This window comes from Filicampus tigris, chromosome 10 (genome assembly GCF_054856515.1).
Source record: "Filicampus tigris isolate MCC_2025a chromosome 10, RoL_Ftig_1.0, whole genome shotgun sequence".
Taxonomy (NCBI): Eukaryota; Metazoa; Chordata; class Actinopteri; order Syngnathiformes; family Syngnathidae; genus Filicampus; species Filicampus tigris.
This window is the reverse complement of record NC_141226.1, coordinates 2655285-2727373: the sequence shown is the minus strand read 5'-3', so window position 1 is coordinate 2727373 and position 72089 is coordinate 2655285. Positions and strand designations below refer to the sequence as shown.

Sequence of the window (72089 nt, the reverse complement as noted above, 5' to 3'; positions counted from 1 at the left end):
AAATTAAGAATAAAAAGAGCAACAAAGTTGTGGAAGTGTGCCATTGACCCAGGCAGCAGTGCAACGTTTTGTACAGAGACACTGGCAGAGTGGCTGAATGTCCAAGGGAGAAGCACCATTAACGCAAGGAAGCGAGTGGAGAAGTATATTCTTACTGATTTGGAGATCAGTGGGTTGGAAGAGATTAACTTCATTGAACTATCCAAAGTGTTCACACAGACGAGCATCCCAGTCTCCACAAAGAATGTTCCACATCAAAAGGACATTGACAAATGGCCATATCTAAGCAAAATCAGAATGCCCCATATTAACGCTGAAGTAGAACTCCTTATTGGAACAAGAGAACACAAGCTACAGGAGCCATGGAAAGTAATCCATAGCCAAGCCAATGGACCATATGCAGTCAAAACTGCACTTGGTAGAATTCTAAACGGTCCATTGGAGTATGGGGTTACATTTGTGCCAAAAATATGTTATGTGTCGATGATAAGTGTCTATTATAGACATCCATGATACGTGTCTATATGTGTCGATGATACGTATCTATGTTATGTGTAGCTGATAAGTGTCTATAGACGTCCATGATAAATGTCTGTTAGACATCTATGTAAAGTGTCGATGTTAGACGCCGATGAGAAATGTCGTCAATGTTTAATATGTATGCATGTGGTCCTGTTCGCTCAATTCCACCACCGTTGCGAAACGCCGCTTTGTTTAATAGCCGGGATCAACTTTTTCGTGTGTCTGGTAACCTGCGGGGGCTGTGCCTTCCGTTGGCTTTTTGGGGAGAGTTTTTGGTCCGTTTAGCAACGTACAGAAAACCGTAAAATAAATCTTGACTTATTAATAACAATAATAATAATGAAGGTCTTCGCCTTCACATAATAATAGTAATAATTTGTTTTCCTGTCCACGTCATGGCCGCATTGAGTTCAATGCCTTTGGCATTAATGACATCTAGATGTAGAAACAGCGCACAGCACATAGATTGACTCGGGCTCAAAAAAAAATTATAAAAAGAAATTAATAGATGCTGAAAATCAGACATACCCAAAAGGTGATCCCGGCTGTAAATAAAGCGCCGTTGTGTCGCAATGGTGGTGGGAATGAGCTAACAGGATCGCATGCATACTTTTACACATATTTTATTTATAATGATTTTATTAAACACTGACGACCTTTCTCATTGACGTCTAACATCGCCACTTTACATGGACGTCTAACATATATAGACACTTATCATCCACACATAACATAGACACGTATCCACACATAACTTAGACACGTATCATCGACATAACATAGACACATCATGGACATCTAACAAACACGTATCATCGACACATTACATAATTTTGGTCCAAATGGAACGTCATAGGCACGTATCATGGACACATAACATATTTTTGGCACAAATGGAACCCCATGTTCGAGAAGCCTACCAACACCACAGCAGACAGTAGTGAACATTCAGTGAACAGAGTCGCTGTGGATAATGAGAATATAGAACAACTGCTTCTTCAGCAATATAACCACAACTTCCCTGAACGGAAGTGCGACGACAAGTTAGAGATGTCACAAGAGGATCACCGTTTTATGGAATTTGTGGCGGGCTCTGTTGGCACATGAATGGACATTACAGCATACATCTACCGCAGAAGAAAGCAAACTTCCAAATGCCAAATAATCGAAGTTGTTGTCTTGCACGGTACCTTAAAACTAAATTAAAGAAAGATCCTGTACATCACGCTGAGTACACCAGCTTCATGAGAGAAATGGTGAATGCCTCTTATGCAGTAAAAGTACTACAAAGACAGCTGTGCCGTCAGGATTGCCCGAGAATGGTACCTTCCTCACCATGGAGTACTCCACCCACAGAAAAATAAGCTCCGAGTTGTTTTTGACTGTGCGGCCAGCTATCAAGGAGTCTCATTGAACAGTGAGCTTCTACAAGGACCAGACTTAACGAACACGCTTGTCGGAGTGTTAACTTGCGTCAAACAAGAACCAATCGCCATGATGGCGGACTTCGAAAAGATGTACTACCAAGAAGAAGACACCGATTTCATGCGCTTCCTGTGGTGGCCTGAAGGACACCTCACTCAGGATGTTGCCGAGTGCAAGATGACACCTCTTCGGCGCAACCTCTTGACCGTGTTGCGCCACGTTCGCTTTTCAAAGGACAGCACATGAAAACCGGAGACAAAGTATTGTGGATACAGTCCACATGTAGACGACTGTTTAAAGTCAGTCGCCACTGAAGCTCAAGCCATCGAACTGAGATAAGACCTCACAGCGTTGTGTGCCGACGGAGGTTTTCGCTTGACAAAATGCGTGAGTAATAGTTGTAAACTGCTTGCATCTGTTCCAGACAGCAAGCAAGCAAGTGGGCTGAAAGACCTGGACCTGAACCACGATGATCTTCCTGTGGAAAGAGCCCCCGTTGTATTGTGGTGCATTGAATCAGATTCGTCCAAATTCAGAATCAATATAAAGAATAAGCCCGTCACAAGACGAGGAATTCTCTCAATCACAACCTCGATCTACAATCCACTTGGCTTCATTGCTCCAGTCGACCTCCCAGCCAAGATGATCACGCAACAGCTGTGTAAGGAAGGTCTTTCGTGGGATGATGAAATTGCAGAACAGCTATCACAAAAGTGGAACAGGTGGCTACAAGAGCTTCACAAACTCTCAGATATGAGATTAGCCAGATGTGTACGACCAATGGACCAGTCATTGAGGCTCAACTTCATCACTTCTCTGATGCATCCGAGAATGGTTACGGAACAGCCTCGTACCTCAGATTTACTAGCAAAGATGGACGGGTGCACTGCGCAGTCATGATGGGAAGATCACGTGTAGCCCCAACAAAGCAAACAACCATTCCACGTATGGAATTGACAGCAGCTGTTGTGTCTGTCAACACAGACAAGATGTTAAGATGAGAGCTTCAAATGGATTTGCGTGATTTAACATTCTGGACTGACAGCACAACAATGTTGAAATATATAGAGAATGAAGCCCTTCGCCTTAAGACCTTCGTAGCCAACCGCGTTGCTACTATCATAGAAGCTACAAAGCTGCACCAATGGAGGTATGTTAATACTACAGTAAACCCATCCGATTGTGTGTCCAGAGGGCTAACTCCCACCAAGTTTCTGAACAAGTGAGACACGTACATCTCACATATGCAGTTGAAGACAAAGAAACTGTGAACAAGTTTATTAACCACTATTCGAGCTGGTACAGGTTGAAGCGGGCCGTCGCTTGGATTGTCAGATTAAAGGACACACTACTACAACGCTGCAGAGAAGCCAAGAGGGATCTACAAACAGGGCCCAATCGCAAAACGAATGACAACCGTAGATTGACTGTTGAATGTCTAAAGAGAGCCGAGATAGAGATAATCAAAGTCAATGGTTCCCGGAAGAGATGGTTATGATGTTGAAAGGAAGCAACCTAAAGAGGAGCAGTTATCTAATAAAGCTGGACCCTGTGATTCAGGACGGAGTTCTGAGGGTTGGAGGACGTCTGTGTGCATCTGCCATGCCAGAGCATATGAAGCACCCAATCATCATCCCAAAGGACTCACACATCACCACACTGATCCTGAGAGACATTCATGAAACGATTGGACACTGTGGACGAAACTACATGCTCTCAAAATTACGACAAAGGTATTGGATACCTACAGAGAACTCAATGGTGAGGAGGCTCTTATCAAAACGCGTGGTCTTCAGAAAAGTAGAAGGCAAAGCTCTTCAACAAAAAATGCCAAACCTTCCTCCAGACAGAATTGTTCCTGACAAACCCCCTTTCTCAAACGTAGGGGTGGACTATTTCGGCCCGTTCGGCATGAAACAGGGCCGCAGCCATGTGAAAAGGTATGGCGTTCTTTTCACTTGTCTCACTACGCAAGCGGTAAACATCGAAGTTGCTCATTCTTTGGACACTGACTCATGTGTGAATGCAATCCGTCGTTTCCTGTGCAGAAGAGGGCAAGTAGAAGTTATGCGCTCAGACAATGGGACTAACTTTGTAGCCGCTGAGTGTGAGCTAACGGATTCTATTCAGCAATGGAATCAATCAAAGATCCAAGATGCACTAATGCAAAGGGGAATTCAAGGTTTTTTTTAACCCACCTGCCGCCTCATTTCGGGGGGGTTTGGGAAAGACAGATCCGTTCCATAAGAAAAGTGATGAGGTCTGTGCACAAGGAACAAACCATCAACGATGAGTGTCTTCAGACATTGTTGTGTGACGTGGAATACATCCTGAATGATAGACCGCTCACAACAATAACCAACGATCCAGCAGACCTCGAAGAGCTAACTCCAAATCACTTACTACTGATGAAGAAACAGCCTGTGATGCCACCTGGAGTGTTAAAAAAAGAGGACTCATATTCATTCAGAAGATGGAAGCAGATTCAATGGAAGCGATGGGTGCGTGAGTACCTTCCGCTCTTGCAAGAACGTCAAAAGTGGATGCAACTCAAGACAAACCTGTCTACTGGAGACATTGTCATGATAATGGATGAATCGGCGCCCTGTAGCTCATGGTTGATGGGGAGAGTCATTCGAGTCATTCCTGATGCACAAGGACACGTGAGGCGCGTCATGGTCAAGACAAAGACAAACAGCCTGGAAAGACCCGTTGACAAGTTATGTCTGATTTGTGAGGTGGACAGTTAAAGACCGTTAATTTGTTGTGTTAGACTGTACTGCATTGTATAACATTTTCTCATTTATAGTGTAATAATTATGGATGGTGATTTACTATGAGCTAATCTGGCTCTCAGTTGTTTATTGAGTAACTGTAAGCCTGCTAGTCATAACTGAACGGACGTGCTGGTAGTCAAGTAAGATTTTGACCGTGCTCATAGTTTAAGTATATGTTATCCACCCGCTGTACTGAATGACATTGCTCACTTTGTTGGATTACAAAACCTTCAATACAAGAAGACAAAAAAAGGTTCTTCTTTTCTCCATGTGAGTATTTGAATGAAATTCAAAATCATGGATCATCAACAAGATATGCTGCTATGGACGAGTCAGAACTACCTTCGACTACCAACATTGAAGCTAATGGTAAAACTGAATTTCTGCCATTACAGTGGGTAATCCAGGTCCAGAAAGTGACAACCCCGCCACAGTTTGGCTTTAGCCACAGGTGCTTCTAATCAACTGAGCTCGTTTGCCTGCCGGATGAGTAGAAGTACCTGTGGCAAAAGCCAAACTGTGGCAGGGTTTTTAATTTCTGGACCTGGATTACCCACCTCTGTATGCATCACACTTTCGAGCAAAACACATTATTTTAAGAAGATTGATCAAATGTACCGGAAGTAGTAGAAGAAGAAGAAGCCATAGCGACTTCCGGGTAAACAAAACATCGCTCCATCCATCTCTACTTTAAACGTTAGCGTTGTTTCACATATTTCTCCCATTTGTGCTGTTAGGTCGACTTAACACTTCCTAACGGAGCTGCAAATGTACCAGTTCAGTCTTGCGCCCGCCACGTCTTTTACTCACTCTGCTTCTATTAGGTTCCGGGACGTCACAGACATGCGCGGTAAAGACTGTTTGTTCTGAAATGTAAGTGTTTTTATGCATGCCGATCTGATTAACAATCGACATGAACTATGTTTCTCGTTCGGAATAAAATCTTGATCAGAATGAGCTTGATCATGTCAGAATATTCCGAAAGGGGTGTGTACATGAAGCATTTTTATTCCAATCAGGCATTTAATCCGAATAAATGAGTCCATGTAAATGTAGCCACTGATGGTGTAGTGGTACAGTTCCCACTCATTGACAGTATGAAGATTGAGTACAAATGGTTGCTTTTCGCTATACAGTATGTGTCTGGCAACTGACTGGCGACCATTCTAGGTGTAGTCCGCCTTTCACCCAATGTCAGCTGGGATAGGCTACAGCTCTCCGTGACCCGGAACAAGTTCAGTAGTAAAAAAGTACTTTCATGACTGTAACCAGTTGACAAGTGTATTGAACGAGTGACGGATATGCGGTAATGCGTATAACACATGCACCACCACAATAGATTTATTTGGATTAAATTTCAGGTTTAAGACATTCTAAAACCTGAAAACTTTTAGCTTGACTTTTATCCCAATTAAAAAAAAGTTGTCAGTGTGGAGAGACTACAGTATGTAAGACTGTGTGTGTGCGCTTCAGGCCTGTGCTCACAATTAGCATCACCATCTGTGAGTCAGAGGGTGGCACATATACGCCCCATGTCTTGTCCCTGCCTTCAGCTATAAAACAATATACAGTATGTAATTTTCTCAAACTCTGTGATGTGAATTACTGCAAAGACCTTTTCAATGTCATGGAGTAGTCATGGATTCATATAATATTCATACTCATACAAGATCAAATATTTACGCTCTTTTACAACACTTTTGAACCTGTCACAGAACATGTTGAAACAATAGTTGTAGAAATTTGATTTTATTAAAGCAACACTTGAGAACTTTCAGTTTTAGTTGATTATGGAGGCACCATATGGACAAAAGCGGTAGTGTTATACCTGAAGAAGACCACATTTCCCAGAGGCCTGCAGTTGGACAGAATTACATTTCTGTTTCCAGTGGGTGTGTGAAGGATGAATAGTGGTGAGGTAATTAATTGAATTGTGGTGAAAGAATATCATATCACGATGTTGAAAATAAATGTTTAACTTTGGATTTTTTGTTTTGACTTTATGAAAGTATTCACAGTGACTCACTTCTTGTTATGTTCAAGCCTAATTTTTTCATTTTTTTCACCTCTAAATTCTACACAAAACACTCCATAATGACAAAATTAATAATGGTTTGGGACATTTTTGTAAACTTAATTGATAATTAAAAAAACAACAACAACATAAGAAATACATAAGTATTCACACCTTTGCAACCAAGCTCAAAATGGTGCTCAGGTGCATAATTTTCCAATGATCATACTTGAGAGGTTCCTACAACTTAATCGGAGTCCACCTGTAGTGAATTCAGTTTGTTGAACATGATTTGTAAAGGCACACACCTGTCTATACAAGGACACACAGGTGACAGTGTCTGTCAGAGCACAAACCAAGTATGCCATGATGCTTATGGCACATTTTGCAGGAATTGTCTGTAGACCTCTGAGACAGCATTGCCTTGAGGCACAAATCTGGGCAAGGGTACGTGAAACTGTCTGTTGCTTTGAAGCTTCGTATGAACACAGTAGCCACCGTCATCTGTTAATGGAAGGAGTTGAGCTGGCGGCCAGTCCAAACTGAGCAATCTCGGGAGAAGTGCCTTCATCAGGAAGGTAACCAAGAACCCAACGGTCACTCTGTCAGAGCTCCAGTGGTCCTCTGTGGAGAGAGAGAAACTTCCAGAAAGACAACCATCTCTGCAGCACTACACCAACAGGCCTATATGGTGGAGTGGGCAGACGGAAGCCTCTCCTTAGTAAAAGTCACCTGGCAGCCTGCTTGGAGTTTGCCAAAAGGCACCTGAAGGACTCTGACCATGAGATAGAAAATTCTCTGATCTGATGAGACAAAGATTGAACTCTTTGGTGTGAATGCCAGGTGTCATGTTTGGAGGAAACTAGGCACTACTCAACCCTTGAACAATGCTATCCCTACAGTAAATCATGGAAGTGGCGGCATCATGCTGCGGGGGGGGGGTTCAGTGTTAGCAACTGAGAGACAAGTCAGGATTAAGGGAAAGATGAAGGCAGCAATATACAAATACATTCATTCATTTAACTCCCAACAGAATAATGACCGTAAGCACACAACCAGGGAAATGAAGGAGTGGCTTCGTGACAACTCTGTGAATGGACCTTGAATGGCCCAGCCAGAGTCCAGTTTTGAATCTTACCAAACATCTCTGGAGAGATCCTAAAATGGCTGTGCACCGACATGCCCCATCCAACCTGATGGAGCAAGAGAAGTGCATCAAATAAGAATGGGCAAAATGCCCAAAGGTAGGTGGGCTGAGCGCGTGGCATCACATTCAAAAAGACTTGAGGCTGCAATTCCTGACAAAGGTGCATCAAGAAAGTATTCACAATTACACAGTACGTAGATGTGACATATTAGTTGGGTTTTAAAAAAATCAATTTTCCAAGAAATATTTGTTTTCACATTGTCGTTATGGGGTGTTATGTTTTTGAATTTTATGGGCGGAAAATGAATTAATTCCATTTTGGGATAAAGGATATAACAAAATGTGGAAAAGTGTACACAATATCATTTGACACTGTGTCTATATGCACAACAAGAATAAAAAAAACCCACAAAGATAACAAATGATGCTTATGGCACATTTTGCAAAATTCATTGAACACAAAACCCAACCTTCAATTGTAACTGTACAAATTGAAGCACTTTGTTTACCAGCTCTGTGGATAGAGTGCATTTACCCCGTCCTCTTTTCCAACTGCTGCAGTTATAGTATGTTTGTTTGAGCTAAACAACAGTGGTTATGCCGGCACTCATATGCAGAATGGGGGTAGCTGCTTGTCCTCGGGTCAAGTACAGGAGAGGTTCTATTTTCATACCACGCACTTATCTGAAACAAACTGGTTTCACTCAACCTGCTTTTCAGTACTTCATTTTCACAACAGAGAGATCACGAAAGATTCCCAATAACCATGCAAACCACAGCTTTTTAATAATAATAATAACAATAATAATAATACTCCAGAAATGTTTTTTTTTTTAAGTTTTGGTTAAGTAGGGTGTGTCATAAAAGTTCTAGGATTGGTGTCACAAAAGCTTTATTTCAAACAGCAACTACAAACCAGAGGTTTTCCCTTTTGAAGTAACCCCCCTGGAGTCCAATGCGCTTTCCCAGTCTTCACACACCCCTGTAAGCATTCTTCGGGGATCCAACTCAATGGCGATTTTGATGCTGTCAGCGTCTTTGAAACAGGTACCCTTGCTGACCCCATTGAGTTTTTGAAAGAGGAAAAAATTAGCCAGGTCAAGTTAGTAGGGAGAGTTCTCCAGCATTGTGATATTATTCTCGGCCAGGAACTTGTCGGATGTGCTGGTTGCTCGTCTGGACCACAGTGAAGGGAAAAAAAACTATGTTTGATATACTGTACCTATTTTGACTCCAGTTTAACTTTTCTGACGAACATTGTATACTGCATACGCACACGCACGCGTTAACACACACACGCACGCACACACTAACTTTCCCTTCTCTGATTTGATTCTGCTAATTAGTCTCCTCCCTTCCTGTAGTAATTTTCTCCCTAGATTTTCCTAGAAACAATTACATTAAAACGTTCGCAAGATAACACTCCCTTGTTCTGTGTTTTTCACTGTTAATTGATAGATGATAAAAGCCGCTAAATCCATTCATTATTTTGACAATTTTTATTTGCCACAGTAGTGTCGTTCTATCAAAGCTTGAAAACAAACACAACTCCACAGCTATGACATGCCAGTGTGACATAAAACTAAACCTAAAGCTGCAGATTTTCTGCTTTTGATTCATTTATTGACAACACATCTGAAAGCAACTGCATGTTACTACCGTTTTTCTCAGTCGCCTTGTTTCCATTATTATTTCTCAAATCATTCTGGAAATTTGCAAAAGAGTAATGAACATTTCTCAAAAAATTCATACAAATAGCAAAATATCATGGATTTCTGCAAAAGCCAATCTCTTGCTCACAGTCCTTAGTTCAGGGTTCTTCAATCCTGTTCCTCGAGGGCCGCTTTCCTGGATGTTTTCCATCTCTCCCTGCTGCAACGCACCTGATTCAAATGATCAGGATTGTAGCTTGTGCAGGCCTCGCTGATTATCGGATCATTTGAGTCAGGTGTGTTGCAGCATCGAGATATGGAAAACATCTGGGAAACCGTCCCTCGAGGAACAGGATTGAAGACCCCTGCCTTAGTTCATCCCTCAAAAGTAAATCAATGGGTCAATGAACATGTCACGGCTATGAAAATGACAAGTCCTTGTGTCATTTTGTCCAGATAAGACAGTCAAATTGCTTAGTCATGTTGTCAAACAGGGTTCTAAATTAACACCCGCCAACGCTAATTTATTTTAATTTTCATGATGTTTTCAAAAATAAAGCTCTCTAGTGAAACTAAAACATTGATACAATACAAGACAATACAATTGTATTTATATAACACATTTCATAACAGCTAGAGCTGGAACAAAGCACTTTACAACATGATACAAAAAATGGAATCAATAAATTAACATAAAATACTATAGACAATAGGCACCGGAAAAGAGCCCAAAATCTCAGGTCTGATCAAAAGCCAGAGAATAGAAATGTGTCTTCAACCGGGTTTTAAAAGTGGACAGAGAGGGGGCTCGCCTAGCATCCAATGGGAGGTCATTCCAAAGGGAAGGATCAGCAGCCGAAAAGGCGTGATCCCCTCTGAGGCTGCGCTTAGTCCTCGGCACCTCGAGCAGCGACTGGTTCGCAGACCTGAGTCTGCGGGAAGTTGCGTAGGAGTGGAGGAGCTCGGAGAGGTACACCGGGGCCAGGCCATTTAGTGACTTATAGACAAATAGGAGAATCTTAAACTGAACCCTAAAATGCAATGGGAGCCAGTGAAGGGAGGCCAGAATTGGTGTTTATAGCTTACAAATTCAAGAGTTTGATATTAGTTTGATATTAATACTGGTGAAAAATAACCCTGTGAGAAATTCATAGTAAATTGACAACAAACTTGTTCTGTTCTCTTGCCTTGCCACTCAGTGTAGACGGTAAATACCAGGGAAGGGACGAGATCTCGTAGCACGGGATTAGAACGCCGCGAAATTTCTCGTCCCTGTGCCTGCACGAGTTCTATTTTCTTTTGTCGATGTTTTGGAGTCTGGGTGAATATAGCAGATGTCCTAAAAGGAGCTGTCACCAAATGGGAACTTCCGAGGCCAAATCACGGAGTCGCTATTGTGACCGACAACGCTCGCAACATGGATGTGGCATTACGTGAGGCTGGCTTTGAGCCACACATTAAGTGCTTATCGTGCAGGCAATGAACGCAACGCTAGTGCAGCTGGTCCAAAGTTGGCCGCGTATCATGTTTGTTTAGACGTGTCAAGCTTATAGTTTCTTTTTTTCACCGATGCTCAACAGCAGCTGCACTTTTGACGTCTAAATAAAGTCAGCTCGAGCTGCCCGCGCACAAACTAATTATGGACGTAATCACGCGCTAGAACAACTCTTTGGACATGATGATCTAGAGCAGCGGGATTCTGTATCTGCAGATCTGAGGAGCCCAGAACTACGACGAGTTGCAGAAATCTTGACACAGACGCATTGACATTCCTCTTGTTGAAGATCGACTGAGAAACAAGTTGAACTCTACAATACAATACAATTTTATTTATATAGCGCATTTCATAACAGCTAGAGCTGTAACAAAGCACTTTACAAACAATACAATAAATTAAAAAAAACAATAAGAGGCTGTGATACATCTATTAATAAATATATCAATAAATATTAACAAATATATAAAATATAAATATAAATAAATAAAGCCAATGAATTAACATAAAACACTATATACAATTGAGTTACTGCCCCATGAGCACAGTTGGATTTTGTCAAAATATTCAGTAAAATCTCAGCTTTAGCTGTTATTGCAACAATATTTGAGATCATGTAACGAAAGTGACTCCTGTTTGCATTTGCACTTTAAAGCTAGATGATTAATTTTCTTGCAGTCTGTTCTATAAAAAACATGTTGAAAACTGAAAAAATTACATTAGGTATTTTTTTATATTCGAAATTTTGCAAAGATCTCGTCTCGTCTCCTTCTTGTGGACTCAATCTGGTGAGACATCTCGTCTCGTGGGATTATTGTCTTGTCCCATCCCTCGTAAATACCATAGTACAAGGCACGCAAATGACACGGGCCGTGTCAAATGTTGTTTTAGTCTGTGCTGCAAGCTGCTAAAAAAATCAATCACCATGGTTTGGACACCCCAAAAATCATGAAACCCGAGAATCCTTTAGAACTGGAATTGAAACAAGGAACAGGAATTGGAACTGGAATCGTGCAAATTTATACAATGCCCAACCCTTTTGTTCTCGGTCATTTGGACCCCTGACAGTGATTCCTACATTTCCAATAAATACTATGCCATAATGAGGTCACTGATAGTGTAGTGGTACACACGCCTGAGTTGTGTGCGGGCAGCGTGGGATCGATTCCCGCTCAGTGATGGTGTCTGTGTGTACCCTGCGTCTGGCTGGCGACCAGTTCGGGGTGTAGTCTGCCTTCGCCCGTTGACGGCTGGGATAGGCTCCAGCACCTCCCCGCGACCCTGTATAGGATAAGCGGTTTGGAAGATGACACATGACACTAAGCCATAATGCTAGAGATTGACATTTAATACGCCCACTGGCAGTGTCATGAATGCCTGTTATTTCACACTACAGTCTAGAGTACATCCAGTGTGAGAAAGGTAGAGGTAGATAAAGACAGCGCAGCTAAAGTTAAAAAGAAAATTGGCTAGTGGAAATTTTAGCTGGCTGGTAATTTTAAAAAAGCACCAGCCCAGAACCAGAACCCTGTTTCAATATAATAGTATATTCTGTTCTGATGTAAAGTGCTGCTCAAGTTTGGATGGCAATTATTCCAAATTGAAAATTACACTTTCGTTTATGTGGAAGATTGAATGCAAGAGACTGGACAAGAGTTCCACTTTAACTGGATAAATTATACTACTTTGTTCACAGACCAGAAAGGAAACCCTGCATAGCACAAAGTAAATAGACAAAAGCAAATGTAGAAATGTGAACATAGTACAGTCTTCTTAGGAAAAACTGTACAGGCGGTACTTTAGGAATCAGCGTGCAGTCTTCCTACAGCTGGCATTCCTGGCTTTTGGGCCTCAAATTCTCATGCATATCACAACAAATATCTTCTCTTGTGATAAGATATTTTAGAAGACTGGCTGATTGGTTGATCTCGTGTTTCACACATTTCCCTATAGAGAGTCGAAAATGACACATGACAATGTACTGACCACTTTACTGTAAGGAGCCAACTCACATGCCAATATACAGTAGAGTTTGCCCTCAAGGTCCTTGAAAAAAAAATAAGGCGACAATTTTGTGTTGTTCAATACCAGAGCTGGGCACTTTACCCTTTTTGCCGGTCAAAACCCAGCCCTCCGGCCGCGATCTGTCTACACTTCTGGCCTGGACCCTCCGGCCTATTTTATAAAAATTATCGGCCCCGAAAGCCCATTCCGATCCAACCCTCCCCCGCAAAAAGCGTCCATGCATGACTGCACCGCAGGAGAGATGATAACGGCCTTTGCCTGCGATAAACAATAGAAATACTGCATAAAAATCATCACATCTAAAACAAGGCAACAAGGTGATTACAGTATACAGTACTGTAACATATCTAAAAATGGATGCGGAAAGTGAAGTGAAAAGTGCGGGGAAACACATTTTTACTTGCTAGAGCTTTTTTTTCTAAAATAATGTCATGTGTAACGGTGAAAAAAACTGCAGCTTACTTGAATATTATTAAAAATGGATTATTTTACTTTTGGTAGTCATTATCACCACCACTTGTAGAACTTGCACTGTATCTCCATTAGTTGAAAAATGATTCAACTTTTTCTGAGCTTCCTTCTGTTCTCTATGTCTGTTTGTGTCTTTCTCCTCTTTCTTCATCTTCTCCTTCTTCTCCATATTCCTTTTCTTCTTCTCTTTGTGCAGACCAAACTTTTTTTTTTTTTTTTTTTTTTTAAAGCTTTTTGCAGACCGAACGTGCCTAATGCAAGTAAGTACGCACATTTGTTAGTGGCACATTTGACGCGTTCGGAGGCATTTTTTGTCATTTGCCCATTTTGCCGAGTAGGTTGAGATGAACTATTGGCCGCCTCCTGAGCACGTTACACACACGATGGACGATTAGTGGGCCGGACTAAAATCCACCCGCGGCCTTGCTTAGTTCAGCCCTTTTTTAAAACTTGTCACCCCCAAACCCCCGCCCCAAAAATGGGGACTGGTCCGGCCCCGGGATGGACTGCCCAACTCTGTTCAATACCAATGACTTTTAATATTTTGCTGCCTATTCGTTGGTTTGACTCCACAAATTATCATTTAAATACAATATTGGGCTTTCGTAAAAAGCATATATATTACGTAGTACACCGTTTCCAGTTATCCACTGCTCTGTGAACAGATCTGAGGAGAACAAATCAAAACAGATTGCATTTAAGGCTTTGAAAATTACCAGTGGTACGACGCTGAATAGATTTGCTGCTTGTATGTCATGTTCAGTGATTACAAGAGTCTAAAATCAGCATCCAGGGACTTTAAATAGTATTTAAAAACAACATTTATTTTATTTCATTCTTGTGACAGTTGAATCTCCTAATTTGAATGTCTGCAAGCTAAAGCAAATCTACCGAGAAGCCAACAATTCTTACATCCTTAGTTCAATTCATCAAAGGATTTACTGTATACTTAAGCAAAACCACATATACGGTACCCCAATTATCTGCAAATGGATGCAAGTTGTCTTTTATTTATTTATTAATTTATTTTCAATCCATCATTTTGCTTTCGACAGCAACACTGAAATCGATAAGGTGTAGAGATGACAATCTGCGCTCAGGGAAAAAAACAAAAAAAAAGAAGCAAATCCCAGAATAAAGCGAAAAAATCATTTTGGCCAAGTACATGTGTGTGTGTGTTTAAGTGGGTGTGGGTGTGTAAATCAATTTGAGTGTTTTCAATTGAATGGTCTCATTATTCTGAAGGACCAGCTCTTTAAAAGGAGACATTTCTTATAATATATCAGCTTCAGCTGCGGCTTTTAAGGACAAGATTCTGTTGTTGTGTTTTCTTTCAAGGAAACACAAAGGCATCTTTGAAAGGATTGTGTCAAACATTAACACATTTAAGTATCCAAATTATGAATGCAGTATGCAGATGTACCACACACAGACGCCCTCTATAGGAAGAGTCAGAGCAGACTCTTCCTACTCAGGAGACTGAGGTCTTTTGGGGTTCAGGGGACACTCCTCAGGAACTTTTATGACTCGGTGGTTGCATCGGTCATCTTCCAGGGAGTGGTCACCTGGGCAGGCGGCGTCTCGGCCCGGGACAAGAAGCGGCTGGACAAACTGGTCAAGAGGGCCGGCTCTGTCCTGGGCTGCTCCCTGGACTCTGTGGACTCGGTGGGGGACAGGAGGATGTTGGCCAAGCTGTCATCAATGCTGGGCAACCCGGACCACCCCCTCCAGGGCACCCTAACAGCACTCCACAGCACCTTCAGTGACAGACTGTTACACCCTCGCTGTGCAAAGGAGAGATTCCGCCGTTCCTTCTTGCCTGCTGCTGTCAGACTCTTTAACAAGAACATTGTGTAGTCTCTACAAACTGGCGGTCATTAGTGCAATTGTGCAGTCCTGCACCTGAGCTCGTATCGTCCAATACCCAATATTCCCCACTACTGTAATACCGTGCAATACTCAACATTCTCCACTACTGTTAGTCTAGTTTTATTTTTATCCAATGCTGTTCCTTACATTTCACTACAGCACTGCAGCACTGTCACTTAGAGTATTTTTTCCTCTGTACTATGTACAGGCCGAAATGAGTGTTCCTCATATTTTTTATGTAGATGTAGGTTGGTGTGTATACACATGTGTATATACACATGTTACTGCGTATATCTACATAGGTTTGATTCTAAATGTTTGCCGTCAATGTTATACATTAATGGCCACATTATGCCGCCGCCCCTGTGTGACCTATATCTTTGCTACTGTAACAATGAAAATTTCCCCACTGTGGGATCAATAAAGGCATTCTTATTCTTATTCTTATTACAGATGTATATTTTTACAAATAAGTATAACGCAGAACTTCTGATTATCCTGTTTATTTGCACACTTCCCTTAATTTAGAGACAACATTTCAACCTTTATTTCCAAGTGTTTACCGGTACATCTCAATCAAATACACAACCTAGAAGATTAAGCCTTTATTTGAAGCCAAACATTTTACATGAGAGTACAAAATTGTAATGTGACTGACAATTGTATTGTATAGTTTGTGATATAATTGTATGTCTAATTTGATGGTGAGACTATTATATTGTCATTGCTCAATTTTCTTAAAATGTTACAGTACAATTAATATATTGCTTTTACTAAATATCTTGTACCAAACCAAACGCTAAATAGGTAAAACCTGTATTGTCAAAAGTCAGCGCCCCAAGAACTAATCTCTCGTCCCATTAGAATTTAACAGTTCATTGATGTCAATGGCCATACAGATTTAAGTGATCTGCTATGAAAGGTAATATATACAACATTTCCGTGAGCTTTGTATATTATACTATACCCATTGTATATTTCAGTTGATAGCGTAGCTTTGTGGGATTAAAAATGTTTGCAAGTGTTGTTGCAGTTGTGCACTGAAAAATATTTGTCATGTGGAATGCTCGTGGGATCATCTTTTGGAGACACCAGCGATATACTAACACACATAGTAGGAATGACCGTTTCTCAACCTGAAAGCTGGTGGTGCATTCCTCAACCCTCGAGTGACTTAAAAAATAAATGAATACAGTGATCCTTCGATCAGTGCACCGCCAATTATTCAAAAGCATTCATTACAAATTTGAAAATGAAACACCACAGCCATATCGGCAGCCATATTGCAGAAAGACGCATTGTTTCAAAGATATGAGTTGACTTGGAGGCTTTGTACATACCCGAAGGAACTCATAAAAGGCGCGTCAGTGTGAGATTGACCAACGAGAGCACAAGTGGATTTATCCCGTAAGCTCACTGGGTGCGCATCATCGCAGCCTCTCGCTAGTCTTGTCCACGCTAACAAACTAACAACACCTTTGAACAATGTTGTTTGGAAACTCATAACGTCATTCAACTGTGCAGTTCGACAGCTGTGTTTACAAGTTGTGAGTAGGGCGCGCCCAACCTCCTGGCAAGGACGATGAGACATTGGCAAATAAAGTGTGAAAGTGTTTGTTGGTTTTGTCTTAAGTTTGTCTTAAAACAGCTTACCTTAACTAGAATCCAGAGGACCTTGTTGATGTTATTGTGCAAAGAGAAAGTTAAGGCATGATTACCTCCGGCAGTCGTCCTTCTTGTTCTTTTTAAAAGAAGTAGAAGGAGGCAACCAAGAAGCGACAGCAACAGTTTTAGTTACGCTTTGCACAACAACGACAAGCGTTTAAAGGTGCAGGATTGTACCTTTGGATAAAATGCACTACGGCATTCTAGTTAAGGTAAGTCAATTTTATGATAAATATTAAAACTTTAACGTAGTTATTAGCAAACGTTCCGTCGTAATCGTCCGCTGCCGCGGTTGAAAATCAGTTCCACTCACAGCCTGCAGATTAATATTTATTCTTCATTTTACGTTTTTAAAGTTACATTTATTTTATAACAAGTATTTAGAAGGGTGGGAACCATGTCAGGGGGTTCGCAACGGCGTAACAGAGGCGTAAATGCCCCCAAAATAAAACTTCAAAAAGTCAACCTCTACTTCGCGTTTTTCCACTTATTGCGCGGGGTTCTGGTCCCTATTAACCGCAATAAACGAGCGATCACTATACTATGCAGGTAAAATTTATTCTTAAACTATCCTTGTAAATTAGTTTAATTGGTTCTTCTCTTGTAGCCTGTAGAATGCTCGCCTTTTCTTTTGCCCCTCCTCTTGTTGTGGCAACCTGGTGCACGCAACTACCATTGTCAAAAAGTCTTGGTTCCTCAAATTAGCGACAAAGTCAAAATTAACTTGTTTGCATTTGGCTCAGGGCATTGTGGGATGCTGACCATCCTCCAGAGCTCTATCATGTTTTGTACTTATTCTTTTTTAAATACTATTTTGATCTGAGCAAGTATTGTAGGCGCAAAAGTGTGTCAGATTCCACTTACCCGAGAGACCATCGGGAAAGGTCCCTATACCGACTCTCCGTTTAAAGCACATATTACAAAGTCAAGGCCCGCGGGCCGGATGTGAGAATGTTTTCCATGGCCCATGGGATGATATTGCTTTATTATTAGATCCGGCCTGCAGCCCGCAGCAAGCCGGTGTGGGTGGCAGATGTGATCCGGTCCTTCGCGCCTGCCGATGACGTCAAGCTTTAAAATGTATTGTAGCGTCTTCCAAGAACACAGACATAGTTTAATGATCACGTTTTCATTAGTCCAACCGGCTACTTTGGGCCGCAGCCGACGCCAATACAGTACGACAACTGTTCAGTCAAAAAAGAGCAACGGCTCTCCTCTTCGTCCTCCGCTACTCTTGCTCGCATGCCTTCCCATCCAGCGAGCCGCACGATGCATTCATTAACCTCGGAAACAACACAACTTGGAAAGGCACAAATTCGACTACAACACAGACAACCCAATTCGTTACACTATTTCTGTAATATATTTCTTTGCATCTATGTTTGCCACCCCTGGCAGTTGTTATAACGAACATTACCGCTATTTTTGCGAGGATCGTCCTTCGCCGACTGAAGACTTTACGTCACTTTACGTGGCTTTCAGAATTCGGATTGTGGTTAAAAGTTATGTGGAGTAAAACATGCTTTATTAAGAAATACTTCAGGTTAGAAATCTCACGTTATTTTATTATTAGCAATTGTTGGGATTTGATAAATTCATTGAGTTTCGATGTAGTAATGAGATGTCCCACACTGTGAGCAGGCGTTGAACGCTCCTCGAGCGCTAACTGACGATAGCGAGAGACATGGTTTCTTTTCTTTCTCCTCCTTCGACACAGCTAGCTAGTAGTTTGTTCGTGCCAGCAAACTCAGTAGTTGCAGATTTCCCGTGTTTCACCACGTTTGTTGTGTATAAATGTAAAAAGGTTGAATCATTTAGGGTCGTGTCAGGTAACTGCTGTACATAATAGCCTGGATATGTTCTCGTGAGTGATGTCACGTTGATGAACACTAGTTAATTATTTCGGCTAGTTTGCTAACTATTCTAGTGATGAAACGCGTGAATGTGTATTGTATGTATTGTTTGGCTGTTTAATTGCTCAATACAGTGAATTGTAATGTTTAGGCATATTGTTAACTAATGGATATTCATTGGATGATGTTGCTAGGTTATTAGTCTGTGTTGTTGCAGACCACAATAAATAGACGTGTGTAGCCCCCGACTACTCAAATATAGTGTTATTTAGATATCGAGTAAGTTGGACCAGATTCTAGATTCTCGAAGGCTACAATAGTGGTAAGGGGAGGTGTGCAAATGAAATAGCTGGAGTCAGGAATGAGCAACAAGAATAAATGTATCAAATGTAAACAACAAAATAAAACTATTTACAACTTAACAGCCGACAACTATATACATGTGGTTCCAGAGTTCACAACTGAAAAATAATAACCCCTAAGTCCTACTGAGCTCAGTAATATTCAGTCTTTAAGTCAGTCAATGTTATTTTTTGTAGTCTTATGTGGTCCTTGAAGAAGTCGTGTTAATAGTGGTAGTTGGGTTTATTACCACGTGATGTTTCTCAAAGGGTAGTGTAACTGTCGTGATTCTGGATTCATGTTAATATTAAAATGACGTAGCTTTCCAAATAAAGTTATGTGACAATATATGTTATTTGCCAAGGACACTACAGTTATTGTGCCCCCTGCTGTTATATTTGAGTGTTGCATTGAGTGGCAGGGCGTGGTTACTTTAAGGAGGAGTTATTGGCCTTCACTGTGACATCAATTAGTCTGAGGAAGGAGACGGAAGCGTCAGGTGCATATGGCAACACCTTCGATTTTCTCTAATTATTCCTAAATTCCTGTTTAGAAGGCAAAACGGTATGCGAAAATGACTAGTGTGAATTCCGTGAGAATGAAAGGGATTACCCAATGGCCGCAAACTTCATCCGCAAACACTTCTATGTGGATGATGGTCTTATCATTGTAGACTCAGTCAACGAAGCTGTCCAGTTAATCACAGAAGCGCAAGAAGTTTGTGCAAGGGCAAACCTGCGCTCATGTTGGTTGAATCCCCACCAGGTTCTACTGAGGTCTCTGGCATGGACTTCCTTCCATGCTTGAAGAATTCCTTTTACTGTTCCATTATTTTTCAGGCTTGTACAGTTGTGAATCCATCGAGGTAAAATTGTTCCTTAAATTTCTTCTCAGGGGCATTGAGGTGAGGTTCCTACTTGCCAATCTTGTAAATGGAGTGTGTTATAAATCCTTGTAATTACGCTCTGGTCTATCTTGTTCAAATCATTCCTAGGCACATGTTTTAAGTCATCAGGGGTTGGTATGAGTTGAACCAAAAAATGGATTCTTACTGGTTTCAGTTGATATACATCCTTCCCACTGCTTGTATAAATCTGTTTAGGTTCGTATACCTTCAATGTTGCGAACCATATCCAGGGAAGGGACTCATTTAGCCAATGTTCGTAGTCTACTGCTCCTCAGCCCCGACGGTTGGTGGGTAAAGCTTAGTTGACAGGTCTTGGAGTAGACTCTTCAGGGGTCAACACATGGCAGTTGCTGTTGAGGCCGTTAGCGGCCCTACACATCGTTCCTATATTCCAATAACAGCGGTTCATAGTTGTTATCGATCTCATGCATTCCCATGTGTCATATGAGAGAGAGTCCAGGTTCTTTTTCATCTTGGTTTCCTCGTGGGCAGTCCCGGGTTGGTGTAGTGGATCCTGCTTGGCTTTGTTGGTCTTGGTCGCCCCTCACCAGGGGTAGAGAGTAGTGTACTATCGCCCCCTGCTGTAGACAATATTGAGCAGTCGAAAGTCAAACAGCTCCAGCACGAAAAAATATTTAGATTCAGTAGTTGTCAAAACTCTTTGATCCAAGCCATGATTTATGGCTTTTCAATTCAAAGGTCATGGTCATAAATATTACATTTGATTTAAATAGTTTCCGGGGACATCTGGAGGTGCTCCAATTTAACTAGCGTACATCCTGTGGGTCACTATTTTATGTGAAGTAGTCAAAAGGTCAAAGTAGTATATGTCAGGGTTTGTTTGAACATTATTTGATATGTGTATTATGTGTTGTTTTATGAGATAGTTTCATCTCACCTTGGGAATACCACACAGAGTTTCGATGTCTCAAACTGTTCGAAAAATGCAAAAATATACACAAACTGTGAAACAGTATCGTGTTTAGGGTTGTATTTGCAAAGAAAAGTTACATTACCAAAAATACTGACGTAAGGTTTTAGTTCATGTTTCGTAAGTGTACCGGACATTTTATTTGTTATGCTAGGTGTACCCTAATGCAATATTTCCATTCATGTACATGTTTAATTACACTTATCACTAGTTTCTGCGCACTCAAACGCAGATAACTTAAAAGTAATGTTATAGGAATTTCCAGAGGGGGCATGGAAATAAGTCTTATAGTAATGCTTCAGTTATTAGAGTCGATGCTTTTTTGTTTTGTGTAGTTTCAGTATAAGCTACAGAACCAAGATAGTTTTGGGGATGCCCACGATTTACATAAGTACTTTAGTTTTAAATCTTACCTTAGAACAGGGTTTACCAACATGTTACCTGATCACTGATGGGACATTGTAAATTGTTTTTGAAGTGGTTATTTGAAAATGTACACCCTTGCAAAGATTTATAGAGTTTTGATGATGTGCATAATCATTAACAGTGTCTTAAAATGAAAATAAATAATTATTGATTATTACATATAATAACCTTATTCAAGTTAATTTGTGCAGATTTGTTATTTCAGAGGTGTGTATCAAAGATAGCTCTCAGTGTCTCAAAGGTTGGTGAGCCCTGCTTAGGAAATTGTTGACTATTCCAACTCTTTTACTGATGTTTTCCTTCTTGCAAATGCTGGAAGAGCATGAAGAAACACAGGGTTCGGTGTGCATGGCGGAAGAGCAGGGAAGTCTGGAAATGGCAGTGGAACCGGGCGATTCACGTCTCGATTCACCTCTCGATTCACCGGTCGATATGGACCAACCAGGCCTTAGTTGGAAGTCTGCTGTAAGTTTTACGGGCCCCACCAGCATGTCAATGACCCACCACTGGTAGCACAAAAGGCATCTACTCTAACTGTGACAATTATATATGGCAGTTGATTTATGCACGACATTACACACAAATTTCAGAATTTCAATTGTGAAATTGAAATGTTGACTTACTCATATTTACTTCCATCTCACATTATTTCAGTTCCGTTAGTTGCGGTCAATTATTGTATTATCTTTTATATTCTAGGGAACCCCTTCACTACCTGCTATGGACACTGTGACTGCAGTAAAAAATTCCTCTAGAACAGCAAGGTCTGTTGGCACACAGACACCTGTTGTAGACACGGTGACTGCTGTAGAAATACCCCCCAAAGAAGCCAAGTCTATTGGCACCCAAACATCTCAAGGTACACCAACTACAAGAGTGAAATGTAAGTGCTCGTATGTTTTTTGGGGGATATTTTTTTTTTATGTCTGAGAAATACCTGTGTGATTTTGAGTTGTAGGAATGCTGATTTAGTATAGTGCACAGTTGAGCTCAGTGTACTCAAAGAAATCTGAGCTGAAATATTCTTTTTATAAATACTGGATTTCTGTGAATACGTTTTTTAGCATTAAATATATCTTCCATGCATATTTTATATAGTGTTTTTACTCATGTGCAACACTGATTTTTCAGGCACCACCTACATCGTTTGTACTATTTTAGTTGTATTTTGATATCATGCAGTGCGTTCTGGCATCTGCTATGTTCAGAACCCTTTACACTTACAGTACGGCTACTTATTTTGACATTCTTTAAATCAAATCTCACTTATGTATAGGCTTTATGGTCAATTTCTTGAATCATTCTTTTCTTCTGTATACTGTAATTGGCTTTACCTCATCTTTTCAATAGATGTTCAAGCTATAGTGAAAGTTGCGGAGAAGTTTGTTGCCACAATGTATCCACCGTTAAAGTCAACAGGGACTGTGACCACACGTCAGCCCAAAATTAAACAAAAAAAGAAGGAAGACTTTCCCAGATCAGGCTCCTTCTCATCACCAGGAACCTCACAGAGTCAGGATTACACTCCAAGTAGTGTCAGTTCGAATGAGGACTTCTCTTCACCCCATAAAACTCTAACGAGAAAGTGAGTATTGTGTGTGTGTTTTATTTAGAAAATTATAGTCACGATACTACAGCGATTAAACTGATTTTTTTTACAAATATGATGTAATTACAATGTTTTTATTTCTCCATTACTTATTTCAGTTTTTTTTTTTCCAAAAATCTGTTAATAATGTCATTTTTTTTCTCTTTTTCTGAAGAGCTGCCAAAAAAAACAAGAAAACATGTTCCACCACACGAAGAAAAGAAATATATTGTCTTTGCGTGACAGTTTCTTGATCTTTTAAATACTTGTCAGACGTGTGACTCTGGAGATGTGGTACTTTCAAGAACAGTGTCAGGGACATACCTGAAGCTGGTGAGAGTGTCTCATGTCATCTTCCAAACCGCTTATCCTATACAGGGTCGCGGGGAGGTGCTGGAGCCTATCCCAGCCGTCAATGGGCGAAGGCAGACTACACCCCGAACTGGTCGCCAGCCAGTCGCAGGGCACACACAGACACTGTCACTGAGCGGGAATCGATCCCACGCTGCCCGCACTCAACTCAGGCGTGTGTACCACTACATTATCAGTGACTCCGGTGAGAGTGTGCAATACCTGCAAATCTCTATTCACATGGGAGAGCCAGCCCTGCTATGGCATATATCCAGCAGGGAACATCCTTCTGTCTGCAGCCACTCTCTTTGGTGGAACCAGTCCCACACAAACACTTAGACTCCTTAAATTCCTCCATTTGTCAGTGATCTCAGAGTCAACTTTGTTTTCTCATCGAAAAAACATTCTGCAGCCATCCATAGAGAAAGTATGGGAGTCACACCAGTTACAATTAGTCCAAAAACTCCAGCAGAGAGGAATGCCCATCACAGTAGGAGGGGATGGCAGGGCAGATAGTCCAGGGTTCTCTGCAAAGGAACTGAACATCAAAAAGATAATTGATTTGCAGCTTGTACACGTATTATTGGCATTTTCTACAATTTTTTTGGACATTGTATTATGTGTTGTTATAAATACACTTATGACTTAGACCAATTCCTCCTCAAATTTCAGAGCTATGAGGTTAAGAATTGCTCCCATATGGAACTGGAATGATTCAAAAGGGTTCATCAGAAGCTTGATGGTTTCAACCTGGTCATTGGCAAGTTGATCACTGATCGCCGTCGACAACTGGCCAAATATGTACAAGAGGAAACTCCACAGATCAATCATCTTTTCGATGTGTGGCATATAGCCAAAGGTAATGCTTTGTATGATCCAACCCGAAAATAAATGAAAAAGAAGTAAACAAGTCCATAAAACACTAAGTATATTGTGCTATCCCATGTTATTTGAGTTAATCTTTTTACATTTCCACTTTTTACTTTTATTAGGCATCAGGAAAAAGATACACACACTCTCCAAAAAGAAAGGCTGTGAAGTTGTTGGCGAGTGGGAACAGAATATCAACAACCACATCTACTGGACTGCCTCATCTATTTCTGAGAACCAGCCAGAACAATGCCTTGCCAAGTGGGCATGATTGTCCACTCATATACAAGGTGTTCATGAGGGTCACAACCATTTGTTTACATGGAAACTTGGATGGACACAGACAGAAAAAGTGGCTTCAAGCAGGTAATTAAATAGTTAATTGTGTTGTTATTATCGTCATGATTATAAATATAGGATTTGTATTTGTTTGTATGTAGGTTATTGGGAAAAAATAAGTCACATCATGTGGTCAATTGTATCCAATAGTTAGTAGGCCTAGGTCCTCTGCTACATTCACTGATCAGTATCAGAGTTGTACTTGTTTCTTCTCCCCCACACCCTCAACTTGTCCTACTTATTGTGCATCGTCACCTGCCTCCGACATCTCCTAATTATTGTCGTTTACAAATATGTACATTTCAACAAAATACACAGTTTGGTTAGCATTGTTTTTTTACAAGCTCAGAAATACTTTTTAAATATAAAAAAAATCTTTTGTATATTTTTTGCAGGTACATATGTATGTGAGAAGGTGGAAGACTTTATACATAATGGCTCTCTACTGAAGTACATCAAGAAAATGTCAATCGTATGCCCTAGAATCATTCCACAGCGTTATCAACCAGTTTGCCCCATGGATGAAGGCCTACACCTACCATGGCATGCAGGCCAGGTGAGTACACCTTGGGTTTGGCCTTACCCTTTTATTCTCTCTCTCTCATTCTTCCTAATTCTCTTCCACTATTTTTTTTTTCATTTTATATTTTGTGCACAGTAGCCATTTCATCAAGGAAAAATGTCAATGTGATAGATACCTTTTTTTGTACTCATTTTTAGGTCATTTTGATTTATTTTTTATTTGTTGCTTTCCATGCAAATTGACTTAATTAGTCCATTAGTTAGGAAATATTATTTGTGCTATAACGAATACGTCTAAACCTAATAAATGTAGACACATCGTGTACACATATCAATGACAATGCAATACACAATTATCTGTCCTTTCTCAGACTTCATCTTGCAGCCCTCCATTTCAACTGGAATTCAGATCGCCAACAAGCAACAAAAGTCGGGGGGAAAAGCTTTTGGCTGAAGAAATTGAAAAACAAGCAAGGGAAGGCTACGGTCGCGGAGGTGAAAGAACCTAATTATTATGGTAAGTTTATATATCATTCTCAGGGAATATAATCGATCGGAAATGGAGTGCTGTGTTTATCTTAGATTTTGGCCTCTCATCTGAGTGACCATGCGCCATCAGTTCATGCTACAAGGCAACCAGCCACTGTTGTGTAAAACAAAATTGTTGGTGGTCAGAGTGGGAGGCAAGCCCCAAACATGAACAGTATCAATCTTTGGGAACGCAAAACGACAGTCGTTAAGATGCCTTGCTAAGAGGCCTCTTTTTTATTTAGGAGGTGGCTTATTACACCACCTGTTCTCAAATTACATTGCAGTCTTTTCATCCATTCCAAAGAGCCTCAATGATTGCGCCTCAAACCAAAACAATAAACACTACTGCACTTTTTGTCTTGTTGATGCAGGTCCACTACCTTTTTACAACTGAATGGAATGATAATGAGGGAGTTTATGCTCAACGACTCTGGTTGACGATTGAGGCCGCTCTGCAAGGCATCTTAACTACTCTTGTTTTGCATTCCAAACGAATGATATCATTCATGGTTGGTATGTATCTCCAACTCGGCCCCAAAAAAAAGTTTTACCCAACAAGGGTCGTTGCCGTCACCAAGCCTTGCTGCATGAACTGATGAAGTGTGCTAACTCAGATGAGAGGCCAAACATCTAAGAAAAACAGCACTCCATGTTGATCGATTCAATGCACTGGGAATGAATTCAACTGGATGAATGAGAATTATCACAGGCATTTTATTATTGCAAATAATTTACCACAAAAATTGTCACAAATTTATGAATTGGAAAAAAGTGAAGTTGCTTATTAAAATTTCATCAGCGTTTAAACACGCTGATTGAAAATAACTGTCATACATGTACTATAACAATTGCACAATGTAAAATAAATGGAACACAACAAAAATAAATTGTACACCAAGCAATACTTTTTGCCTACCCATACCCAGTATGCATTGCAATAAAAATGTAATGTGCACTTTCTAAACTAAAGTGACAGTAGCAGATAAATTGTTTGCATCCTTCAGAATATGATGAAATCCTGAATGGAAGTTTTTGGTGCACTCATTAGAACACTGCTAAATAAACTTGTATGTGTAATTCTCATATGTTCTGGATGAAAAATATTTGATCAAAGTTGACAATGTTTAATATTTTGTTGGTGCTTTTTTTCTAGGATACATCAGCGAGTTGGTGAAGGATGTGGTGAAGCGCACACAAGAGGACAGCATAGCAGAGAGCAAGCACTCACCACCACCTCTAACGAGCGGCTTTGATTACCCCAGCAAGGAAGAACTTATTGAGCAACATAGAAGCCGCTTCAATCAGACCAAGCCAGCCACGCCATGATAAGAATTCAACTCTTTCAAATAAAGACTGTGCTTTCTTATGTCAGCATTGTTTTATTTCTGTGTATGTGTACATGAAGTGTGAAAAAGTAAAGAATAATCAGCTGTTCCTGGGTGTTCATAAAGTTTACACTTTGTTACAAAATAAATTCTAATTATAGAAACACACTAAAATGAAAGGTTACATATAACAGACATTAGGAAACTGGATGTTCTATGGCTCCTGAAAACCATGATGCATTGGATGGAGAGGCCTCCCTGATCTTGGTCATAGCGCAGGATGTAAGGGGTACCCGAATTGAGCGTCCCAGGAAATGCCAGCACTATCTCACCAGCTGCCTGTAGGCGACATGCCTATTCCTCCTGAATGAAGATGGGAAGCATACCAATACAAATTTTGTAAGAGGAGGGGTAATGACAACATTTGATTTTGTAATACAGTATATACAGTATTTATGTTGGGTTAGTGAGCAAAACAAATAACGAGCACTCTTACGCATCTTGTTGAATTACAGAAAACGAATTTAGGCTGGAGTTCTTCCTGAAAAATGTGTTACATCAGATAAGAGTACATCTACATAAAAAAAAAGAAGACAAAACTCACTCATGTTCTGAGGCATCCAACCTCTCTTCTCCGCCATACTGTGCCTTGTACTGGTACTACGCTGCTTCCAGTACATATGTGTCTAAGCAGACTGTAGAGAATCCAGGGTGTTGAGTGATGCAGTCCAGCTCCTCTGGAAAGCTATGGATCTTCTTCATCACTTGTGGAATTTCCCTGCAACAAATGCTCACCTCCGCTGTCGGCATTGGAGAGCATCTTCCACAGCAGGAACACATGTAACATGCAATTTGTTTTAAAAACATGTAAAAAAAAATAGTCCCTATTATTTAACCCTAATTTCAAATACTGTACTTCAAACATGCATCAAATGTTCTTTGTCCTGTGAGAGTGCTAGGAATGATCACTGAAATAAGAAAGTCACATGACTAGTACAGGATAGCGGAATATGTGCCCTGAAAAATAGTGAAATGACAATGCATGTAAGGGTCACTGATAGTGTAGTGGTACACACGCCTGAGTTGTGTGCGGGCAGCATTGGATCGATTCCCGCTCAGTAAAAGTGTCTATGTGTGGCCTGCGACTGGCTGGCGACCAGTTCGGGGTGTAGTCTGCCTTCGCCCATTGCTGGCTGGGATAGGCTCCAACAACTCCCCATGATCCTGTATAGGATAAGCGGTTTGGAAGATGACATGACATGACAATGCATGTATTAGTGCAAAGAACAGTAGACATTTGTGTGCCTCACATTATTACATGGGCATTTGTCATATAGGTATGAAAAACAGCCACTGGCTTGAGCGGAGGTTGGCTTGACCGCATTCACGTAGCTGAGGCAGCTGTGTGTTTTTATTCAGATAGTAGGAACAATGACTGCAAGTTAACGTGATCGGGGCCGAAATACACCCGCAGATTAGTGAATTGTAACATTGGTCTAACTTTTTTTCGCACGTTGTCACTAATACCATGTAACTACGTTTCAGCAGTTGAAAAACTGCTACAGTATACCAAGCAATATAGCATCCAGTTTATTAATTTAAACATTAATTAAGAATACAATAACAATACCCACCAACAATTGTTGCCGCGATGTCTCTCTAGAGATTCGTCGCCACCATCCCAGGTAGAAGCGAGAATAGCTCCCATCTCCTCGGCTTCAGGCTCGAAGCAGTACGGCTGAATTCTGAGTTGTCTAAAAGCTTGGCCTTCTACTTCGTCGTCAGAAGAATCAGAATATAAAATCTCCGACTCAGAACTACATTCAGAGCTGTTGTGTTGAGACATGGTTTCTAGTTGACGGTGTGGAGTAAGTATTAATGTCACCTACAGTCGAAAAAAATGTCACCAATCCTCTTCACCGTGGATCGCAAAGAAGCAGTGTGCGAGTGTGCCCGTCCTTCAAGCCTCTATTTATGCAGCTCCACCTGCATCTGCTCACTTCGACATTTCCTCATCCTCATATAAATCAGCCACGGAGAGGTTAATTCTTTTGATATGTTGAAGTGGGCATTAGTAGGGATGTCCACATAGATTTTGGTGCAAATTGATGACCGTTTTTGTACGTTATAAGCAATGAAAGTACAATGATTTCCAATGGAGAGTTTGGAATCAGTCCGTCGCGTGACTCCGGCCGAACAAGGATAGAACGGTATTGAGTGATAATTACCATCCTCTTTTCTGTTACAAAGACGTTGATATTGTCATTATCTACAAACCTATATCTTAACCATATATCACATTTGACTGGTTCAAAGTCCACAATCACGTCATCTATATCACTGCCGTTACTCATCTAAGAACTCGCGCGATCAATTACGCCGCCATTACTGCTCGAAAAAATTCCGCATATCCTCCGTCGACATCGTCGCATGTCTATTCTGATGCATTTCATTGGTTAAGAGACCGAGAATTAAATAATTAATAAAAAATGGCGTATATGCTCATCAGGCTTTGAGGGTAGAAAGACTCATCAGCGCTCCAGGCTTTAAGGGTAGAAACGCGGTTATGTGCTCCTGTCCATAATGGGTTAAAGCACCAAGTCACCGTTAATACACCCGCGGGGATAAATCACTTCGATTCCTCTGACAGAATAGTCATTAATGACCAGTTTTGGGCAAGTTACTTCCAAAATGTGATTTATTACTACAGTTACTTGGATGAGGAAGTAATACCTTTCTTTACAATATTACTGTATTTGTAGAGTAATGCGTTACTCATGTTTAAGTTACTTTCTTTTTTAAATCGGTGATTAATTCATTTAATAATGATTTCAACACATGTAAAATACAATATTTGCTACCATACTGCAGCCGGTAAAGTTATATTATGAGCATATTTAATATATAGTGCAATATTAAATGTTTTGACTCTGGTGGGAGATCACTACCCTTGATCAATATTTCTATCAATAAGATTTTTTAATTAAAAATATTGGAACTGATATTTTGTCCATGGTAATTGTAGTCAATGGTGTAAAAACAAAAACGGTACTGGAAAGAGTGTTTCCATAAGCACTCCATTCAGCTTTGCTATGCGACATTCACAGAGTGAACTACTCTGAATGTGATTATTATAGCGGAATCCAGCAGTGTACCAGCCCAAAATAACTCACAATGATTATACACCTCCACACATCCAAACATGTCTGTCTGTAAGATTTAGTTACCACATTAAACAATGTCCTGTAGAATATAATTACATAAAAAATAATTACCTTAACCCATCTCAGATGTACTCCGTTCGCGTTCTTTTTTCAAAAAGAAGGTTGCATACAAACTTTCGCGCCGCCACTAACCACGCCCCTATCTGTTTCCACACCCCTACAGGGTAAACAAATCAATCTAACATTTTAGTTTAGTCCCTTTGCACATTCACACTAGTCTGAATTTTATTCCTAATGTTTTTAAAGTTCATTCAAACACGCTTTACAGTTTTTTTCAGCACACTTTAGAGGTAGAGTTTTCTTTCAGATAATCTTCACATCCCACAACAGCAGAATCACAGGTGTGCTTTTTAAGTTATTTTATAGATCACTCATACAAAACTATACATACAATTGTACAATTATTCCTGACTTTGTACAAGTATCAGATTAAAAGTCCAGCCAGGTTACCCCTTCCAACACCCCACCCATCCCTCTCTATGACCCCCCTCTGACCTCACACATGTACAGGCATGCCCCGACATATCCTCAGAACATATACTCCCACGACCATAAAACTGGTGTCATGCTTGGACATAAACCAAATTCAAGATACCCCTCCCGTGCATTTGTGACTCCCATAAAACACATTGACGTTCAAATCCCGGAGTCAGCTTTTTTTATGAGTCTACGAAAAAACGCGTTGCTTATTTACACGGGTAGACCACCTCGTGTGTGCGTGAAAGGACGCATCTTCTCTCATAAAACAACACATAATACACATATACTACTTTGACCTTTTGACTACTTCACATAAAATAGTGACCCACAGGATTTACGCTAGTTAAATTTCAGCATTCCAAATGTCCCCGGAAACTATTAAAATCAAATATAATATTTATAACCATGACATTTGATCTGAAAAGCCATAAATCATTGCTTAGATCAAAGAGTTTTGACAACTGCTGAATCTAAATACTTTTTTAGCACAGTTCCCAACTAGGGAGTTGAAGCGAGCAACTGTGATTTAGTGGTGTCGCCATGGAAACAAAGTCTTTCTCTGTAGATCCTTCGGGTTTCCACTCCCAGTATCCGCCACTTTGGTCAGGTAAAGGCTTAAAGCTAGCATTAGAGTACCATCTGGGTGCTCTTGACAATCGTTGGGTTACAATCTGTAACCAATTTCTCTTTACAACTCGTGACTGGGTTGTAAGTAAACATAACATATACACCTCGATTTCTCCAGTCCAGGCGACAATTCTTTGTATCGCATGGGATGTACACCGCTTCTTGGCTGTTGAGGGATCAGTAGTTACTTGTTTCAGCAACTCTAGTCCTGTGCATAGTTTTCCTGTAGCATTTTTGCGAAATCTTTTCTTAACTCTTGTTTCATGGCAACCTTATCCAAGTATGTTAGGTCTTCTTTCTCAAGTTTCACCAGTTGGTCAATTCTTGTCGAATTCCAGATTTCATTAACCATGGTCTTCTCTGCTATCCAACAGGTTTGGTTGAATGGTTTAGACAATCCATATGGCACTGTTATCAATTTCATAGGATCGTCGAGGCTGCTTGTTCCATTATCAGGGCTGGTACCCCTTGTAATGGAGTACATACAAAGCATCCATCCACTAAGTACTATCACCAGGACGATGATAAATGTAATCCCGGTTACCCATTTTTCCAGGTTGCTAAACCTTGGTAGTGGAAGTATCTGTGGCCTCCAATCCACAAGTGGACTGGGTGTAAGGTTTAATTTTAAGGTATTTTTATTAGTTTATAAATGTGTTAATGGTCTTGGGCCATCTTATTTGCTCTTATCATACCAACCCTCGCGGATCCTGAGGTCCTCTGGCGGCAGCCTTATTATTATTCCAAGAGTGAGGACCAAAACGCATGGCGAGGCTGTATTCAGCCATTTTTGGTCCTCATCTTTGGAATAGCCTGCCAGAGGACGTCAGGTCTGCAGAGACTGTTGATATTTTTAAGAGGAAGCTCAAGACACACCTTTTTAGTTTGGCTTTTAACAACTTTTAAATAATTTATCTTTTCTTTTGATTGAAGATTATTTTTATTTTATCTTCCTGATTTTAGTTCTTAGACTATACTACTGTTCTGTCTTTTAGTTTTGTTGCTCTCTGCTGCTGTCAGCTTTTAGCTCCAGTGTTTCCTCATGGGGGGCCCTCCGCGTTAGGGGTGGGGTGGCTGCCCTTCCCGCCGGGGCTGTCATCGCAGGGACTCCTTGGGTCCGGGTGGCCGGCGGCCTCTACACTTTGTGTGGGGTCCGCCTGTCTAATCCGGGCTGGGGGTCTCTATGGTGGTGGCACCCCTGTGGCCGTGGGTTGTCATTCCCCTCAGCACGGATGAGCTCCCCTTGGGTACCCTTTCCTCATATGGTTTCTCTGTGCCTTGTCATGTCTTTTAAACACATTTTATCAGGTTGTGCACTTTGTGTGGATGTGTGTAAGTGAGTGCTGATGTACTAGTGGATATCTGTCTTGGGTTTGTTGGGAGGGAGGGCGTGAACGGATCTTTTTGTTTTGCTTTGGTTATCGTACAGCACTTTGAGTTGCATTTTTATGTATGAAAAGTGCTGTATAAATAAAATGTAATTGATTGAAGGTTCAAATAAGGGGGGTCTTCTAGTTCGGCTGAAGTCAAAGACAAAAGTTATTTATAGTGTGTCTTGGTAGATTGTATACGCTGCCTTCCGTTCTCTTGGTTGGTCGGGACTACATCTGGGGAGTCTTCCATGTTAGGCTCCTCAAATGGTTCTTTATACATTGCTTCTGGAAAAAGTCCATAATATGCACAGTTTTGGTAGATCCGGATCCTGGATCCTCAGGCTCAGGATCCTGTGGTATTGGTGCCATCTGCGTAGCGTAGGTATGATTTCTTGGAATCCTGGGGTTGTGCTGCTCCCAAGTCGCTAAGTAGGCATAGTCCGGAGGGCACCTAGAACTCTCGATTTGGCGAAGTCCAATCCGTTCGTCTTCCAAGGATCTCCTATCCTCCGCTTGCTCTGCCTCTGGTCTGTTCTCGTCCTGTCACTGGCCACAACTGCGCTTGAAACTCGAATCTTCTGACTTTTATTTATTCTTGCTCCACCCCTTTTTCCAGAGGGGTTGGTCTTGTTTATCTCAGTAATCTTTTGTCCAAAAATCTTGTCCATACCGTGAAGTCCAGTCGACAGAGTCTTTTCTTGCTGTACTCATGTCATATTCTAATCTAGAAACTCGTCCTTCTATTTTATCTAATGATACTCGTAGTCTGTCAATTGCGACTCCTAACGTTAACATTTTGTCTTTGAGGTCCCTTGCTATCACTTTCATGCTATCCTTGATGGTCGGTATTCGAGAATCCTTCACGATTTGGGTATCGTACTTGGAATGAGCCATTGTCCTTGGTTGGTTGGAGGTGGAGGGTTGCTCGTCTAATCCTCAACTGCCGGTTCAATCCAAGTCGCTTCGTTTTTATTTGCTTCATTTACTCCTACCTCCTGTCAGGGTGGAATCTCTAAATTGTCACAATGTTGCTCAATATTCTTTATCCGGTATTAGTTCAAAAAGATAATATCCTAAGGGCCGTCCAAGGTCTGTTGTTCTATTTTATAGAATTTTAAGGGTTCACTTTCGGGATCCCATGCTGTTCTTTTTCCGTCTTAACCGTTACTGTCGTTCCGGTTGCAGCAGGACTGTAGTCTACGTAATCTGGTAAAAATCCTTTCCATTATTAACATATGTTCTTCCAAGTAAGAGAACTTACACTTTAGTCTTTTTATGTCTTCATCTGCTTCCTTAGGAAGGGTTATGTTCTTCTGTCGTACCTGCTGGATCATTACCATGATTGCTCGGTTTATCAGGCTATCTCTTACTTCTATCTTGGCGATTTCTCAGTGTATGATTTTCAGTTCTTTTTCCAATTATACTATTGTTGTTTCCATTGTACTCATTTTTATGTCAGTTTGAGTAGATTTCTGTACCTTGTCAGCCATTTGGTCCTTAGGTCGATTCTGTTTCACTGTCCTTGTTGAGGCGGCACGGTGGTCGACTGGTTAGCACGTCCGCCTCACAGTTCAGAGGTCGTGGGTTCGATCCTGGCTCCGGCCTCCCTGTGTGGAGTTTGCATGTTCTCCCCGTGCCTGCGTGGGTTTTCTCCGGGCACTCCGGTTTCCTCCCACATCCCAAAAACATGCATGGTAAGTTGATTGGATACTCTAAATTGCCCCTAGGTGTGATTGTGAGTGCGGATGTTTGTCTCTGTGTGCCCTGCGATTGGCTGGCAATCAGTTCAGGGTGTCCCCCGCCTACTGCCCAAAGACAGCTGGGATAGGCTCCAGCACACCCCGTGACCCTTGTGAGGAGAAGCGGTACAGATAATGGATGGATGGATGGATGTCCTTGTTGAGAGGTGGAGGGTTCTGGTTCAGGTGCTGGTCATCTACTTCAAAAACGATGAAGTTCTTTCTTGATATTCTTGTCTGTTTTCTTTATTCCTAACTTTGGGAACCAGGTGTGATAAGTATTCAATTTCCCTTGGAACTCTGCTGTCTTCTCTCTTTCATGTCGTACTGAATCCTCTTCCTCCCGATCCTCGTCTATTTGTAGCTCTCTGTCACTAGACTCCTCCTCTCTCTCTTCTTGGGTGGAGTCTTCCTCTGTTTCTTTATACTCTAGCATCCAAGACAATATAGGGTGCCTTCCACCTACTATTAAACATTTTACTGACAAGTCTAATGCTGTGTCCGTTACTAATTCAGCTGCTTCATCATCCGATATCCGCAATGGTTTGTTTATGGCAGGCCATTCATTATGATACTTAGGGCACTCAATCAGCGTCCAGTGTGTTCTTAGAAAGGGAAGCATATTGCCCTTTCCATAAAATCCCAAATAGGGGCATCTAAGCTTGCGCTGAACAAGCTGCATTGTAGTTTACCATACATCAGGTTCGTCAAACAACTTTCTTTTATCCCTAATCTTAGCTGGTTGCACTCTGTTGCTGCAACTAGGGACAGGGGATGGAGCCCTCATTTCTGCTCCTTCTCCTTCTCTTTCCAACAAGGGGGGACTTCTTACTTGTAACTCTTTTAACTCTACTCTGGCCACTTCGGCTAGTGCCATGAGTTTCTTGTTTCCCCCTTGTATGCTCAGGTTAATTAGTCCCTCTGATGGTTCCCTTAATCCTGGCAATACTTCCATTCCTCGGGAATATAATCCTCAAAGGGTATCCTAGCCATCATAACTGTAAATTCGACGCAAAGTTCTTCATCTGTTCCGATGTCATCTGGTCCTTTTACCCGGACGCAGTTTCAGTACAGCGTCTTTAGCTTTGTATTCCAACTTCTTAGTGGAATCATCGAATGCAATGCGATAACTATAAATGTTATTACCTTGCGGAGAGACTTCTTGTGGAGCCTCTGGTAGTATAATCAAAGGGATATGTTCTCGGGCCAATATGTTGTTCAATATAAAAGCTCAGGGTCTACTTGATCCCGATGTGTTGAGAAGAATAGACATGGTCATGATCTGGACCCCAGCTCACTGCCTTCCTGTCCTCCATCTGCAGAATGGTCGTCACATACACTGAATCTTCGACAATACTGCCATGGCTGGAGTTGTTCCTCCAGGATGGCCAGTTGTTGAACAGCAGCTCTAGGAGCCCCCTCACTGACCTCTCCAAAGCATCTTCCAGGGGGATAGGACAGAATGGGCCTCAGAGAGGCTATAGGGGTGTCGGCCTTAGTTACTTGCCATCCGTAGGCCTCTCCGGTCAGTATAAGAATCCCACTCAAGATTTTCTCCCAGCAGTAGGTGCAATGCAGCAACGTTTCCCCGTCCCACATGCAACTACACGCGGCTTTTGCTTTCTTTCCTCTTGGTGGGTTTAAATCCCACTCCGCATAAATCTTCACTGTTGGTAGAAATCTTATTGTACAAATCTCACATAGATAGGCCTCCAGTATCTTGGCTGGGCCTATGACGTTAGGGTTTGGACGTTAGGGTTTGGAAACGTTTCCTGTGATTATCTCTTCACCCAGTCAAAATTTGATCCGATCCATCCTGTTGTTATTCCGTCATCCTTTCCGCATACAACACAGCCTATGTCGGCTTGGTTCCAACAGAAACTCTCCACCTTATGGGATATAAATCCCCTCCTCGCATTCTCCAAAAGGCAAAATGCCCTTCTGGCCTTGATTCCACGCGAAGTCCTTCGAGTGATAACCACTAGTTTAATCATGGCTAACATGATAAAAGGCGGGACAGTTTTCTCTGTAATCTTGTTTCTTTAATTCCTTGGCTTGAGTTGAATCAACTGGTATTGGTTTCAGCTGCTCTACCCCTTGGAGTCCCTTTTCTTTTTATTCTGCCCATTATGAGGTCAATATGTAGTGCAGGTTTGTATGCAGCCTTAGAGCGCCCTTGTGTGGTTGTTTAAAATATTGTTTGCTGATGTTGAAAAAGATAGAAATGCAGTACGGGAGAACGCAACTCCAACCCATTCATGTTACAATGTTAAAGTTGGATCCAATAGTTGTTGCCTTGGACAAGAATGGTCCGTAAGTACATTTGATAGCAAGATAATAGTGTTGACTATTTGTTTTGGTTAGTTATTGTATTTTATTTGGAAATTTGAGACTGTCGAACGTGATGTACAGTACTTGCTATTAGCATGAGACAGTGTGTCATGTTAGCTGATGCCACATTTGTTATTTTTCAGTTTTACGATGACCTAAAGAGGGTAATGGTCGAGGCCATTGTCCGAATAAACTAGACAAAAAAGGAACCAAGGTCTGATTATTTGGAACGTCGTTAACTCGCTGTCTAGCAGGTGAAAAACTCGACGCTTTGGAGCGAGAACAGCATACTTTTAGTCGCACTGTATTCCGGTCTAAAACTTCTTCTATGATGTCAGTCTGGTCGTATTTGGCTTTCACCGCTTGATCGCTGGGTGAGTCGCGTGACTTAATCCACACTCATTGTCCAACTGTAAATGGACACTTCTGAGGGCTCTTGATATCGTGAGTCCTTCCTATCTCTGGTGCCACAAAGAGGCATTGATTCAATTCCTCTGAAGGGGGAGGTCTATCTGTTCTGCTCCTCCCATTCAAGTCTTTGACCAATTCTACCAACTTTGTACTCCACTCTTTTCCGTTAGCATTTTTCCCTAGCCAATTTTTGACTAGGCCAATGGTCCTCTCAGCAACGCCGTTTGCTTGAGGGGTGTATGGGGGTGAATAAATTCTTGTCATTCCCCATTTTTGACAACATAAGTCCACCACAGCATTTTTAAAATGAGTTCCATTGTCTGTTCTCAATTCTTTTGGTATTCTGAGCCACATGCAGCCTTCCTCTGATGTTTTAAGCACACTATTAGCATTGGCTCTTCTCACCGCTCTCAGTCCAAAATGTCCTGACATCAAATCTACAACCACAATAAGGTATTTCTCACCTTTTGCGCCATTCACTCCCATGGGGCCAGCTACGTCCATACAAACTGATCCCCACGGAACAGTGCTCTTGATAGTCAATCCTCACTGTCCTCGGCGTCCTGCGTTGTACCTGTTGCACTGCTCACAGTCCCGTATGACAGCACAGATTTTCTTCTCAGGGATCCAAAGTTCCAGTTTTTCCAGCTCCCTCTTTGTAGGCAAGGCGCCTCCATGGCCTAGCGCTTCATGTACAGCCGTGGCTACCTCACTTACAAGCTCATCTGGGACCACTTTTCTTCCTCCGGGGGTATTATCCCAAATGTCTGATCCGACAACTACGATTCTTCTTTCTTGGACGTATCTATCAACTTCATCATTACCTCTCCAGTGGGCCCCCTCCTTGATGTGGGCTCTCTGGTGGACAACATCAATCTTCAAATTCAGCCTTAACTCGGCTAGCTTTTTCCACAGCTCACCGTGGGCAACTGGTTTGCCTTTTGCTCCTTCATAACCATTTTCAAGTCTTCTTTTAGAACTTGTGCACAATAATGACTGTCTGTTATAATCCTCACCTGTCCCACGTGTCGTGCTATAACTTCCAATAGTCCTTCCAACACCCCCGTGGTCTCTCGCTTGGGCACTGCCAGGAGTTAAGCCCTTACAACGGCATCGTTCGACTCCATTTTGTTTAAGGATGAAGCCCCAGTGGGCTGACTGGTCTTCACCTTTCTTTGATCCGTCAGTATAGAGAATCCATTCTTATGGTTTCTCTAGCTCTTCTGTCTTGTCTTTTGTCACTTGTTTCTTGGAAGAGTGTTTATCTGGTCCTATTTCCAAGTCAGGATCGAGTAAGATGCCTTCCCATCTTACATTGGTTGCTTTGTTGCTCTCGATAGTGGTCTTTCGTAAGTAGCGATGAACTTGGCTCTGCGTGATGACCTTGATGCCTTGTCCCTGGGCCAAGTCTTTCAGAGGTCCCCAATACTTGGCGAGTACTGCTAACTCACGCTCTTCTTGGGGAAACTTTTTCTCCACACTGCTCAGGGTGAAAGTCCACAAGTTCACCAACTCAGCTCCCTCGTTATTAGCTACCATCGCATTATCCTCTTCACAGCACACTTCAGCTACCAATTTTGTAGTCAAACTTCTTGGTTCTAGTCTTACTGCATTTCTCACTGCCTTTTTTATTATTCTAAATTTCATTGATCTTCTGACCAAATCCAATTTGTAGATTTATTCCATTCTGGGCATAGAGGGATCTTGCATATCTCTGGTAGTGGGGAACATGATCTCGAACATAATTACAAAGCCCAAGTATCCTCTTGTAAGAGTAATAATGTATATCATGATTCATGTGTTAGGTTTTTCATGATTAGGCTTGTTAGCTTTATTAGCTTGTGGGTTTAGCTTTAGCTTTTTCCATATCCAGGCCCAACTTTCTCGGTGTGCTTTGTTTCCACATATGTATGATAATGGCTCACACACACACACACACACACCCACACACACCCCCGCACACACCCACACACCCCACACAACCATACACACACACACACACCCATACTCGTTTTTGCCAATTGTGGGATCCACTTTATTTTGGTACACTTGTGGGGTCCACCCTTTCCAGTGGCACGAGAGCCATGAAAAAAATCTGGGAAAAAACAAAAAAAAATCCTAAATTCATAAATAATAAATTTCACTTCAAATGAAAAGAATTTGAAACTTTTTTTTCCAAACCGTTTTTTTGGTCACTTGTTGGGTCCCTTTTTTAGCATTCCAGCCTTGTGAGGTCCACTTTTATAACACACACACACACTTTAGTTTTTCTACCTTAGTGAGGACCAAGGTTATTTTAGTTAACGGAAACTGACGGAATAAACAAATTGAAAAAACTATTAATGAAATAAAGGGAGAAATAAAAAATAAAAAAAGACTGAAACTACATTTTACATTTATAAAACTAAAATGAAAAAATAAACAGTCGATACTGTGTAAGTGGGTTTAATACTTAAAGAATTCAAACCACAAATCCACTTTAGAAGTTGGTAACTTGGCATCCCCATTTAAAAAAATTTGGGTGCATGCATGCATCTAACTTACTGTACTCTGTATTATCAAAACGTTTTAAATAGTTTTGCTGATTTTTTTTACTACAGAATACTTCCCAGTTTTTTAAATCTTGCAAACAAAACATTTTTATAAAACAAAAACTAGTACTGAAACTAAACTAAGTGTTTTTTCAAAAACAAAAGCTAATAAAACCAAACAAAGCCCCGAAAACTAATTAAGTAAGTAAAAAAAAAAAAAAAAAAAAATCAAAATGAAATAAAAACTAAGTAATTAAGATTCCAAAACTATAACCCTGGTGAGGACTGAAATGTTTAAGGATAGATGGACTTGGGTACATAAACATGATACTACATATATATCTTTTTCCACACTCATGCAACTTTTGGGAAAGAGTTTTGTAATTTAACGCAAACCATCTTAAGACCAACCGATTAGCTTAGTCACCACTATGGATGGCCTTAATAATATGGTACGCAAATCATCACATGATCAACATATCCCAAACCATAAAGAATGTTATGTAATACAAAACTCCAGCCCACATCCATAAGTTTACAAAAAGTGTCAAAGTACCAGTGTTTAGCAACTGGCAGAATCAATCAAAAACGCAAAAATGACTGTCAAACAAACGTTTACTTTATTATTATTATTATTTTTTTTTTTTTAATCAACACAAGCCTCTGTGTGAAATTAATGCAATGGTCAAAAACCACAAACTACAAAAAATAAAACTATAAAAATATAAATGAATGTCTAATCTCGACTACTGCATCTTTCATCTTAGAGAAGTAATTCTGTTTTTTTTATATAGTCGCTGTCATGTGAAAAACACTTACCTCCATGTTTTTTCATTTTCTCATTTTTACATAAATCGTGTTTCCGCGTTACAGACATCGCATTAAAGTGAACATTTTTAAAAAAGTTTCCAAAATTGGAGATAACAGTTTTGCACAGGACAGCGACGATATAACACTTGACTGCCAGCATTGTATTGATGCAGAAACGGAAAGGCTTGGAACCAGAGACTGGAGAGCAGTGAATTTTTCCAGGCACTTGGTGCATTGTTATGCAATGTTTGCTTTATTATTATAATTATTTTTTTTTTAAATCAACAACACGGGCCTCTGTGTGCAATTAATGCAATGGTCCAATGCTCTACTGCATTTTTCGTCTCAGAGAAGTAATTCTATTTTTTATATAATATTTCACTGCTCTCCAGTCTCTGATTCTAAGTGTTTCCATTTCTGCATCAATACAATGCTGGCAATCAGTTTTTCCAGGCACTTTGTGCATTGTGATCCACTTTCCGAGATGACGCTCCACTGCAGCAATTTCAGCACGTGTCCAGGTTCTTTTTTCACCGTGGCTCCTTTTCCCTGAGTAATCAAAACACACATTACAAGTTTAAGGTTAAATTTGAAGAACTGAAAGTTGAGTCAATTGGCGACATACAGTCCTCTTTAAAAAGTATTGGAATGGCAAAGCCAATTATTTTGTTTTGGTTGTAGCCTGGAGGTGGGTTTAACATTGTGGCAAATATTGTGAACTTTCACTTTCATGGCAAGAAAAAGGAAGCAAAACGTATATTTCAGGGAGGTGGTTGTCAGCACAGATATCTATAGATATCTACCTTCACTCTGACTGGCTGATGTGGTGAACAGGGGGCCCCAATGATGAATTGAAACATACGTTCCACGTCATCTTGGGAAATTCCCGCCATATCAACGGTCTCTAAAATGGTAAAAATACAAATGAGTTGCACACTGAAACTCATAATCAACCTCTAACAATCAACAGTACAAAAAGCACATTATAGTAAACTGGATTGCTCCTATAGCTGAGCTAAGTATGTGTGGGGATAGTAAAACTAACTATTATAAACTTGCCTTATTCAATAGTACATTAAAGTCTTAGATTTTATACTATGCTGTATATAGACATGGACATTTTTCCTTGGATAACATAAGACTTATTACCATTTACATCAATGCGAATCTCATCCAGACTCTTTTCCATTAAATTCTCCCAGTTGTCCCTTTTCCAATGCTAGGATAATTTTACTGATCTTGGCGAGCTGAAGAGTGCCTTCTGGAAGGCGTAGTGCTTACGGTGGACAGCAATGTTGTGGCCAAGGAAAACAGCCAATTGGTCAAGTTCTGTCGTCTTGAGGTTCAGAACTGTTGAAAGGGTAGCAATGTGTTTCCTGAGTTTTGTTGAGGTTAGTGCTTTAGGATTTTTTATATCAGCACAACCCGACACAAACTGCCTCATGCAATCGGAACCCCTGAGGTAATGGAGTGAATTTGGTAAAGCAAACAAGAATCCATTTTCATTCAGCACCCCACACTCTTCTCGCTTCTCGATTAAAGTAGCGATTCCTTCATGAGTGGGGTGAGAAGAATGGGGACTTTCCTTCCTCTCTTTCCTACTATGGTTATCCGTACAAAATATTTGCATAGCTTTTGCTCCAATGCTGTAAGCGACAAGTTAACATCTTCATGAGTTTCCGATTTGTCTCTGGAAAGGTAAGTAGACAAGGCCATTTTTTATACTTCCCCTTCTCGCCGTCGATTGAAAAGGATTACTTGTGTTAGGGTCACATGTCCAACTTTCTTGATAAAGCGCAGCAAATTCCTCTGCGTCATGGGCACTTTGTTTGTCTTTTTTCTTCATTGCCTCAGATTTAACGTACATTGCTCCTTCTTGCCTGCTGCTGTGAGACTCTTTACAAGAACATTGTGTAGTCTCTACAAACTGGCAGACATTAGTGGAATTGTGCAGTCCTGCACCTGAGCTCATATCGTGCAATACCCAACATTCCCCACTACTGTAATACCGTAGTTTTATTTTTATCCAATGCTGTTCCTTACATTTCACTAAGCACTGCAGCACTGTCACTTACGTAGAGTATTTTTCCTCTGTACTATGTACAGGCTAAAATGAGTATTCCTGATACTTTTTATGTAGATGTATGTTGCTGTGTATATACATGTGTATATGCACGTTACTGCGTGTATTTACATAGGTTAGATCCTGAATGTTTGCCGTTAATATTATACATTAATGGCTACATTATGCTGCCGTCCCTGTGTGACCTATATCTTTGCTGCTGTAACACTGAAAATTTCCCCACTGTGGGATCAATAAAGGCCTTCTTATCTTATCTTATGTTCTTATGGCAAGCGCATGCAAACTGTGTCCGACTTTTCGCGCGAGAGATGGACATTGATACCGGCCAATTTCTTCGCTGAATCCAGCAAGGGATCTTGCAGCGGTGACAACATGACCATACATTTCAGGTTTTAAGAGATCTTTCACAGTCTTGATGGGAGTCACTTCTTTTGCTGCCAACAACAGTCTACCAAACTCTCTCAGTTTTTGTCGTATATACTGGAATTGGCTGGTTACCCTCTCGTTTTTCTTGAACAGTCTGTATCCATAATCTAAAATACAGCGGTCTTCCTTTATAGACATTGCAATCTTGTCTTGATTCATGCCACTTAAGAACTTCCAGTATGCATCGCTAAATCTAACTGGGGCAGGCTCAGCAAAAGCACACAACGCTTGCACTGTTGCTTTACCTGGATTAGATTTCTGAGGCTTGAATTTGCAGACTTGAAAATGTGGCCACAATACCCTTCTTGTGAACAAGCCACAGCAGTGCACACAATGCATACATTTTTGTCCTTCCATTTTTTTCTTTGGTTGCTTGCACGGGATGAGTTTGCCTTTTTTGCTCTCCAATACTTCTGTATAATGACCAAAGTTGCCCTTGTTTCGTACAAAATCTAAATGCAGCCTCCTTTCTTTTGAGTTCTTTGGGAAACTAAATGCTTTAGCAACATCAACCTTATCGGTGTGTTTACGCCACAAGTGCCTTGACATTTTCTGAACTACTTGTCCACAATATAGACAGTGATGTTTCTTGGTGCATCTTCTTGAACCATTCGGTTTCTTTAAAACTGGATTGACAAAGACAGATTCCTCCTCTTCATTGTGAACTGAAAGACTCTGGTCTTTGTTAGCATCATCTATGTTAGTACAAAATATTGGTGGAGAGTTGTGATTTTTTTCAAAGCTTCTGCTCTGACTGGAATTCTTGTGTCTGCTTTTCTGAGTGGAGGCAACTCTGTTCTTTTTTGTATTATAATTTTCAGATACTATGCTACAGTCACTGTCTGTGCTCTCTTCTTCAGGTTTTGGAATGTAATCCTCTTCACTTGAGTTGTCAGAGCCAGCAATATTCATTTGAATCTTTAGAAGAAAAAGGGGGAAAAAAAAAGGAAAACCAGTTAATAACATAACTCAGAAATGATTCAGATTGACTGATACTGACTTAAGAATGCTTGTCAAAAATGAACTAAACTACTGTAATTTCCTACAAAACACCTGATCAAAAGCTGCATCAGGTAAACTTTTGCAATCATAAATTCATAATTACTGTACATTGGCTGCTTTGTATTAATAGCTGTGGGTCTCCACATTGTTAAATGGGATATTTGCAAAGTAAAGTCACAGATTTTTTTATGTATCTATCTTAATCAGTAAACAACCTTTCCCCCCAAACAATGCCAAATGGAGATAGTTACACAGTGTCCCAGAAGTTTACTCTTATGAAGCAAGGAAAATTCGCAGGCCAGTTTTTGAGTGGGTTGCACTGCATAGATGGCTGTATTTATGGGACTGGTTCCCAATGCTCATTAGACTCACAATGCTAATTTTCTCTCTCAATGGCTTCTTTATACAGCCTTCCTGCACTGCTAATCCCTCTCTCTCTCTCCCCCTCCCCTCAATATACAGAATGACCGAATACTTATGCATGTCTGGCACTTTTGAGTTAGGCATTTTCCTATACCTATTACTTATTTTGGTGAATGCTTTCAAGTCAAACACAAGATGACTGTGGTGGGGAAATGGCCTATTAACACAAGTGTCAACAACATGCCAGAATGCTTTTTGTTCTACCCGACAACGGATAACTTGGACAAAAATAATAATAACTTAAAAAAAGGCCTTACTGGAATGCGGCATTCTCTCTTTGGCCTTTGTGAAGCCATTTCAGAATTAGAAGTTGAAGGGTCCTCTGAATCACCATCACTTGAGTCATAGAGAGCATCAGAAAATATTGGTTGTTCATCCATCTATAAAGGAGTTAGGTCATGGTTTGGTTACCTATTTTGTGAATGCTTTCAAGTCAAACAAGATGACAGTAGTGGGGAAATGGCCTATTAACATAAGTGTCAACAACATACCAGAATGCTTTTTGTTCTACCCGATAAATGATAACTTGGACAAAAATAATAATTAAAAAAAAAAAGGCCTTACTGGAATGCTGCATTCTCTACTCTGCCTTAGTGAAGCCCCTTCAGAATTAGAAGTTGAAGGGTCCTCTGAATCAGTTGAGTCATAGAGAGCATCAGAAAATACTGGTTGTTTATCCATCTATAAAGGAGTTAGGACATGGTTTGGTCACCTATTTTTGGCGAATGTTTTCAAGTCAAACAAGATGATAGTAGTGGGGAAATGGTCGATGAACAAGTGTCATCAACATACCAGAATACTTTTTGTCCTTCTCAGCTTCGGAACAATTGGCGATGATTTGAGCAGGGGTGCTGAAAACTCTTTATCCATCTGCAAAATGGGACTTGGGTCAAAAACAGCTTGCTGCCCTGTTCTGCTTTTACATTATATTTAGACTATTGACAGAAGATGGGAAACCACGGAACTATACCGGAATGTTTTCTAGCTTCCTCAGTGGTTGAACAATTTCATTATTTGGAGTCAGCTGTTGATCTTTTAAACACTCGTCGGTTTCATCACTGTCAGAATAATCCATGAGGGAAAGAGCCCCAACAGTTCCAACCTAAATAGTTAAAAAAAAAAGAATGTCATATTCACAAGTTACAAAAGCATGTGGAAACAATTTCTGAAACAGTATATAATTTAAGGCTGAAGGTCCGTTACAAACCTGGTTAATGACATGACCTCCATTTAATTCCACATGGTCATCATGGATGGAAATACTCAAACTCTCAGCCACAACAGGAAACTGCATGTTTGTCATTCAGATATTAGGTAACATTAAGAACTGATCACAATCATAATGCAAGAGTGTCACAACAACATAAATGCTACACTTAATCATATTCAAAATATTATTTAAACCTATAATTGTTTTTGAAGAGTATGTTCTGTATTACTCCATTACCAACCTGTTTGGTGGGATGGCCTCTCTTTAATCCCATGATGTTCTCTCGAACCAGGACAACTATTAGACGCAATACAACTAGCACACACACTCTAGCCGTCTGCAAGTGTGCAACGCACACATCAGGCACCGAGTGTGTCCCATGGGAACGCATTTGCAGTTAAGACATCTAGAGACGCAGCTACGGGACCAACGCATGTGTTAGCAGTGAAAGACGTACAGATTTACACAAGGGCATATTGAATGACATGATACACCACAGTCCTGAAGCTGATCAAGAACTTTGAAGAGAAAAAAACAGATAGATAAATAAAACATTGGCAAAACATCAACAGTTGACATCTGTGTGTGACCAAACAGCGGACCTATTTACCTGGAAATCTATGCAAATGGCTGCTATGTTGAATGATCTTGTTAGGTCCATGTTGGACGATTTATGGCTTTGATTCTTATCCAAAGAATTTCTGTGGGGCATGCTTGTAGGGCATGCTTGAAATTCACAAGGTCACTTGAGGCCACGTACCACACTACCGCAAAATCCATTTCAAACTATTCATTGTTTTTCCTTTGAATTGAATCAAGAGGGGGAAAAAAAAATATATATATATATATATGGTCTATGAACAAGTGTATATATATATATATATATATATATATATATATATTTTTTTTTATTTTTTTTGGGTCATCATAGATGCATTTTCAGAATGGATAGAACTATTCCCTACCAAACATCCAGGCGCGTTGACGGTGGCAAAAGCACTTTGTAGGGATATCATCCCCAGATATGGTATTTCTAAGAAACGTGCAATGATAATGGTACCCATTTTGTTAACTAAATTGTTATTAGTGATAGGAGTTATGGTTCGTATTGATCTGAGAATCATGGAAGTCGGGGGCAGGATTTGTTCAATCTTCTGACGATATCCTTCCGACAATCTCAGGTCTTCTGACACTTGGAAGCCCAAGTAGTTCCGGTTCCGGCGCCGCGCGAGTGGCGCGAGTAGCTCCGGCTCACCGGTGAGCCTTTTCGTGTGTTTTTGTTCCTTACTATTACTCTACCTCATACCTTTTTCATATAGTTGATAGTCGTAACTTGCGTAGCAATGGACACACAAACTGAGGTATTCTTGCTGCTGCTGGTGGCTATTTTTTGCGCGATCGTGTGCGGCTACTTGGCTCGGAGCCGCACCTCCATTGTTTACAGCCGGAATCAGCTGTTAGCACTCCGTGCTAACCCTGCGCCGGCTCCCGGGGCGAGACCCGATATCCCCCGTGAGCTGAGGAGGAAGAGACAGGGATCTCGTGCGGGGGTTAAACGCCGGGAAAGGAGGAGACGATACTATCCCGTCCTCTCGTCTGTTATCATGGGGAATGTTAGATCGCTCCCCAACAAGATGGACGAGCTAGCGGCGCTTACCCGGCATGAGAGGGACTTCCGGGAGGCTAGCCTGATGCTATTCACGGAATTGTGGCTAACAGCGCTAACGCCGAACGCGGTCGTAGAATTGGACGGCTTCCAAATCATACGCGCGGACAGGACGCTGGAGAGTGGAAAGAGGAAAGGAGGAGGGCTGGCTGTGTTTGTGAACGATAGATGGTGTAATCCTGGGCACATCACGATTAAGGAGCAGCTTTGCAGCAGGGATATTGAGCTGCTAGCTGTTGGCATGAGGCCATTCTGCATCCTGCGAGAGTTTAGTCATGTGATCGCGGTGACCGTCTATGTCCCACCAGCTGCCAGAGGCGACACAGCCTGTGATGTCTTGACTGCAGCAGTGAGCAGGCTACAAACACAGCACCCAAATGCCCTGGTACTCATCTCTGGTGACTTCAATCATGGCTCCCCTTCCTCCTCTCTGCCTTCATTCACACAGTATGTCACCTGCCACACCAGAGACAATAAAACACTGGACCTTTTCTATGCCAACACCAAGGAGGCATACACATCACTGCCCCTGCCCCCACTGGGCAAAGCTCATCACAACTTGGAGAAGGCAAATAAGACAATCTCTGACCTAAGAAGGGATATTCGTCGTCTCTCAGAGGAGCTCCATGAGAAGGAATCGGTCATCTCTTGCTTCGCGACCCGTTTCCCCGAACTCTCCGCGGTGGTCTTGAGGAGGCGCGCTCGTGAAATCCTGTCGGCGACAATGACGGCTGAGGCGGCTGGCCTCTCGGACACGGCGAAGTGGGATCCAATTGCCTGCCCGGGGCCATCCTGCTCGACACCGCTGCAGAGTGACACCTGGGTCAAGGTGGTGTCCCGCGGCCGGAGGGCCGGGGAGCCACCCCACCGCCCCCAACTGGTCCTGGGGAATCGGTTCGCCGCCCTGGCGAGTGAGTCTCCTGTTCCCATCACTGCACTACAGCAGTCGGAGAAACCGACTGCTGCGTCCGACGCTGGGGCTGTGCTCCCAGGGGCTCCCTTGGATTCCCCGCCACCCACGGCGACGACCTCGGCCGGGAACCCCATGTTGGGCGGGTCCGCCGGTGACACGGCCGTCCACTCACGCGTCGGGCTGCTCCGGGACGCGGTGTCCCGGTACAAGGGTGGTCGTCATCACCAGCATCATCGGCGACACTCATCGGTGTCATCCACCGTCTTCACTCGGCCTCGGCGGAGCCATCCTGGACAGTGGGGTCGTGAATCTTCCGCCGGTGGTGAGTCCCTTGGCGTTCCCTCCTTACGTCACCCACCGACCACCGTTATAATTGGCGACAGCACCATTAGACGTACTCACTATCCCGGCTGCGTCACCCGCTGTTTTCCCGGAGCGAAAGTCATGGACATAGTTAACATCCTGCCGGGTGTTCTTGACTCTCTGCCATCATCCATTACCCGGCTCATCGTTCACGTTGGGACAAACGAGACAATACGCCGACAGTCTGAGCAGACGAAGAGAGACTTTCACGCCCTCTTTGCCTTGTTAAGAACCTACGGTCTGTCGGTCTGGGTGAGTGGCATTTTGCCGGCATTGTCTCGCGGAGCCGAGCGCTTCAGCCGCCTTTTAAGCTTGAACACGTGGCTCCTACGCACCTGTGGCCACCTTGACTTTGCTTTTATTGACAATTTTAACCTATTCTTGAATCGCCCGTCTTTTTATCAGCCGGATGGTGTTCATCCGAACTCTCTTGGTAGCAAGATTTTAGCCGCTAACATCCACCATGTTGTAACCAATTCCACTCCCAGCTGACTCTTGTTTACCAATCATATTTCTTCTTCTACTCATAAACGCTGCAATGACAATGTCACTACCATCACTTACAGGCCAATACCAGCTGCTCACAGTACCACCACCCTCACTAGCTCCCCCTGCAGGCCCTCATTATCATTACCACTATCGGACAATTTTCCCATTGAAACCATCACCGGCAGACGCTTCCCTTGCACACACAAACAACGTGGTTTTAACAGTGGTAATCTGGTATATGTTAATACTACTCATTCGTACCACCATGAGCGCACGTCCAGCACAATAATTAATCTGGCCGTGCTGAACGTGCGCTCCCTTTTAAACAAAACTTTTATCATAAACGACCTGATTTTAGACAATAATTTACATGGTATACTTTTGTCTGAGACATGGCTTGGTACAGATGCTCCAGTTGCTCTCAACGAGGCTTGCCCACCGAATTTTAACTTTTTATTTTCTACAAGGGATGGCAAAAGAGGAGGCGGGACTGCATCAATTTTTATTAATACTCTTTTATCAAAGGAGATCATTTTTAGCAGCTATTTATCGTTTGAACACCATGCCTTTGTTTTTAGCAGTCCCCCTATTCTCTGCATTACCGTCTATAGACCTCCCCATCATTCCACTTCTTTTATTACAGAATTTTCAGAATTCTTATCCATTTTATATTCCAGTTATAACAGGATATTAATAACTGGCGATTTTAATATACACATGGACAACATCTCGGACCCACTATCCAGAGATTTTTCAAACCTTTTAAACTGCTTGGATTTTAAACAGCACGTCTTGCAGCCAACTCACAACAGAGGACACACCCTGGATTTGGTTATAACCTATGGCTTGTCTGCTGGTGTGTCCTCTGTTGTTGACTTGGCAGTGTCAGACCACTACTGTGTCTATTTTAACATCGCCAGTTTTAACCATCTAGCAGTCCCGGTCAGAACAGTGAAGAAACGCTACCTATCTTCTGAGGTGGCTGAAAATTTTATCGAGATCTTAAAAAACACTCCTGCTGACATTTTACCTGCACCCTGTGATCTTATTGTTGACAATTTTAACCTACATCTTAAATCATCATTAGATTCAGTAGCTCCACTTTTAATTAAAACAACAAAAACAAAGACTGTACCCCCGTGGAGAAACAATGCTATCAAAATATCAAAGAGAAAATGCAGGAGTGCAGAGAGGAGGTGGAGAAAAAGTAAACTTACAGTACACTATGAAATTTTATGCGAACAACTGAAATCCTACAATAAAACAGTAAAACTGGCAAGATCTTCCTATTTCTCAAACCTCATTACAGTCAATAAAAACAACCCCAGGGTTCTCTTCTCCACCTTTGAACTTTTAACTAGTTCTGATTTTAATAAGTCCCCACAGAGACCAACAGATGCTCTCTGTGAGGACTTTGCAGACCACTTCAGAAGTAAAATCGATGACATAAGATCCAGTCTTTTAGCCCGTCAAAACACAAGTTTTAATAAACCCGGACAATCATATTTACATGAGGAAACACTGGAAAGTTTTGCCCTGGTTGATGCAAGGACACTTGTTCGAGTTTTCTCCCAGGTAAACCCAACAACCTGCCTTTTGGATCCAATTCCCACATTTCTTTTTAAGACATTTTATGGATTTTTTGAAGAACAAATTTTAAATATAGTCAATTGCTCTCTTCAGACAGGCGTCTTCCCCGCTGCCTTTAAAACGGCGGTGGTGAAGCCCCTTCTGAAGAAGAGCGGTTCTGACCCGAGCGTTTTTAATAACTACAGACCCGTATCCAACTTACCGTTTTTAAGTAAGATTTTAGAAAAACTGGTTTTCATCCAGTTGAATCATTTTTTAAATACAAATAATATTTTGGAGAAATATCAATCTGGTTTTAGGATGAACCACAGTACGGAGACTGCTCTTTTAAGGATCTTAAATGATATTAGGTGCACTGCAGACGTGAGAAAACTCACAGTCTTGGTGCTACTGGATCTAAGCGCTGCTTTTGATACAGTAGATCACCAAATTTTATTAAATAGACTTAAAAATCTAGTGGGCATCTCTGGTACTGTTTTTGACTGGTTTTATTCCTATCTCACAGACCGATATTTCTTTGTAAGTATGGATACTTGTTCCTCTAAAACTCATGAAATTAAATGTGGGGTTCCTCAAGGTTCGATTTTAGGCCCCCTACTTTTTAATCTTTATATGCTTCCCCTCGGGGATGTCATCAGGGGACACGGCATCAGCTTTCACAGCTATGCTGATGACACGCAGCTGTATATTGCCGTGTCTCCTGATGACACAGGACCCATTGATACCCTTTTAAATTGCATTTTAGATATCAAGTCATGGATGGCAGATAATTTCCTTCAGCTCAATCAGGACAAGACTGAGGTTTTAGTTATCGGTCCCGAAGGTCAGAGAGAGAAGCTTTTACCAAAACTACACATTTTTAATCCCTCACACTGTGTGAAGAACCTTGGCGTCATTTTTGACTCTGAGCTCAGTTTTATTCCTCATATTAAAAATGTAACCAAGATTGGTTTTTATCACCTTAAGAATATCGCCAGAGTCCGCCCGTTTCTCTCTCAGGCTAACACGGAAGTGCTGATGCATGCCTTTTTTACCTGTCGTTTAGATTACTGTAATGCCCTGCTCTCTGGCCTCCCGAAAAAGAGCATTTCACCACTGCAACTACTGCAGAATTCAGCCGCTCGGGTGCTGACGAGAACCGGAGGGCGGGAGCACATTACGCCAGTTTTGAAATTGCTGCATTGGCTCCCTGTGTGTTTCAGGATCGATTTTAAAGTACTTTTATTAGTTTATAAATGTGTTAATGGTCTTGGGCCATCTTATTTATCTGATTTGCTTTTATCATACCAGCCCTCGCGGATCCTGAGGTCCTCTGGCGCCGGCCTTTTATTTATTCCAAGGGTGAGGACCAAAATGCATGGCGAGGCTGCATTCAGCCGTTTTGGTCCTCACCTTTGGAATAGCCTGCCAGAGGATGTCAGGTCTGCAGAGACTGTTGATATTTTTAAGAGGAAGCTCAAGACACACCTTTTTAGTTTGGCTTTCAACAACTTTTAAATAATTTATCTTTTCTTTTGATTGAAGATAATTCTATGTTTTGCTTTGAATGTTTTAAAGCACTTTGAGTTGCATTTTTATGTATGAAAAGTGCTATATAAATAAAATGTGATTGATTGATTGATTGACAACCTGGTGGCTCTCCAGTCTGTGTATAAACCTCTGGTCCGCAGGCATACACATGTTACTGAGTATATTTACATAGGTTTGATCCTGAATGTTTGCCGTCAATGTTATACATTAATGGCTACATTACGCCGCCGTCCCTGTGTGACCTATATCTTTGCTGCTGTAACACTGAAAATTTCCCCACTGTGGGATCAATAAAGGCATTCTTATCTTATCTTATCTTATCTTATCTTAGTCTACTTGGAACCTGGCAAATTGGCACTTCTTGAGATTAAGGTTCAGTCCTGCTTTAGAAACTCGTTCAATCACAGCTTGTAAAGAGTCCAAATGTTCCTCCTCGGTGTCACTTGCGATAAACACATCGTCGATGTAGACTGTGACTGGTAATCCATCCAAAATACGGCTGATTGAAATACGTTTGGGGAGTTCTTGTATCCCTGCGGCAGTCTCTGCCACATGTATGCCTTCCCTTTATGTGTAAATGCAGTCTTCCCTTTCGATGCTTTGGCAAGCCTCAAGGAGAAAACTGCATTGGCTAGGTCAATACATGATTTGTATTTTCTCACTCTTAATGTTTTCAAGGATTCTTGGGGGTTTATGAGACTCGCTCGATTAGCCACCGTCCGGCGGTTAAGAGCTTTAAAATTAATTACCGTTCTCCAGCCTCCTACTGCCGCTTCAGGCTTTTTCACAGCTTGAATCGGACTATTTGTTATAGGATTAGGCTCTTCACGAATTATATCAAGCACCAAAAGTTATTTTACTATCATCTTCATCTCGGTCACTGATCCTGGGTTAAGGGTTAGGGATCGTATGCATATAGTCAGGTCCAAGATTCCCACAATCATTCTTAAAATGAGCCACTAAAGCGCTGTCCAATATTTTGGCCAACTTTACCCTTCCTTTCCTTCTGGGGACAGGTCACTCTTCTGAACCTGCTGCACCTTCACAGCCGGTACATCCACGGGCTTGTACCACTCCCGCTCTGGTGATATCTTGGTTGGGCCTATTTGAACTATTTTTGACTTCAGTTGCTCCCATCTTTTCTTTGCTGATGGGCGTTGCATTTTGGTTTGTTCAAATCCTCACTTCTGCACTTCTGCTGCTGTGTCTACTAAATAGGGTACTCCTTCCAACGTAGTGTAGAGATTGTCTCCTTTTCGATAGACTCCTTGCAGGATGACCCGCGCCTTTTCTTCCATTACGGACTGGGCTCTTCTGATGTCGCAGCCTTGCGAGCCTTATGAAGAGCCTTCTTTTCTGCTGACGTCATCGTGTCATATTCGTCTTTGGGCACATAGCCTCCAGGGCATCTTTCATAGACCTCTTGAGCCGTTTCGTTGGGTTTGATGGGGTTGTCGATGATATATTGTAGCCATAATTTTTTGGCAGCTTCTCCTCCTGGAGCATATTTAATCATGGGCCGTATCTCGAATATATATGCCTTGACAGTTTCTTTATGGCTTTTAGGGTCAACCAGCTCCTTTAAAGCCTTGAATTCTTGCATGTTTCTTTCTGGGTTGCCTGGCATTGACACGGTGCCAGGTCCAAATGCAGTTGTCCCCAGCTGAGTTGGATACTGTGAGGGCTGGTAAACAGAGTGGCCGGGAGCTACTATTGTTGTTGTTCCAATGCCATCTAGATCCAAGTCGTCATTAGCCTTCAACTCAGTCTGAGCATTTAGGAGTTTTCTAAGCAAACAGTCGTACATTACTGTCACGAAGCCTTCCCTGAAATTCTTTGTCAAGTCCGTGTATCCCACCAAGGTATGGTAGGTAGGGGTCTGTAGAATATTCAATGCTTCTCCATAGGTCATCTTCACGTTAGGACTGCGTCATCATCCAGCTTCTCCAGTCAGGCCTCTGAGTATGGATAATTCTTCTGTCCGGCTTCTGGTATGAAAGCCTTCCTTCCGTCTCTCGTCTCCATGTACCCCAGCTGTAGGTCCCTGGCCAGTCTCTGCGAAGCTTGATGGATGTTGAGCACTGGTTGTTGTTTCTTGGTTCCTTTGCTTTGCGCCTCTTACTACTTTAGGGCGTCGATCATCCGGATCAGTAGGGACTGCGTCCGATAGTATCGAGACCAGGTCGTCTTCTCCGGGGCCTTCCCCAGGGTCAGTCCTAGGGGATGTTACGAACTCCCGGTTTCTCACATCTGGCTCACTCTCCTCCCCGCTATCACCTTTGGGAACTGGCAGGGCTGCCTCGTGTCCTGACGGGTCTCCCTAAATCCGTGGTGATGATCTTCGATTTTCGTGTGGTCTGTTCACGGGTGTCATGGTGGGCAAGTCCCGGTAAGAGTCACTTCCCGTATTAGGAGTGGATGTAGTGGGACTGAATGTCACAAGAGGCGCCCTCAGGCTCCCGATCTTTTTCTGTTTCCCTCGCGAGGGTGAGGTCCTTCTCAGGGTCCCTTTGCTTGGTCCTGCTGGTTCATCTCCCACTTCCATTCCCGTCGCAGGCGACTCAGGGCTGTGCATCATGTCACCCGCTTCTGCTCGTAGTGTCGGCACGGAAAAGGGCTCACTGGGCAAGATTGGTTGAGGTACAACTCTCGGCTTGGTTTTGGGTTGCTGTTGGATTTGCAGGTGGGTCTGGGATATCTGCAGCGTCTGAGTCAACAGGCCCTCCATAGCTGTATTTATCTTTTCTTCTCTTTGTTCTTTTGATATTACTACTGCAAATACGGCCCCATGTAATGAAATTACTGGTGTCGATATTTGCAGTCTGAATGCTCCGACAGCCACTGTTTCAGACACTTTCAATAACATTTTTCCAGATATTATTCCATTTACATCTATCACAATCCTCAACACTCCTTTTTCTTTTGCCCGGTCTATGCCGCTTTCTAAAGCTTTTGTCGTTTCTCCCAAGTACTGTGTGTGTTCGTTGGTTGCTGTCCATTTCTCTATGACTTTCCACCGCTGGTTGTCACGACTCGGGCTCCTTCATTCCAACCCGAGTCTCTCTTGTCTTGCTTCTTGTAGTTCTCTTACATATTCTTATCCCGCAAACAACATTAAGTTTGCTCTGAACTTTTTGCTATGTGGTCTATACTTTTCTTCTGTGAGCACTACTAGGGCATCCCCTACTATTTTCCAAGGGTCCCCTACGCAGTGGCACATTATCCCATTCCCGACATTTCATTTCTTGGTTGTTTCTTTTGGTAAAGGCAGTAGAGGTCCTGTTCTCATCAGGGGACTCATTTGTTGGAGAATAATCTGCCCTTTTTTTTGCTTGTCGTGGCTTTCCACCAACGTTAATTCCATATCGTCATCAGCTTCTTCATCTTCACTGACTGTGATGATGGCTTGTTCTCTTTTACTTTCCACAAGGGCTTTTACTCTTTCCACTTGTGGTTGAATCTCGTAGTACTGCGGTGCTGCCTTTGTTTTTTGGTCTATCAGCTCGCATTCTATTTCTGATATGCTTGCTAACATCTTCACCATCGGATCCCACGTGTGGTCCATACTGCTGAGTTCCACCACATTGTACGTTCTTAACATTTGCATCCACTATTCCATCCATTGTTCCATTTCTCTTCTGGATTGACCCATTTTAGGATGATTCACTATTATTGTCATCAAGCCTGTTTCTTCAGGCCTTTCCATACAAAAGAGGCCATTTCTTTCTTTTCTACGGCCCCTGGGATGATATTGCTTTATTATTAGATCCGGCCTGCAGCAAGCCGGTGTGGGTAGCAGATGTGATTGGGTCCTTCGCGCCTGCCGATTACGTCATGCTTTAAAATATATTATAGCGTCTTCCAAGAACACAGATGTAGTGTAATTATCACATTTTTATTAGTCCAATCGGCTACTGTGGGCCGCAGCCGACGCAATACAGTACGACAACCGTTCAGTCAAAAAAGAGCAATGGCTCTCCTGTTTGTCCTCCGCTACTCTCGTTCGCATGCCCTCCCATCCAGCGAGCCGCACGATGCATTCCTTAACCTGGGAAACAACATAACTTGGCAAGACACAAATTTGACTATAACCCAATTCGTTACGCTATTTCTGTAATATATTTCATTGCATCTATCTTTGCCACCCCCTGGCTGGCTGTTGTTATAACGTACATTACCGCTACTTTTGCGAGGATCAGAATCGGATTGTGGTGAAAAGTTATTTGGACTAAAACACACTTGATTAAGAAGTACTTCATGTTAGAAATCTCACGTTTTATTATTAGTAATTGTTGGCATTTGATAAATTCATTGAGTTTCGATGTAGTACTGATATGTCCCACACTGTGAGCAGGCATTGAATGCTCCTCGAGCGCTAAGTGTTGATAGCTAGAGACATGGTTTCTTTTCTTTTTTCCTCCTTCGACAAAGCTAGTTAGTAGTTTGTTCGTGCCAGCAAACTCAGTAGTTGCAGATTTCCCATGTTTCACCATGTTTGTTGTGTGTAAATGTTAAAAGGTGACTTTAATCATTTAGGGTCGTGTCAGGTAACTCCTGTACATAATAGCCTATATTCTCGTGAGTGATGTCACGTTGATGAACACTAGTTAATTATTTCGGCTAGTATGCTAACTATTCTAGTGATGAAACGTGTGAATGTGTATTGTATGCATTGTTTGGCTTTTTAATTGCTTAATACAATTCTGTATTAAGCCAAACAAAGAAGTGAATTGCAATGTTTAGGCATATTGTTAACTAATGGATATGCATTGGATGTTGTTGCTAGGTTATTCTTTGTGTTGTTGCAGACCACAATAAATAGACGTGTCAAGTGGAATACAGGCCTGTGTTTTCTGACAGAACATTCATACCTTGCCACTCTAAAAATGAGTCAGCTGGAGACTTCATACCAATCATACGATCCTCTCCGTTTTACTTCACATTATGTACAGTTCATACAATCTTGCAGACCGAGTCAACCAGAAATTTGTTTCCAGTTTAGCAGGAGAAACGCAAACTGAAGTGACGTACGAGCTGCCTCACAAAAGTTGCAGTAATGTACTTTATTTTATTTTTTATTTAGTAACTCCGAAGATAAAAACACAACAGCTAGGGGGTGACAAACAGAGGCAAAGAAGTATATTACAGAAATATAAAGCGTGACATCATCAGCAGGTGTGAAGGACCCAATCCAATCTGGACATTTTTTAAAATTTCAATGAACATTCTATCAGTCCGGCCCTTGGCTTGTCGCAAATTTTTTTCTTTGGCCCTCCGTCCATTTGACTTTGACACCCCTGGCTTAGGCCCTCTCCATAGGTTACAAGTCTTACTGGCAAATTGTGTTATCCTAGAGGTTGGTGTGCAAATCCTCCCATCCTCGGTCCTTCTCGTGAGGGACCCGGGAGGACATCTGCATCTTCCATACTAGTAGCCATTTTTCTCTAGCTATTAGAAATTGTAACTTGCATGTTCTGTAACCCGCTTTGCTATACTGTAGTGTATTCGTAAACCCGCTTTGCTGTTGTTTGGCGTGTTCGTGAGCCCGCCTTGCGTGGTTGTAGTTGTAGGAGTTGAGCTGCTTAATTCCGAAACCTTCCATTGCGCTTTTGGTTAGGGATGTACTGCAGCTCCTGGTATCCTGGTTGCTACCTCACACACAGGATGATCACCTCGAGCGTGTAATTCTGTCTTTGATGGTTGATCTCCTGTTCTAAACAGTGGGATGCTCCCTTTGATAGGGGGCAATGGGACTTCTTGATACACAAGTCGTTACTCCAATGGTTGTATCTTGTGTAGCTTTTACTCTGGTTTTGTCCTTGCAGCAGGTCAAATAGGCCCAGATGAATCCAGGGTAGGTTAAAATTCCGATGTTGAAATTGAAATCAAAATTATTCCAACGTTCCGGAAAGATCATCAAGGCTTTTGCCTCAAACTTGTAAAATCAAATTAATCCAACAAAAACAGGAGTAATTCAGAATGGGTTATAATCCAGTTTTGGGAAGAAAAATCAAAATAAATCCAACACTTGAGGTAAAAGAAAAACAGTCCAAAAAGGGTGCTTCTTCCTTGTAGTTGTTTCTCACAAAAGTACTCCAAATTTGGTCAAAAAGGTAAAAAGGGTAAAAAAATAATTTTAGGGAACTAGGGGTTGGAGAGGAAAATGGGAAGAAGGGAACGCCTAGGTTGGCGATTAGGGAAAAAGGACGGTAAATGTTTAAGGGAACGCCGCAATACGACAAAAGGGAATAGGGAAAATGAGCTAAAGTTGGAAATCTAATATAAGCCACAAAAACTATCGGTAAACGCGCCCAAAATGGAAAACCGAAATAATGCAAAGTGTAGTTTATCATTAAAATGGTTTAAATAGTTTGCTTCCAAATTGTCTTAAACAATTTGATAGCTGCTTCCTCTGCAACTTTCTTGCTCAGTTGTTCTGTTGTTTTAATGTCCCACTCAAAGACTCTACTTCTTGCCACCCAAGGGATGACACAATCCCGAGACACAGCCCCCTTTCGTATAGCGCACCTCGCAGCTCGCTCTGCAAGGAACACTACCATTACCTTCACCGCCGACCAGAGCAGCAGGTCGCGGCTCAGGCCCATTCACTCTAGAATGGTCTTTTCACGCTCACACTAGAGCGTGAAACAACTTAGAGTGACTGGTCGCTGTTTCTCTGACACAAAATAGTACTATCTTTCTGCGACGAGTCCGCTCTAGACTTTAACAAGAAGTTATTTTCCAGGAAACGCTATTCCTCAAAGAGACTATTTTTGTGCCAGCTCATGGTCATCTGACATGACTACTTATCAGCGAGTACCGTTTTACAGGTTTTCGTGCCCAACACTTGATAAAACGCCTACCCGGGTTCTTGTAGGGCTCTGATCGATTCCCGATTTTACATAGTAAATCGATAAAGCCCCACACTGGGCGCCACATGGCAGATTCCGCTTACCCGAGGGACCATCAGGAAAGGTTCCTATACTGACTCTCCGTTTAAATGGTCAAAACTCTCCTTTTCCCTCGCCCGCTCTAACGCAGTCACGCGAGGGGACGGGAGCTCTTTAAGTCGGTGTCGAGATAGATTCGCCTAGGTGTCTAACTGCCCCTGTTATAGAAAGCCAATCCGATTTTAATTCATTTATGTCTCCTTTAAGAGTAACTACCTGGAATAAAAGAGAATAAAACGAACACTTTCTTTTCACAGCAGCTCCATCCCTTGAATCGTTGCATTTGTTATTAACCTTGGAAATTTTAGGTGTCCTTGTTAGAACCCCACGGATTCATTAATTTGTTAAGCCGGAGTAACTATTAGTTTTCGATTATGACACAATGCCCCGGTGGTGAGGGGGTAACTGTACTTCCACTTAAGAAGGTTGAATGGATATAAATAATAATGGGTACATAAGAATGAGAAAGATCGATAAAATTTAAGTTTTAATGAAAGTAGTAATAATTCAAACAATGATCATCAATCAGTAATCATTCCATCTTTACATGGAATACAATCAGTAATCAGATAAATCACGCGTTGGAATTGTTACAGAAAAGTCCCAACAAAATCAAGTCATCAAAAGTTACAATCTTTGATAGGCAGTAAAATTGTAATAAACAATAAAATTGTAAGTGGTAAATAGTAATGGTAAAATGGGTAAATGCTAATTTAGTTGAACCTTATGGTCATCAGTCTCAAAAATACACCAGTCTAATTATTGACAAGAATTTGGGAAAACAAAGAAATAAAGACATTCGACTGGCTCAATCTATCTGCGCAATAGTGTGTCTCTTCCAGAGAATTATCTTATCATCACTATAATTCAGAGATGTCCAAAAAGAAGAAGAAAAATAATCCTTTCGGCTGAGCAAAAGTTGCAAAGTGGAAAAAAGACTACATTTTTCTTCCTCCGTCAGAGACGTCTACACTCACTCCTGTACCACACGCCTGATGGTTGAGAAACAGTAATGTCGCTTAGCGACACTAGCTTTTATAACCTCGTCTCACAAGCAATGAGTTCATGGAACATTCAGTAAATGTGGAAAGTCGCAGACAAATGGAAAGTCCCTTGTGGTTGGGACTTTTCAGCCAGTCAGCATCTGTTTGCTTAATGTTTTTGCAATACTACGGCAACATGTGTTTTTACTGCCGAGAAAAGGCGTTGTCTTTCTCGAGCTGCTGGCCATCTGTTTCCTGTTTACGGCTAAAGAACATCTTGTTCTGCTTTTCCCTAGAAATCATAGCATCATTGCCGAGAAAGGGTGTTTTTCCCCTTTTGAGTTGCTGGCCATCTGTTTCCCGTCAAGGCCTTGCAACAAAGAACATTTTGTTCTGATTCAACAGTTCACCAAGTTAGACTTTTACAAAATACATTTCACTTTCTTTTGCTCAAGCAATATAACATAATAAAAGAATGTTGTAATATTGATAACATCAATAATACATTCTTTTCCATAAGTGCTGCATTGAACTTGACTTGGTATCTAATTATATTCTGGTTAAGGCCTGACCTGCTCTGGCGAACTCTGGTGTCCAAATTTGGAATTGCAGTCTTAAACCAATTGTAATTCCTTTCCTTCCTAGGGCTTAGCCCATTACATCTAAGCAATTGTACCATCATTTCACCTGATGTGGCGCACGCCATCCCACAAGTGCACTACATGTGCTAATTATGCTTGAGTGTACCGTATTTTCACAACTATAAGGCGCACTTCAGTCTAACATTTTCTCCAAAATGGAGGGTGCGCCTTACAATGCGGTGCGGCTTATGTGTGCACCGAGTTCTGAGACTGTTATGTGACTTTGTTGAGTGCTGCGTTTGACTGACTGGGAGCATTTGCCGCCAACACGCTGGTTATATAGAGAGTGAGTGAGGGAGTTAAAGGGAGAAGGGTGGGCGTGACAGAGGACGCTAAAGGCATGCCCCAGTAGGTATATAGTGCCGGTATATGCATTCATTGTGCATAACAACATTGAAAATGGCACCCACGAAGAGAAACACCTACAAAGCACAGTTCAAACTCCAAGCTATTAGAGAGAGAGAGAGAGAGAGAGACAGAGAGCGAGAGAGAGCAAAAACGCTTGCAGAAGAAATGAAAATTGAACATTGCTTTGGCCCAACTCGGTCGGCATTTATTCGAACAAGCATCTTATCAACGTCAACAACCTGTTACACATTTGGCTTCCACTCTCTCAACAGTGCGTGATTGCCCCCTATTAGCATAACTGATAACAACAACATATAACATTGTCACACATCCCAACAAGGACCACCGTGGCGCAGCAACCTCTGGCAGATTACAAGGAAAAACTGGCCATCTTCCGCTGCTACTGTAGTAAAAAGATTGCCGACAAACGCATCCAGGCCAACCACATCACCAACATGGACGAGGTGCCGCTCACTTATGGCATCCCGGTGAACGACACTGTGGGACCAGCACGGTAGTGATACCACAACGGGACACGAGAAGTCGGCTTTTACTGTTGTGCTTGTTTGCCATGGTAATGGACAGAAACTGCCACCTCTGGTGATTTTTAAGCGGAAGACGCTGCCTAAAGAAAGGTTTCCGGCCGGAATCATCATCATGGCCAATCAAAAGGGCTGGGTGGACGAGGAGAAAAAGGAGAGAGTGGCTGACTGCTGATGATTCTCCCCAAATACTGTATTTATTTCTACCTCATACCTAATCGCTTCACTGTATAAATGCCCTGACATGCTGGACCACATTTACTTCCGCAAACACGTGAGTGACGTCGTCTCGCATGCAGGTCACTTTCGTGACGCATGTGTTCATACAGCAGGCAAGAGAGAGGTCACATTTAAAATGTAATATGACCGCTTACACAAAAAAATCGGATTAAAAAAAAATCTGAATTGAGCATTAAGACCTGCGGTGTGAACCTAGCCAAAGAGACCGGATGTTTTTTTCCACACGTCACCGTCGCTGTTAATCTGTGACTGCATGCGTGCCCATCTCACAGCCGCTGTGAAAAACCAAGTGAAGCAAATGAACTCCGAGCTTGCCATTATTCCCGGAGTCTTAACAAAGGAACTCCAACCACTGGACATCGGTGTAAATAGTGCGTTCAAAGTTAAGTTGCGCGCGGCGTCGGAGTGATGGATGACAGACGGCGAACACAGCTTCACAAAGACTGGGAGGCAGCGCCGGACAATTTGTAAATGGATTGTGGATGCTTGGGCTAAAGTGTCTGCTTGCACTGCAAGTGCAAGCTTTTGCAAAAGCTGGCATCGTTTCTGAGGACCCGCAGGGCAACGAGACTGACTCGGACAATGACGAAAGCGTACCTGGCGTGTTTAATGGAGAGCTTGCCCAGCTGTTTGTTTCGGACACCGAAGATGAGGACTTTGATGGATTTGTGGATGATAGTTAATCACTGACAAATACGTGAGTACATTGTTAAATGTTTCAATAAAAAACAACCAAACTCAGTTTTGCTCCTGCTGCTTTTTTAAAAACATACGTTAGCATGCTTGCTAGCATATGTCTTAGCTTGCATGCATGCTACCGTGTGTTTTAAGCAATTGTATGTTTTACCATGCCTGCGCCCAATAATACGGTGCGCCTTATGTTTGTGTTAAATACAGAAATAGCACCCGTAACTGAGACTGCGCCTTTTAGTACAATGCACCTATTGGTCGTGAAAATACGGTAGTTGTTTGTTACATCAGTGCAATACTATTAAAATAAGTCCGCTGATAGTGTAGTGGTACACACGCCCGAGTTGTGTGCGGGCAGCGTGGGATCGATTCCCGCTCAGTGACAGTGTCTATGTGTGCCCTGCGACTGGCTGGCGACCAGTCCGGGGTGTAGTCTGCCTTCGCCCGTTGACGGCTGGGATAGACTCCAGCAACTCCCCGCGACCCTGTATAGGATAAGCGGTTTGGAAAATGACATGACATGACTATTAAAATATATTTTTATTCATAGAAGTGATTGAAAAATGCACTGTTGATTTTTAAAAAGTATAGTGTTTGAACCTTCCCATTTGTTGGATATTCTAGTTGTTAAAATTGATGAAAAGCATAAATATGCGTGCGGATCTGTTTGTCAATGTTGAAAAATGAGTTGAGCATCTCGGTTAGGGTTAAGAAGGAGGCCTACATTTGATGGTTAGCCCCGAGGACAATGGGTAGATAAAGGCGGCCCTGCCAGTGGGATGTATATTAAGCGTAACCTTCTGAGCTTCTGTCATAAGCCAGAACACAACTACTTCACCTTGCAGTGAATTTTGTATGTTTTGTACATTGATAGTTTTAAATTATAATTCTCTGGAAGGTATGGCCTGGCCAAATTACATTCTACCTGGGTATATGAACAAAACAGTCAAGGAAAGAAAGAAAGAATGAAAATACTTGGAAGTTTTCCAAATGGGTTTTCAGAATTGTGGCCATCAACCATAATGATGCAATCAGAAAAACACAACTGACAACAGAGTGAATACATCTTTGATCGTAGAAATGCTTTCATCTATTGTGCCCCTATTGTGTGGTTCGGACAAAATTGCTCTTTGCTTTCTCAACCAAAACTTTTTAATATCTTTTGCAGACCCAAAACAGCTGACCTTTATGTCGCTGTTGTTTGTATTCATGTAGTGTTGAAAAAACTGCTGTTCTTATAAAATGTTCCTTTCTGCCTTGCATCTTCATACATACAATATGAATAAAATACAAAATATTTATTTATGGGGTTTATTTGTGACTAGTAATAAATGTGTTGATGACCAGGATACACAACAGTTTGAACAAGTTCAAATTATTTGCTAAGATGATCTCCTTAACATAGTGCAGGACCGAGCAAATAAGTTGTCTGGGGTTTTATGCCCTTGGCATGGTCACCTGGCTCAAAGACCACTTATGATGAAAAAAACCCCATACTATTATTCTTTTAATTGTTTATACTGTATATGAGGTGTATATTATGTGCATGTTCAGTATAAAAAGCAAACAAAAATTCCATCCATCCATTCTCTCCCGCTTATCAGGTCAGGTTGTGGGGCAGCAGCTTCAGCAGGGAAGGCCAGACTTCCCTCTCCCGAGCCACTTCTTCTATCTCTTCCCAAGGCGTTCCCAGGCCAGCCATGCTAGCGTGTCCTGGGTCATCCCCAGGGCCATCTGCTGGTGGAACATGCCCAGAATACCTCACCTGAGAGGCAAGAGGCATCATAACCTGCGGGACCCACCTCATCAACGGCTCGACTCCCGGAGTCCCTCCCGGATGACCAAGCTTCTCATCCGATCTCTAAGGGCGAGCATGGACACCCTGCGGAGGAAACCGCAGGGTATCTGTATCTGGAATTTCATTCTTTCAGTCCCGACCTACATATAAAACAAACCAAAATTTTGGACAGCATTTTAATCACAGAGGACCTTCTCTAGAACCAGGCTCGATGGTGAGCACCTGGTGCCCCTTTTTTTCAAATGTGTCACCCCCGTCCTCCGCCCCAAAAATGGGCATCCGTCCGGGATGGAGGGACGGACCGTTCCGCCCCCGGAACAGACTGCCCAGCTTTGCATACATACACAGGTACTACTCAGAAAATTAGAATATCCTGAAAAGGTTGTTTTTTCTGCAATTCATCTTAAAAGGTAAGTTTGACGTATTACATAAATAAATCAAGACCCTTTTGGATTACTTGCCTGTTTAGAATTTGACACTTTGAACCTACAAAACTGAAGCTTTGCAGATTATTCACAAAGCACAAACACCAAAACTCAGAAAATTTTGTTTTTGGGTTTGTGGTTTTAATAAGCAAAGTTACAGCAAGGCACTGCTTGACATATGTCAATTTGCATGTAATAGCTCAATAAAATCTCCTGGAGGACCCCATGAGGAAACACTGGAGCTAAAAGCTAAAAAAAAAACAAAAACAAAAACAAAAAAAAAACAGCATACAATGAAGATAAAAGAGTAAATAAATAAAACAGGAAAAGAAAAAAAAGATAAGCTAAGAACCATACATCAATACGATTGGATAAAAATAGTCCAAAAGAGTAAGAGCAATTGTTTAAAAGCCAGACTAAAAAGGTATGTCTTGATAAGTGAATAAATGACTTGGGCAATTATGCTATTAAACAAAGTCACAATGGTTGAAATCGAATACTGTATGCCTAAGGAGCTAAAACAATGTATTGAGTAAATTATTTGTGCTTTCTACACCTTGGCAACCAGTCCACAGTGTACCCTGCCTCTCGCCTGAAGTCAGCACCCCCGCGAACCTCAAATAAGACTGAACAGCAAACATTAGTAGCATGATCCCATGTTATAATGTTCAAAGAAACACCGCATAAGTATTCAACCTTAATAATATATTTTCATCACGCTTCTGATGAAACATCAATTTACAACTGGTTGAGTGGTAACTTTGTCGTAGTCTGAGGGGGCCTGTATCACTTTTACTGGCACTAGGCAACTTTGAGGAGGAAACCACAAACCCTGCCACACAAAAAATTACAAATGTGCTGACTGCTTTACGGCATATGTCACTTAATCCTTTCCTCATTCGTTACAAAAACAAAACAATATTATGTTATATTGTTTGGACACAATTAAATTTACTACATCATCGCTATTCATCCTAAACATAGCCACTGGAAACAGAAAAGCAATTCAGTCCAACTGCAGGCGAGTGAGAGCTCAGGAATTCACGACGTGCTGTGCCGCTGGCGCTCATCTGAAATGCGATTGACTTCACTCAAAACACTAACTCTTCTGTCCACATGGCACCGCCATAATCAATGAAAACTTAAGGTTACATAGTGTTGCTTTAATTAATGAAATTTAAAATTTACCACTTTTATAAATGGTAATAATCTCTCCCTCTCCTCCTGTCTCATCAAGTCAGGCTGTAGAGGTTAGCTGTCAAGGAGAGAGAAGAGCGTCTTCATATACAGTCCAGAAAGAGAAAGAAGTGACTTTGGGCTTTTTTCTGTGTTAGAAGTCGCCTCAGTGAGTCACTCGCCTAAAATACTTGGAACAGTTTTTTAGACTGGATTCCCTTCAGGATGCAATCCGCTTATTTTTATCTAGGCTTGAGACAGGTAGTAGCTGGGAATTGGCACATAGTGCAAATCTTTGCCAAACTGATCAGACGTCATGTAAACGGTGAACCGGAATGTTTTCAGGCTGTGCTGTCTGCATGTTCTGTCTTGATGTAAATGCACAGTGATGTTGTCGTTTACCCACCTGCTTACAAAGAGAACAAATAAAACTCGGGTCCGTTTCAGGAAGCAGGTTCATCAAAAACTGAGTCTAATCCTGAACTCTGGGTTGACCTACTATGAGCTAGGGAATTCTGATTTTTCCGGGTCCAGAACAGCTGATTTCAGTCAGACTACTCAACTCAAAGACAGCATGAATGGAGCCCCGATTTGACAAATCACCATGGCAACGAGGGCGGGGCATGGGGAACATTTCTGTTTGGGTCAATATATGCGGAAGTTTCAAGTCCTTTGCAATCATAATAATTTAACAGAGGAAAACTGCTTGCTACCGCTTATTCATTTATTTCATTTAGGTGCAGTCTTGCAGGGGGAAAGCGCACTTAACAGCTGATGATATAAGATAAGATGATATATAAAAACATTGTTCAAACCGTTAATTAAGACCTCGGCATAATTCCATGGGGGTACACTGAAAAAAATGATGGTTGAATTGAGTAGTCATAGTTATATTTCGTCAGGTGGTTGCACAAAATAAAAGAATCTGGAGCCAGATGATTTTTTTAAGTAGATGTATAGTTTAAGACAAAACATTGAATAAATTCAACAGAAACTTATTTCAGTGTATGTAGATGATGGACTGTCTCGTGAAATGGTACCGCTCGAAACGATAATTTTCTGGAAATGCTAAAACCACTGCGCGGTCTGATCTCCCATATAATTCTCTGCGTAATAATGCTGCACCTTCACCCACGTACGGGATCATTATCATAAGGACATCTCATGTTTGTCTCCACTTCCACTGAAAAAATGGTGTGTTGAATTTACTCACTTTTATTTTGTCAAGTGGTTGCACAAAATAAAATCAACTGCATCCAGATACATTTAGGAAATGTATAGTCTACTTAAAAAAATATCTTAAAGAGACAATTGAATGAGCTTAACATTGGCACTTATAGAAATAGCTTTGCATGTAAAAATTACATCAGTACTAAAATAATTGACATAAAATGTGATCTCATCATGATCACCTCTACAAAATAAAAAATACTGTGGCGATCGCTTCTCCACTTACACAGGCATGAATGTGCACACAAACCCTGACTGGATATATTTCAGACATTTAGCTACACTAAACCCATGTCATCTCAGGAGACAGACGGCGACTGGCAGCGGGCAAGCAATCAGGCAAACATGGATCTTTATTTGCCCCCTTTCCCTCCCCGGCTAACAGTAGAATAACGGCACGGCTAATAGCAACAACTAGCTTCAGTGTCATGATGTGGCAAGATACAGGAAGGGGAGGACCCAAATGCGAGAAGGGCGAGGCATGAGGACTGGTTAAGATGTTTTAATGAAAACTAAATGAAACACAATAGACCGGATATTGAGGCTTGGTGTGGTTACGGGGCTTGGCTTGTGGCAGTGACGAGGCTTGACTTGGTGACAGGACAACAGGTTCCACCGACAGCACGACAACACCATAGACTACGACAACTAGGACAACAGCGAATACACGACAATGACCCGACAAGGACTGAACAAAAACTAGCAACTTAAATACAAGCACACTGACGAGACAACGAGAAACACCTGGACAAGAGATACAAGGTAGGACAGAGCTGATTGGCCAACATTAAGGAGTGGAAGGCACACAGGTGGACACAATCATGACGAGACAGACACAGAACACTGAGCAAAACATGAAACATAATAGATGGGATTCCAGAGGCACCAGGAGAAACGTGGACAACAACAGAAGAAAAAGGTCAAGAAAGTATTGACTGAAAAGCTTATGTTGCTACAAGAAGTAGTGATAGAGAGAGCGCATCGCATTGGGAAACCGTGAGGGGAAAGGCCGAGGCCTGTGGTAATAAAACTACTTAAATTCAAGGAAAGCACAACCATTCTCCAACAAGACAAGCATCTCAAAGGTACGAAGATCTATATAAATGAAGACTATACAGAGGCTGTCAGAGGGAGGCAGAAGGAGCTGATGCCCGAGCTGAGAGCGGCCAGAGAGAGAGGCGACATCGCTTACCTCCGGCAGGACAAACTGATCATCCAACCCAGCACCAGCACACCAAAACCACTCAATGGAAACTAACAACGGTACTGTTTAAGGACTGCACTCGTCACGTGGTGGATAATATGGTAGAATGTATTACAGTAGAAATATCTTTGGAAAAAAAGAAAAATGTGTATGTAAGTTGCATCTATAGAACACCAGGTTCGAATATTGATGCATTTAAAAACTGGATGGAGGAAGTCTACACAGAAACAAACAAAAAAAAAACAGCGGTCATCTGTGTTTACTATAATATTGATCTTCTCAATCCAAACCAACATAAAATGACAGAAGAGTTTATTCACACAGGATATATCGCCTCAGCCTTTATCCTAGTATTACTAGGCCCAGCAGAATCACTACCCATTGTGCAACACTAATAGATAATATTTTTACGAATATCATGGAGAACAATTTGGTGAGTGGACTACTGATAAATGACATTAGTGACCACTTACCAATATTTATAATTTATGACTGCAAATGTAGCAAAAACAACCATGTCATGTCATGTCATCTTCCAAACCGCTTATCCTTTATAGGGTCGCGGGGAGTTGCTGGAGCCTATCCCAGCCGTCAATGGGCGAAGGCAGACTACACCCCGAACTGGTCGCCAGCCAGTCGCAGGGCACACATAGACACTGTCACTGAGCGGGAATCGATCCCACGCTGCCCGCACACAACTCAGGCGTGTGTACCACTACACTATCAGCGGACCTCGCAAAAAACAACCAAAATAGTAAATTACAACACAGACGAATAAGGACTGAAAAGGCTATGAAAGCACTTAAAAATGATTTACCCGAAAGAGAATTGGAATACGGTATACAAAGAAAAATGTATTGATAAAGCTTATGATGAATTTCTCAATAAGCTTGAGAAAAATGGCTGTTCTGGTTAAATGAAGGCTATTATTGGTTTCATATGATATTGACTGCCCAATCAAAGAATATAAAATAAAATCAAAGCATAATGACAATCAGTGGATAACAAAAGGGCTAATAAATGCTTGCAAAAAGAAAAACACTCTATACAGGGAATTTATCAAATACAAAACTAAAGAAACAGAAAACAAATATAAGAAATATAAAAACAAGTTAAGCAGTATTTTGAAATAAAGATAATAATATGTAAAAAAGAATATTATACCAAATTATTAGAAAATAATAAATATAATATTTAAGGAATCTGGAATCTTTTAAATAATGTAATTAGAAATGGTCACAGAAAGGACAACTACCCACCTTATTTCATAGAAAATGAAATAAACATTAACAATATGGACGAGGTTGTGAATAAATTCAACAGATTTTTCTGTCAGCGTTGGACCAAACCTGGCAAAAAAAAAATACACAATCATGACACAGCAAACAATACTTACACAGACTTAATTGAAAGAAATCCATGTTCAATGTTTCTTTAACCCGTTGAAGAAAAAGAGGTGATTGATATTGTTAATGGTTGTATGGAAAAAACGTCTACCGACTGTGACGAAATTGACATTTAAGACAGTGAAAAAGGTCATTCCGGGACTCTCCAAACCACTTACTTAAATTACGAATATATCATTTCAAACAGGGCTATTTCCAAGTGAAATGAAAACTGCAAAAATCATTCCCATCTACAAAACTGGTGACAAGCACAATTTTACAAACTATAGGCCCATCTCCTTCCTTCCACAATTCTCCAAAATTCTCGAAAAACTCTTCAATAATAGACTAGATAAATTCATCGAAAAACACAAACTACTCTCTGACAGTCAATATGGATTTAGAGCAAACCGGTCAACTGCATTTGCCTTAGCAGAATTTATTGAAGAAATCACTGATTCAATCGACAAAAAGAAACACATATTAGGACTGTTTGTTGATCTACAGAAAACATTTGACACCATGGACCACATATGTCAAAGTCAAGTATTTTTTATTTAGTAACTCTAAGTAATATAAAAACACAACAGCCAGGGGGGTGACAAACATAGACGCAAAGAAATATACTACAGTTATATAAAGCGTGACATCATCAGCAGGCGCGAAGGAAGATAGGCAGCAGTTTGTTGGGTACATTTCAATCGAAACGTTTGGACATCGTGTGTGGTGTACCCTAGGGGTCAGTGTTAGGACCAAAATTATTTATATTATATATTAATACTGTATGTAAAGTCTCCCACTTACTGAAATTTGTTTTGTTTGCAAATGATACCAATATTCTGGTTTCTGGTGAAAAAATGCAAAATATTCTGGACATAATCACATCAGAGTTCCAAAAAGTTCGAATATGGCTTGACAAAAACAAGTTATCAATAAACCTAAACAAGACCAAACTGACGGTGTTTGGAAATGTCAAAGCAAACAACCAAGTTAAAGTACAAATTGAAGGTGTAAACATAGAGACAGTGAAGGAGACAAAATTCCTTGGGGTAATTATTGACCGGAAAATTTGTTGGAAGCCTCACATTAAATATATAAAATCTAAACTTTCAAAAAGTATTTCTATCCTGTCTGAAGTAAAACATTTTCTCAACCAAAAATTCTTGCACATTCTTTACAACTCACTAGCTTTACCATATTTAAACTATTGTTCAGAGGTCTGAGGAAACACATACAAGAATTCAATGCAGCCTCTTTTTATACTGCAAAAAAGAGCTATGAGAGCAATCCACAACGTCAGTTATCTGCACCACACAAATCCACTTTTTCCATGCTCTAAAAGTTTAACATTGTTTGATCTTATAGAATATAAAACTATACAACTAATCTACAAAGAAAAACATAATTTACTGCCGGGTAATATTCAAAATATGTTTTCAGAAAGAGATGGTGGCTATAATCTCAGGGGAACACAATTTAAAGACAAAGTACTCACGCACGAAGTTTTTCACGAATACGGATCTACAAAAAGGCCTAACATACACCAGTTCAAAACAAAATATAAAATTTTAGAGAAATATAAAGATGAAGAGAGCGGCACGGTAATCGACTGGTTAGCACGTCCGCCTTACAGTTCAGAGGTCGTGGGTTCGATCCCGGTTCCGGCCTCCCTGTGTGGAGTTTGCATGTTCTCCCCGTGCCTGCGTGGGTTTTCTCCAGGTTCTCCGGTTTCCTCCCACATTCCAAAAACATGCACAGTAGGTTGCACTCTAAATTGCCCCTCGATGTGATCATGAGTGCGGATGTTTGTTTGTCTCTGTGTGCCCTGCGATTGGCTGGTAACCAATTAAGGGTGACCCCGCCTACTGCCCGGAGACTGCTGGGATAGGCTCCAGCACGCCTGCGACCCTTGTGAGGATAAGCAGTATAGATAATCAATCAATCACATTTTATTTATATAGCACTTTTCATACATAAAAATGCAACTCAAAGTGCTTTAAAACATTCAAAGCAAAACATAGAATTATCTTCAATCAAAAGAAAAGATAAATTATTTAAAAGTTGTTGAAAGCCAAACTAAAAAGGTGTGTCTTGAGCTTCCTCTTAAAAATATCAACAGTCTCTGCAGACCTGACATCCTCTGGCAGGCTATTCCAAAGGTGAGGACCAAAATGGCTGAATGCAGCCTCGCCATGCATTTTGGTCCTCA

General features: G+C 41.4%; 2 protein-coding genes and 2 long non-coding RNA genes across 13 annotated transcripts; 2 read left to right on the top strand and 2 right to left on the bottom strand.

The window, feature by feature from the left end:
• The first annotated feature begins 18720 nt into the window (after nucleotides 1-18720).
• On the top strand, nucleotides 18721-27088 carry LOC147140392 (uncharacterized). Of its 10 annotated transcripts, none has more exons than XR_015088486.1 (9): nucleotides 18721-18891; nucleotides 21841-21986; nucleotides 22221-22404; nucleotides 22872-23106; nucleotides 23285-24319; nucleotides 24453-24696; nucleotides 25065-25225; nucleotides 25563-25708; nucleotides 26876-27088. XR_015088486.1 is itself a non-coding variant. In XM_086043889.1 (8 exons), the coding sequence occupies exons 5-8, from the start codon at nucleotides 24627-24629 to the stop codon at nucleotides 27046-27048; spliced, it is 462 nt and encodes a 153-aa protein (XP_085900015.1). In that variant the 5' UTR covers nucleotides 18721-21986; nucleotides 22221-22404; nucleotides 22872-23106; nucleotides 23285-24319; nucleotides 24453-24626; the 3' UTR covers nucleotides 27049-27088. The 10 variants fall into 10 exon arrangements, 2 of the variants coding, with proteins under 2 accessions (XP_085900015.1, XP_085900016.1); XR_015088485.1 differs by having other exon boundaries at nucleotides 18721-18926; XR_015088483.1 differs by having other exon boundaries at nucleotides 18721-21986; nucleotides 23285-23442; nucleotides 24133-24319.
• A 13937-nt stretch (nucleotides 27089-41025) lies between these two features.
• On the bottom strand, nucleotides 41026-43701 carry LOC147140391 (uncharacterized). Its single transcript, XR_015088261.1, has 3 exons — nucleotides 43328-43701; nucleotides 41377-41477; nucleotides 41026-41122 (listed from the first exon to the last, which is right to left on the bottom strand). It is a non-coding gene; the product is annotated as an uncharacterized LOC147140391 (long non-coding RNA).
• A 150-nt stretch (nucleotides 43702-43851) lies between these two features.
• Nucleotides 43852-46274, bottom strand: LOC147140390 (uncharacterized). The gene is made up of 6 exons (XR_015088489.1): nucleotides 45715-46274; nucleotides 45478-45609; nucleotides 45300-45377; nucleotides 45072-45188; nucleotides 44765-44887; nucleotides 43852-44000 (listed from the first exon to the last, which is right to left on the bottom strand). It is a non-coding gene; the product is annotated as an uncharacterized LOC147140390 (long non-coding RNA).
• Nucleotides 46275-47408: 1134 nt separating this feature from the next.
• On the top strand, nucleotides 47409-64801 carry LOC147140389 (uncharacterized). Its single transcript, XM_086043136.1, has 2 exons — nucleotides 47409-48618; nucleotides 64267-64801. Exons 1-2 carry the CDS (start codon nucleotides 47409-47411, stop codon nucleotides 64608-64610), a joined length of 1554 nt encoding a protein of 517 aa, XP_085899262.1. The 3' UTR covers nucleotides 64611-64801.
• The last annotated feature ends 7288 nt before the right edge of the window (nucleotides 64802-72089 follow it).

Coding starts and splice junctions, on each gene's coding strand:
- LOC147140392 (XM_086043889.1), top strand. CDS start 24,627: ATGAGGGTCACAACCATTTGTTTACATGGAAACTTGGATGGACACAGA. Junction 24,697..25,152: donor GAAAAAGTGGCTTCAAGCAG/GTAATTAAATAG, acceptor CGTATGCCCTAG/AATCATTCCACAGCGTTATC. Junction 25,226..25,562: donor TACCATGGCATGCAGGCCAG/GTGAGTACACCT, acceptor GTCCTTTCTCAG/ACTTCATCTTGCAGCCCTCC.
- LOC147140389 (XM_086043136.1), top strand. CDS start 47,409: ATGCTATTCACGGAATTGTGGCTAACAGCGCTAACGCCGAACGCGGTC. Junction 48,619..64,266: donor TCGTGAATCTTCCGCCGGTG/GTGAGTCCCTTG, acceptor CCCGCTTATCAG/GTCAGGTTGTGGGGCAGCAG.